This window comes from Trachypithecus francoisi, unplaced genomic scaffold (genome assembly GCF_009764315.1).
Source record: "Trachypithecus francoisi isolate TF-2019V2 unplaced genomic scaffold, Tfra_2.0 Lachesis_group6, whole genome shotgun sequence".
Lineage (NCBI taxonomy): Eukaryota > Metazoa > Chordata > Mammalia > Primates > Cercopithecidae > Trachypithecus > Trachypithecus francoisi.
The window spans coordinates 17,626,657-17,698,745 of NW_022681471.1; positions in this window are offsets into that span (position 1 = coordinate 17,626,657).

Below are 72,089 nucleotides of genomic sequence, written 5' to 3' on the forward strand. Positions count from 1 at the left end.
CAGAACTTTTTGAAAGGGTAATTTTGTACTTTAGTTTACTAGAATAAGGCAGATAAGTGAGGATTTACTGAAAAGACATCTATTAGGAAAAGATTTAAAACGTTATAATGCAAGTGTTCATGGAGATTTGATGTCTCTCACATTACTACTCTAGCGACTGCATTACCAAAAGAGAATCTGTGATGAATATGTCAACACTCTATAGCTGCTTTTCATAAAAGCTAAAATGTACCCCCTCCCCACACACCTAAATTTTAACTCTTTGTCTGGAACTCTCATTTCTAGAAACCAATCAGAAATTCTCTGAATCTTGGTTCACAGTTCATATATACTTTATGTGCCCCCCTCCTTTACTCTTACCTTAATCCAAACTTTTGGTTTGAGTAAAGGTCCAGTAATGACATGCACTCAACCAATGAGGTTTAGATCCAGCAAAAACAAACAAACAAACAACAACAACAAAACCCGCTCTCTGATGATTACTAATCAGGCAAAAATTTCACAGCAAAAATTTAACTCTTTAATCAGAAATAACCAAATACCTAGGTAGGAGAAGTTCATTCAAACCAAATCCTGACTTAGCTTAAATACACTGCTCTCCTCAAACTTTACTCATTGTTTGTAATACTTGTCATATATCAAAATAGTTTTTAAAATAATTGAACCATTTTTTTCCCAATGTGTTTGGAAAGCTCCAGTGGTCACACCCCACTCTCAATGTTCAGAACTTAAATAGAATATTTCAATGTGGCTACATACTGTGATATGTTAGAAGCATGGGGTTCTGAGTCAGATCTGATTTCCAATCCTGTCTCAGCCTCAGTTATCTCATTGTTAATATTGAGATAATACACATCTCACAAGATGTTTAAAGGATAATTTCCACAAAGTGTATGGTATACAGCAGGGACTCAATAAAGACCAGTTTCTTTACCACTTGCCCCAGTCTTCTCCTTGCGCCAATGTTAAACAATAAATAATAATACCATACAGAGGAAATTCAATAATAAGATTCAATTTGCACCACTACTGTGAACTGAACATTTGTTGTAAGTGAAGTAATCTGTCATCATCAAAATCATCAAAGTCCACATCAGATAATAATAATATTTGAAGTTCAATACAGACTGCATTATGTAGGAGAAACTCAAGTGCATCTAGCCTCCTCATTTAACCAGGGTTTATGCGTTCATGAAATACTTTTTAAAATAGCAATATAAAACCCCAATTCATGGATTTACTCATTGCAGTTCTTTGCTCTACATATGTGATAATTTGATATATGTGTATGTAACTGTGATATATGTGTCTCTGTGTGTGTTTTTATATATGCTTATGTTTTCTGGTTTTTCTTTTTCTTAAATCAAGCTAGAAACTTTTTGAGATCAAGTATTATATTGCTATTATAGTAAGACTCATGTCTTGAGTAACATGTATATCTTCCCCATTAGACTGAGCTTTCCTGGCAAAGTTTTCTCCAGTCCAGCTCTAAGTCTTACCCAGAAATGTTGCTGACAGTCAATTCCTTGTTGATTAATTACATGAGCATAGAGCAGAGCCTGGAGATTACTAATAGATGCTGAGAGCAGCTGAATATTTATCTCAGAGAACTGTTTCACACAACGTTGGCCCCTAGATTGAGAATATCCATAATAAACCATTCCTGAGGTGCTTAAGTGGCTAAAGAAGCTGCAGCTGTTCCTCTTGCATTAATAGCATCACAGTCAAATGGTCAATAAAATGCAGTAACACAGAAGCACACTGAGAATGTGACTGATGGGGAAGTTTTTTATAACATAAACAACACTGGGTTTAAAATCAGAGACAACCTGGGTCCCTGTCCTGACTCTACCACTGACTTTTCTGTGACTATGGCTAGTTTACTTTATCTCTCTGGGTATCAGATATTGGATATTTATGAAATGAGTAGATAAGACTCTAAGTTTCTTCCCAGGTCTAAAAGTCTACAGGTCAACATTATATAAAAATTGATGCTTCCATCTTAGAATTCATGCTAAAATTAGAGTCTATATTATCCAGGTTGGCATGTGATTAATTGCTGCTCTTGTCTGAATTGTTTCTTCTACATTCAGCTTGTGTCCCTGATACAGGAATCATGAATCACATATCTATATTTTAGGCCAAAACTTAGGCCATGGCTGCTCAAAGTAGTACATGCTTTGGAAAATATCTATGATGATTGATTGATCTAGAAAATGACAAATCTGACTACTGATTGGACCTCACAGCTGTGATGTTGAGATTAGTAAGGTAATAAAACATTAACATTGGCACTGCTTTGAGCTTGTTAAATAAGAGATGGTATAAGTCCAGAGTAAATGCACATATCAGAATCAATTTTCTATTTCCTTCCAAATGTTTCCAGTGCTCTGCAAATATGAAGCAGTATGATGGGGTCTGCTAGTACCTTTGAAAACCTTTTTCAAGAAGTCTGGCATTTCTATATCTGACCATAAAAGTATAGCTAAAAAGACATTCTCAGAAACCTAGCTCAGTAGTAGCCACTGAGATTATTCCTATGTTTAGTAGCAAAGTTGCTCCACATGGTTATTGTGAGGGATTCCAGAAATACTCTTAGCCCCTAACCCTACTCTACAGCCTGCTCTTACAGTTTTGCAAGGTCACTGACATTCTCACCTTGGAGTCACCTCTCTGGATAGAGGAGGCAAGACAAAGGAGTTTGAATGATGGGAAGAAGAAGAAAAAATGTGCAGAGCTTTAGTAAGAACAAGAACAAGAAAGGGACAGGGGGAGGGTACTTAAGGAGAAAAGAGATACTGATGGCTTTTTTATTAAACACTTGCACCAGAGCTAAAGTCAAAGTGGGGTAGAGGGGTGGGCAGAAGATAAAACACAATTTCTCTCCTTCAGATGAAGCAAAATGACAATTCAAATATGACTTCTAAAGGTAACCATTGTCATTTCATTAGACCCTGGGAACAGCACTTCATTATTTAGCCTTCAGCTTTCTCACTGGAACTCAGTAGAGTTTTCCCCATCTCTACTGCTACAACCTAGTCCAAGCCATGATCATCCCTCACCTGGATCTTTCATCAGTTTACTGCCTGGTTTCTTTGTTTCTATGATTGGCTCTTATATCCATTGCACAACAGCTACAGTGATCATTTCAAAGCATAAACTAGATATTGTGAGTACCCTGCTTAAAACTTTCAAAATGCTTTCCATTAGTGGTGGAATAATATCCTGCAACTTTTTCATAATCCCTTGCCTATCTCTATGACCTCACATCTTATCACTCTTTCTCTCCCTTCTGGCTCACCTACACTGACCTTCATTCTATCCTTTGAACCCCTTGAGATTATTCTCATCTCAGAACATTTGCATGCACTCTTTTGCATGGAATTTATCTCAATAGGAAATTGCCTTTTTAAAAGCATGTTTGTTTTCCACCTTCCTTCGCTAAATGATAAAGTCAATGAGGGAAGAGACCTTGTCAATCTTCATCACCATTTTATCCTCAGTGCTTTGGCCATAGTTGGGATGCATAATAATTGTACTAACTGTATAACAATTGTAATAATTGGCAAATAAAAGTTTGTCCAAAGAATGAATGAATGGCAAAGAAAGCCAACAAGTAATGAAAAGACATGTAAATGAACATCCTAGAAGGTCCAGCTGAAATTAGCTGTCATGGTTATAAGGAATCAAATCTTCATAGTTTTATAGTTTTCCTTAGAAACACTTAGCACCTGATAAGCAAATGGATTTGTTAGAAGAAGTTGCACAGGGCTTGCATCAGCAAGGCAAAAATTTTGACAGAGTTTTCAGGGGGCTAAGGAATCACAGGGTATTAGTGAGCATATAATCAAAATGGCTGCCCACAGAGTCCAGTGAGTATGGAGGCAAACCACAGTGGGAGGTAATGGGTTAGAAAATTGGGACTAATTAAGAGTTTGGAGGTGATGATTGGACCAAAAAGAGAACATTCAGTGGAAGGTAAGGGTTAGAGAGCCAATGGTTAAAGAGGAGGATCAGAATTCAGTATCATGGATCAGGGTACATTATAGTTGAGATGAAGGGAATATGGAGTTGGGGAAATGAGTTCAGGAACAAAATGGAATGAATCCTTAATTACTTAGCATTGTCTTCCTTCACTAAAGTATTCCCTGACAACATTATGAAACTAATAGGCCATTCAGCTTTACAATGGATTTCCTACACCTTCTCCTAGTCTACTGCATCATACAGGGCCTATCTGGAAAAGTCCCTGAGAGCATCTGATAGCTGATTTTAAAGAACCCAGGCGAGAATTAAGGAGAGAGGATCTCTCTAGCTTTTTTTATTTTTTTAATTTGGCTTTTCTCCAGCTCTTGGGTCCTATGCTTGGTTCTAAATCTGTCTTTTTCTACATGAAAAAGGAACCAACCTTTATCACAAGCCTAACTGGGCTGATAACTAATCTAATTAACAGTAAAATGAGAGTGCCAGAGAAAGGATTAAAGCATCACTAATCCTGGGTTGCATGAACATTTTGACAGTGCCCTTTCTGTCTTAAATCAATGAATAGTAAATAACGTGAAATTTAGGGCTATTGTCAGTGTCCAGTTTTGCTAGGTTGAAGGTCATCTCCAGTAGGCAACATCCCCAGGCCCCTCTGTTGTGCTATTGAATATTCATGTGGAATTAGGATCTGTTGGCAGTACTGCCATCTATTTAGATTAAACCTGGATTACAGGCCCTCTGAATATACAGGATCAGGAAGGGCAATAAAATCTCAAGGAAAAGAAAGTAACTCCAATCCCCACGTATCTATTTGGCTATTGACATGTCCTCCAAGGAGAAAGAATCCCTCCCTGGAGCATGAGGCCCTTTGGAACAGATTTCCCAGTGCAATCATTTTTAGATCCATTAGCACTAACATGCTTGGTGGTTGCTAGGATGCTATATGTAAATCAGGAAATTAAATATCACACAATGGTAGATGCAGAAAGGCAGGCGCCGGGCTGTTTTGCAGCCTATGCGTACTGGGCCGTTACTTATTAGCATCATGATTATGAGCATTCCCAACAGTTCCTGTCTAGTTTCCTTCTGAAAGCTGGGATGCTATTGCATTTCAATTGGTAAAGAGTGTTTATAATTCATATTTTTCGAGTAGTAATTGAATTTGTGCAAGTTGAGCCTCATAATTGCTACTGAGGAATCTATTAATGAGTAGGAAAGAGGTTGGGGTATGCTTGTGTATTTTTTCCCTGACGATTAAATGGTAACTTCAATTTGGGAATGAAATCATCCTCCATTGATTTCCAGTGTATTCTGCCATCGCCCAGATAGCACTTTCAAAGAGTTCTGTAAATGAGATTTGTAGCTGAAGTAATTGCTGCTGCAAAAGCATGCAATAGAAGGCAAGCTTTATAACTGCCACTTTCTTCATGTTGTAACTTAACTACCTCCTTTCCAAATCAAAGCTGAGTGGAATAGAAGATGAATTTCTGTTTGATTTTTTTGACCTTGCCTCTTATCTCCTACAGGGAAGAGACACTCCAGACTCTTTGATCCCTATCTCACTTTATGATGTTAATTACCCAACTGGAAAAAAGTCAAAAATAAATTTTTGAGCAAATTGCTTGGTATTAATGATCACAGCTTGATTACTATGAGATTTGGGGCTCTTTCTTTAAAAACTAGCAAATGTTAATCAGTCCTTTTGCAATGATGTTTCAGTGGTGTTGTCCAAGAAAAGATAGATAAGTATCTCCATCTCAGATGGGACTCAAGACTTCCAAGAGCAGTGCATTGGTAGGGATGGCAGCTGGAGGAAGAATAAAAATGATCTCCATAAATTGACCATGCCTACATCCAGAGTCTAAATAATAGTCATTGACAATGGCCACCCTCAACCTGAGGCAGTGCTGAAAAGCAGGCTCTCCACCAACCACCAGCCCTTGTGTCTGAATGCCTAGTGAGGACTCATTAGGATAATATTATGCACCTGGTACAGGTTCCTGTCTGCCACCAACATTACAGTTAAAACCCTGGGGTAGACTGGTACAATGGTGGGTGTATATCCTGCCTCCTTCATTCACTCACTTATATTATATATAATTAATATCTGTCTTTCTATTTCCTACCACTCATCCCAGTTAAAGATTTTTTTTTTGGAGAGAGGGCATATGTTATAATTTGAATGTGTCCCCAAAAGTTTATGTGTTGTAAACTTGACTTCCAATGCAGCAGTGTTGGGAGGCTGGGCCTCATAAACAGAGATTAGGTCATGAAGGTTCTGCCCTTGTAAATCAACTAATGTCCTTACTACAGGAGTGGATTAGTTATCAAAAGTGTGGCTTTGTTATAAAAGCAAGTTTGGCTCTCTCATATTCTCTTGCCCTTCTGCCTATTGCCTTGGGATAATGAGCATGAAGGCCCTCACCAGTTGCAGCCCCTTGACCTTGGATTTCCTAGTCTCCAAACCATGAGCCAAATAAACTTCTATTGTTTATAAATTACTCCGTCTGTAGGATTCTGTTATAGCAACACAAAATGAACCAAGACAGCACATATTAATTATTTCAACTTCCCAAGTTCCCAATAGATTTTTGCACCTAGCAAGTACTTAATTAATATTTGTTTAAATAAAAATGTTTTGTCACTATAGTAAATACAAAGAATCAGGTAAAAGCATTGTAAATGCCTTTGCTGTAATTTGAACATGTTTGGAGGAGTTGGGAGTTCCTGTAATCCAAAATTCAAATTTTGTCGGCTTTCAAATCAGTGCCATTTTTTATAAGGAGGAAGAAGAAGACAACATGTTTTTAAAAATAAATTTAAATGCTTCAGAGAGGATATTCTAATGATAATCATGAAAGAATGACATGGATGATGGCTAAAGATCTTCTCTCATCTTTCCAGGTACAGATTTCCTTCCCACCTAGACCCTTTGATTACTGTAACTTAAGATTCTAGCATGCTCTCTTTCTTGTCAGAATTAACCAGGTTGGATTCCCTATACAATCTAGTACCTCAGTATTACTTAACAGGAAACTTCTCCTAAGGAACTTGTATAGCCAGAGCAAGGAGCCATAAGAAATGGAACAGAAATGTCAGCTTTGAATTTTTGTGCCATAGTAAGCTATCTACAACAGAGCTTGCCAGAGGAAGGAGGAAAGATCACCCTCTCTCTTTCATTTGGTGTTTTTTGTTTTTTTTCTTTTTCATGATTTCTATGAGCTACTAAGAATGACTAAATACTCCCAGTATCTGAAAGTCATAGGAGATGACCATTGATTGTCAAGTATTTAGGAATGATTCCATTCACCTTTACAGAGAATGGGACAGCAGCCTGACTGGAGAATTTTCTTCCTTATAAGTGATCAAGAAGGTATCCTTATTATCTTCTATTTTATTAAACTTCATTCTTATTTCTTCCTCCTAGCAATCTCTGACCATTCACCTAATTTGCTTGGCAAACTTTAAGTGAAGAAGATAGTTTTATAAGCCGACAACTACGAGCCCCACCGAGCTGAGTCAGGAATACAGAGGTCAGCAGAGGTCATAAGAAGGAATTCATGTTGTAAGAAATCAAGGGACAAACTTAACCTTGAATCAGAAAGAGCATATCAGCGTATCTTGGGGACTTTAACGACTCTGTTTTGTTGTTGTTGTTATGTTTTGTTTTGCTTTGTTTTGGGAAATGCAAATGGTATCTGGGTGTGGGCACAGGCATCCTAGGGAACCAAAATTGTAAATTTGTAAGCAAGGGAGTCAGGTGGCAACAGATCAATCATGATCTGGGACACAGGTGAGAGCTGAGATTTTAGAAAATTGTAGTTGTCAATTTTTGTTTGCAGCAGTTTTTAAAGTATGGTCCATGGACAACTGGTGGTACCTGAGATCCTTTTATGGAGTCTCCAAAATCAAGACTATCTTCATAGTAATACTAAGACAGTCCTTGTCTTTTTCTCTGTGCTGACATTTTTACTTACAGTGCAAAACCAATAGTGGCAAAACTACTGACCCTTTAGCATGAATTAAGGGAGTGGCACAAAACTATAATTGTACTATACTGAGTATGAGTTGTCTATAATGCCAATAATAAGTAATGCCTATACAAGTTCATCAATACACTTTTCTTTTCAAAATATACATTTATCTTCATTCAAACTGTATGCCCATAAAAAGTGTTTCTGAGTTTGTCAAGAATGTTTCATTTTCATGTATCTTTCATGTCACAACAGTAATCTCAGATACAATCTTCTCTATATTGACATATATATCAAAGAACAATTAATAGTCACAATGATAACAGAATTATTCCTCATAATTAAACTATTAACATGTATACATCCTATGGATAATGACCAAAAAAGTCCATCCAAGGAACAACCATTTTAAATTCGTTACGTAGAGGCAGAAGAGCTTAGTAGTGGATTCTACTACCAACAGGTCTGAGTTTGATTTCCAGCTTCGCCACCTCCTACCAGAGTTACTTTGTGATTCAGTTTCCCCACTTTTCTTAAAGGGTTATGATGATTAAATAATATAATAGTTAATATATGCAAAATGCTTCAAATAGTGCCTGGCACATAGCAAATGCCATAACCATTAATTATGATTATGGTTGCTGAATTGTTTGAAACTGAGATCGCATGTGAGGACCAGATAGACATAGCATTGCTAGAGATATTTAATGTGAGTTTGTGAAGGCCAAGCACATGTATTGTACTTCAGCATGTATCAGTAAAATCTAATTAGCTTATATCCCTGAGCTAAGAAAGTGTTACTTTCTGTTGGCCTGTCACATTTCTACTGAACTTTTTACAGTGTACAACTGAGCCTTTGTCATTGTATTGGGGAGTGAGGGAGAAGGAGAAAGTTCAGCATTCAATAATACACAAAATTTTCCTCTGCCACCAGATTTAAGTTTCCAAGTTAAGTCCCTGAATCCTACTTCTATAATACACTATTTTCTAAATCTTGTTTAGAAACATCCCCCTTTCTCAACAATTTTTTTATTTCTAGAATTGTCACAAAATCACTAAAAAAATTAATTTCAAGGGACTCTTTAAAAGGAAAATTGAAGGAGGGCCTCTGGGGTGTTGTCAATGTTCTATATTTGACTTGGTAATGGTTACCTGGGTGTTTGATAATTTATTGAGTTGTGCATTCATGTTTTGTGCCTTTCTCTGTATGAGTTCTACTTCACAATAAAAAGAGATTTAAATGCAAAAGGAAAGAAATAAACAGAAGGGGAAAATCATGTATGTTCCTTTAGGAGGAGACTAAATCTGGTTATAATTTATTTTTTATTTTTAAATTATGAATAATGTTAGGACATCAATTTCAAAAATACTGGGAATCATTGCTTCACCCTCTGACAAGGTTCTAAGTCTATCATACAAACGGCTCTACTTCAATGGATAGTGACTGTATCCATTGTTTTAAAACTCCATCAAATTGGGCAGCTCTTTCCAGAAGACAGTCTCAAGACAAGGCACAGAGAGGAGCACCACATTAATTCAATCTGTCTCAGCAGCAGCTTAGGCTGGCAGGCTTTTTCCTCCCAATATTGCCCATGGTCACTGAAAAAGGTGACTCTGGTCAGAGCCAGGTACCTAAGATTAACACCATCTGGTTAGGGAGATTGTTGATTTTGAATTTCCAGGGCTTGCTTAAGACCCCTGAAATGCTGACTTTGAAGTCCAATATGATGATATGTAAATAGCAAATGAAAGTTGGCATTTGCCTAGCATACATCCTTGTAAATCCATTAAGACATTCATTTAATACTTCAATAATTTTACCATCCTCTTTGATCATCTTTTCCATTTCATCCTGTAATGTTCTAACTTCTGCCTTGACTGATCTCTGGCTTTTTACAGTTCTGAGAAACTATATATTTGGATGATGTGAGCTGTTTTTGAGGTAGCTACTTTTTTTTTTTTCAATATTTTTTCTTCCTTATCTTGTACTCATTTGCCTTGATGTCCTTGACTTCTATTTTTGAGAAAAAAATTTTAGGCAGACTTATTCTGTGAGTCTTGTGCTTTCACGATTGAACATTTACGTATCATATCTTATGTTCTGACCCTCTTCCACATGCAACTTTCACTTGCAATCAATGTTTTCAGTCATATATTTTAAAAAATATTTTGAGCAGTAACCATTGCTACATAAACTAGAAATTATATAGACTGGACCGGATAAGTGGAATGACAAAACAAACAGATGACATCAGCAGGAATTGCAAAATAAATAACTTTAAACATCCTTTCCTCCACAAAAGTAATGAGATCATTGGCAAAAACTGTAATAATAAACTTTCTTTCAGAAGTCTGTAAATTAATAATGACAGTAATCATCTGCTGAGCATTTACTTAAGAAAAATAGTTAAATATTGGTAAGAGCAGCAAGTTTTGTGACTTTTTTTTTTAGAATTTGCACAGGTTTTTGGGGAACAGGTGGCGTTTGGTTACATGAGTAAGTTCTTTAGTGGTGATTTGTGAGATTTTGGTGCACCCATCACCCAAGCAGTATACGTTGCACCTTATTTGTAGTCTTTTATCCTTCAACGCCTTCCCACCCTTTCCCCCAGAGTCCCCGAAGTACATTGTGTCACTCTTATGCCTTTGCATCTTCATGGCTTAGCTCCCCCTTATGAGTAAGAACATACAATGTTTGGTTTTCCATTTCTGAGTTATTTCACTTAGAATAATAGTCTCTAATCTCATCCAGGTCACTGCAAATGCCATTAATTCATTCCTTTTTATGGCTGAATGGTGTTCTATCACATATATATACATATACACACACACACATATATATGTGTATATATATGTGTATATATATGTGTATATATATGTGTATATATATATATATATAACAGTTTCTTTATCCACTTGTTGACTGATGGGCATTTGGGTGGTTCCACATTTTTGCAATTGCAAATTGTGCTGCTATAAATATGCGCATGCAAGCATCTTTTTCATATAATGACTGTGACACTTTAACCTGACTTATTTCCATCCTCTTTTCCCAGCTCCACAGCACCCTTGAAACCCAATAGTATGCAATCATAATGAGAACCAGCAGCTTAGCAGTCACTAGAGGAGACAGAATGGGGCTGGACCTCCTTCGAAGTCCCATTCCCAGGGAAAAATCATTATTTGACCAGTTCAGTGATTTCCTGGAATATCTCACTTGCAACTCTTATCTTTAATTGACCCGACTCAGTGATCACTCAGTAAATGCCTTTTCATGAAGGAGATTTGTTAAAAACTTTGTTAGCATTGTTTAACACTGAAGCTTCCTGGTGCAGTGGTTACCAGTTGGGTGAATGGTAGGCTAGCCAAAAAGTTTAAAAGTAAAAGCTAGGGAATTAGATATCCATGGAGACTTTGAAAAGCTCCTACATAGTTTCAGATATCTATGAGGTCATGCTCATATGTAAGCCTGTGTACATGCTCCAGATTGCACATGTGCTCAGGAAAGCCTGAGAAAGTCCTAAGTCATCACCTCTTGCTGACCATGAGGTTCTACATAAGCAAAAAGTGAACACTAGTCAGAGTTATAAACTGTCTGGCTGTTTATATATTAAAGATGCACCCCAATAACCACACAAGGCCACTCAGCAAAGACTGGGAGTCTTATTGGTTCCAGGCATAGAAGGAAATCTGTGTCTAATCATTAGCTGACCAGTAAGCTAACTGAGAAGAGACTTCAGCAGCCACACAGAGCAAAGTAAACAGACTTTACAGAATTAGTTCAGAAAAGTAACTAAATAAGCAACAATCATCAACAATAATAAACCCTGGGATGAGGGGAAATCTAATTCCCAGAGTTTCCATGTTGTATTACTGAGGGTCCAGAAATAAACTCCTACATTTATGGTCAATTTGTTTTTGACAAGAGGGGCAGGATAATTCAATGAAGAAAATAATAGTTTCTTCAACAAATGGTGCTGGTACAACTGAATATACACATGCAAAAAAAAAAAAAAATGAATTTGAAATCTTATTTCACACCATAGGAAAACATTAACTCAAAATGCATCAGAGGCCTAAATGTAAGAGCTAAAATTATAAAACCCTTTGAAAAAAATAAATAAAGGAGTAAATCTTTGTGACTTCGCATTAGTAAAAGTCTTCTTAAATATGACACCAGAAGCACAAATGACCAGAGGGAAAATAAATGAACTTCATAAAAATTAAAAGTCATTCTTGTTTCAAAGGATGTCATCAAGAACATAAAAAGATAACTCACAGAATTGCACAAAATATTTGCAAATCATGTGTCTGATAAGGGATTTGTAGCTAGAATGTATAAAGAATGCTTAAAACTCAATAAAAAGACCAAAAAAATAAAATGGGCAGATAATCTGAACAGACATTTCTTGTAAGAAGAAATGGAAGTGATCAATACACACATGAAAAGATGCTCAACATCATTAACCATTAGAGAAACGCAAAACAAAATCACAATAACATACCATTTAACATGTGCTAGGATGGCTATATTAAAAAGGACAGATAATAACAAGCGTTGGTGTGAAGAAATTGGAAACTTCATACACTGCTATTGGGAGTGAAAAATTGTGAACTGCTTTGAAAAATGTATCAAAGTTCCTGAGAAATTACACATGCAGTTACCATATGACCCAGCAATTCCACTCCTAAGTATACACCAAAGAGAATTAAAAGCATATATCTACACAAAAACTTGTACATGAATGTTCATAGCAGCATTATTCATAACAGCCAAAAAGTGAAAACAACCCAAATGTTTATCAGCTGATTAATGGATAGCCAAATTGTGGTACATATACATAATGGAATATTAACCAGCAATTAAAAGGAATTAAAACAAATGAAGTAGTATTACATGCTACTACATAGATGCACTTCAAGAACATTATTCTAAGTTAAAGAAGCCAACCACAAAGGACCACATAATTTATAATTCCATTTATGTGAAATGTTCAGAATAGGCAAATGTATGCCGACAGAAAATAGATTAATGGTTGCCAAAGGCTAGGGAGAAGAGTGGAGTAAAATGAAGAGTAACTGTTAATTTGTATGGAGTATCTTTTTTAGTTGATGAAAGTGTTCTTAAACTAGATCATGATGTTATGATGTAGTTGCACACCTCTGTGAATTACTAAAAGCTATTAAATTTACATTTTAAATGGCTAGATTTATAGAATGTGAATTATAATATATCTCAATGTAGCTGTTTAACAGGTATGTTGGATACACAGCCTACAATTTATTAAAAGCAAAATCAAAAAAGACACGAAAGTAAGACCACATAGGTTTTAAGTAACAAAGTTAGTATTCAAAGCCATATATGTCTGGTTCCAATGTTTATGTTAATAACTAATGTGATGTAACACCAAAGACAAACAGAGCCATACGATTGACTTAATTGTTTGATACAGGTGGGATTATGATTTAAAGGAATCTGGAGAAACTTTTTCATGCAGGTACAAGAAGACTAAAATTCTGTTATTAACATGGCATGAATTTGGGTTAAGCATAGCTCTCTCCATAGAGGATTTCTTATAATAGCTTAGTAAATTCTAACTTATTAGCATAAAAATCCCCAAACTAGTGGTAGCAAGATCTGGTTCTTGTCCCACTTCCACCATTAAATTACTGAACTCTGTTGGCTAAATCATGTCACCTCTGTCTCCAGTTTCTTCATCTAAAAATGAAAGTTGAACTTGATAACCTCTGATGTCACAAGTCCTTCTAGCTCTTACTCTATTTATTAAATCATGTTATTCAACAAATATTTAATGACCACAATATATGTGCCAGACATTGTGTTACATTCTGGGGATAGTGTGATAGGACAAAGACCCTGCCCTCATAAAGGTTACATTCTAGTAATGGGAGACAGATAATGCTACGCTGTGAAGGAGATAAAATGCAGTAATGGGCTGGGGAGTGAGTGGGGGCTACTCTACATTGAGGGTGGGGTATCAGTAAAAGCTTCTCTGAAACGATAACATTTGGCTGGCATCAAAATGGTAAGGAAGAACCAGCCATTTTAAAATTTTGGAGGAAGAACAAAGGTTGTTCCTGACAGAGAAAACAGCAACCATAAAAAACATCAACAATAAACATAACCTCTTCCAGAGGTAAGAAGAAACTTGGAGAATTAGGGAACCAAATTAAAAAAAATGGACAATGCGAATGGATGTGGTGAGCAAAGGGAAGAGTGAGACTGGAGGAGAATAGAGAGCTGGTTATAAGTCAGATCATGCAGTCATTTATGCCATAGGTACATAGGTTTATTATGTAAGTTACAATGGGAAACCACTAAGATGTTATAAGAAGGGGTATAAGATCAGTTTTGTATTTTTAAAATGCATTACTGAAGCTGCCATGCGAAAAATAGATTGTCAGTAGGAAAGAGTGGGAGAGGAACACCCAATATGGAGACTATTGCCTTTAATATACTAACTGTGAGGCAGAAATCTAGACCCAACATGGCGGTGCTACCCCGCATAGCAGGCCTTTTTTAAAGACTCCCTTCACCCTTGTACACATCCGCAGACTTACATGTGTCAGAGTTCTGGCTGGGCAATCACACTCCCCTATGACCTGCAGCTCACCTGCATTCCACAAGTTCGTAAACAGCAGTTTCGGTTAACAGTTTCCAAAGACCCCTTCCTCATGACCCTTACTCAACTCCTGCCCTAGTAGTTTCAAGACCCCCCAGGCCCTGTTTGCACAACCAGCTTCCCTACCTCTCCGGCTATAAAAAGTCCCTACGCTCCTCCCTCAGGGTGACTTCCTCGGCCCACGCCTTTGGACCAAGGAACCTCGCCCACAAGCCCTAATAAAAGCTATTCTCACTGCCATTTGCCTTGTGTCTTTGTTCCCAGTTTGGCTCCAGCCTCAGTTTACCCTTACATTTGGTGGCGAAACCCGGGAGGAGACCCCCTCCCCAGACCCCTGCCAGGACGGGCAGGCTCTCCTCTCCCCGAGCCAGGACCTCCTTTCTGAGCCGGGAGCCATTTCATCAAATCTAAGACTCAATTTGATCACTACTGGGTAAGTTTTCCCCCGTCCTGTAGGCTCCCTCCGGGAAGTCCCTGTCCGAAATGCGTGGCCATGTCAGGGGCTCCCTGCAGTCAACTGTGACCTTGGCACCAGGGACTAGGAGACGTCCAACCTCCCCGGAAGCCACCGTACCCCGCACTCCGAATGGCAGTGGGAGGACGCTCCTATTGCCGCTGGACCGCCCACCTTAGGACCATGGGAACTACCCAGTTCAAACAAAACCGAAAATCCCCTCTGAGGTGCCTCTTGGCTAATTTCCAGACTTTAAATCTCAGCCAAGACCTAAAACAAAAGCGGCTCATTTTCTTCTGCACAGTAGCGTGACCGCAGTATAAATTAGATAATCAGTCTCAGTAGCCTGCAGAAGGCACTCTAGATTTTAACATTCTCACGGATCTGACCAACTTCTGCAAGAGACTAGGTAAATGGCACGAGATACCCTATGTTCAAGCCTTTTGGGACTTGCGTCCTCGCCCAGATCTCTGCGCCCAATGCTCATTGGCTCAGGTCCTACTCACAAAGTCTCTTCCCTCGAGCAAGGAGAGGGATGATTCCTCCTCTTTTTCTGAGCCTCCTGACACCCTATCCTGGCCACCCCTCCAGTCTCCCGCCCAACTTCCTCCTTACCCTGACCCACCATTATCCCCATCCTCATCAACGCCTCCCCTCCCTTCCACCCCTCCTGTGCCCTTACCAAACCCGACAGATTCTGTCTCCCCTACCTCCACCTCCTCCCCTTCCTCGCCCGTCTCAGCCCATACTCGGTCCAGGACCGACTTCCTGTGTCCCTTACCAGAGGTGGCAGGCGCCGAAGGAGTAGTCCGGGTCCATGTGCCGTTTTCATTGGCAGACTTGTCTAAGGTTGAGGAGCGTGCAGGTTCCTTTTCAGCCAATCCTACTCGTTATATCAAAGAGTTCAGGTATCTATGCCAGGCATATGATCTCAACTGGCATGACCTCCATGTTGTTATGACCTCAACTCTGTCTCCTGAGGAGCAGGAACGCATCCTAGCGGCAGCCAGGCAGCATGCTAATCAGGTTCATTTAACTGACCCTGCCATGCCAGTCAGCACCGAGGCAGTGCCCTCAGCTGAGCCCAACTGGGACTACCAGGTGGGGCAGGCAGGCAGGCAGCCGCCGCCAAGACATAATGGTTCAGTGCCTTCTTGCCGGCATGCAGGCATCCTCTAACAAATCAGTCAACTTTAACAAACTAAAGGAGGTAGTCCAAGGTGCAGATGAAAATCCGGCCATTTTTCTTAACCGGCTGACTGAGGCACTTATTCAGTACACCCGCCTTGACCCTGCCTCCCCTGCAGGAGGAACCGTCTTGGCCTCATATTTCATTTCTCAGTCGGCCCCTGATATCCAAAAAAAAATTTTAAAAGGTGGAGGAAGGCCCTCAAACTCCCATCCAGGATTTAGTCAAACTGACCTTCAAGGTCTACAACTCCAGGGAGGAAGCAGCTGAGGCCCAACGACAGGCCAGGCTAAAACAGAAGGTACAACTTCAAACCCAGGCCTTGGTAGCAGCCCTGAGGCCAGCCGGCTCCAGGAGCTCCCAGAAAGGAGGTACTCCCCGAGTGCCATCTGGTGCCTGCTTCAAGTGCGGCAACGACAGCCACTGGGCCAGGCAGTGCCCTAACCCAAAGGAACCAACTCGTCCCTGTCCGAACTGTTGGCAGATGGACCACTGGAGGTCAGACTGCCCCAACCTAAGGACAGTTGCTGCGCCTCCACGTGACGACCCTCCTCCAGGTATTGGAGGTGCCTTCCAGCTCCTCGACACTGACGAAGATTGAAGAGGCCCAGACTCGGGGACCCCTCTCACTCTCGCCAAGCCTAGGGTTATGCTCCAGGTAGCACATCCTTCCTTATGGACACGGAGGCTACTTACTCTGTTTTGCCTTCCTTCAGTGGGCCCAGCCACCCCTCCACTGTCACAGTCATGGGAATTGATGGCACTCCCTCCAGCTACCACCAGACTCCTCCTCTGTCTTGCCACCTGGATGGCTCCCTCTTCTCGCACTCATTTCTTATCATTCCTTCATGCCCAGTCCCCTTGTTAGGACGAGATCTCCTCTCCAAGCTAGGGGCCTCAGTTCACTTCTGACCCAACCCCTCCCCACACCTCATGTTCCTCTTCCCCCTCCTCTCACCTGACGAACCCCACCAGGCTGACCCCCCACTCCCGTTTCCAGTCCCCATTAACCCTAAGGTTTGGGACACCTCCACCCCGATCATTGCCCAGCACCACACTCCGGTCCGCATCCGGCTAAAAGACCCTTCCAAGTTCCCCTCTAGACCCCAGTTCCCTATCTCTCTTGAACACCGACAGGGACTAAAACCCATTATTACACACCTGCTCTGGCAGCACATTCTAGTTCCCGCCAACTCACCATGTAATACTCCTATCCTTCCTGTACGGAAAAGCTCTGGGGCCTATCACCTCATACAGGACCTACGCCTCATCAATGAGGCAGTAGTCCCTACCTTTCCAGTTGTTCCTAATCCATATACACTCCTCTTGCGTGTTCCCCCTGACACCACCCATTTCACTGTCCTTGACCTGAAGGATGCCTTCTTTACCATCCCTCTACACCCAGACTGCCACTTTCTGTTTGCTTTTACATTGGAAGATCCAGACACTCATATTTCTTCCCAGCTGACTTGGACTGTTTTAGCAGCCTCGTCAGCCTGGCCTCTGACATCAGACAACAGGAGGAAGCCATCTCAGCTCTAGCCCAGGCAGCAAGCCCCAGGACAGAAGCAACCCTTTTTCCTGGCTAACCGTAGTCAGGGAAGGGGCTCAAGTGGTACACATGGCCGAGGTACACAACATCTCTCGTTGTTTCTTGTGTGCAGCCTTGAATAAGCCCATACTGGTTGTGGTACCCTTACCTAGCCCTTTTAACTCCTCTAACCTAACCCCCTCCTTTCCCCTTCCCGGCCGAACACTAGTCTGTGGCCGGTTAAGTCTTACCCTTTCCAAGCCCCTTACTAATCATTGGCTTCTTGCTACTCATAGCTCCCTGTGTCCTCTGCTTCATCCAGGACCGCATGAAAGAAGTCTCCCAGGTCACTTTCAATAAGATGCTGCTCCACTCCTATACCCGAGTTCTGACCTCCGAAGAACTCCACAACAACCCATACCAGCAGGAAGCAGCCAGATGAACACGTCGCCCCATTTTCTTATTAGAAAGAGGTTGTAATGTTAGGCAGGAATCTAGACCCAACATGGCAGCATTACCTGGTGTAGCAGGCCTTTTGTTAAAGACTCCCTTCACCCTTGTACACATCCGCAGACTTACATGTGTCAGAGTTCTGGCTGGGCAATCACACTCCCCCATGACCTGCAGCTCACCTGCATTCCACAAGTTCGTAAACAGCAGTTTCGATTAACAGTTTCCAAAGACCCCTTCCTCATGACCCTTACTCAACTCCTGCCCTAGTAGTTTCAAGACCCCCCAGGCCCTGTTTGCACAACCAGCTTCCCTACCTCTCGGGCTATAAAAAGCCCCTACCCTCCTCCCTCAGCACAACTTCCTCGACCCGCACCTTTGGACCGAGGAACCTCGCCCACGAGTCCTAATAAAGGCTATTCTCACTGCCATTTGCCTTGTGTCCCGGTTTGGCTCCAGCCTCAGTTTACCCTTACACTAACTTTAGGATATTATTTGCCAATCTTTTTAAAACTTTTATTTTAGGTTTGGGGATACATGTGCAGGTTTGTTACATACATAAACACATTTCATAGGGGGTTGTTGTACATATTATTTCATCACCCCGGTATAAGCCCGGTACCCAATAGTTATCTGTTCTACTCCTCTCCCTCCTCCCACCCTCCCTCTTCAAGTAGACCCCAGTGTCTGTTGTTTCCTTCTGTGTGTTCAGAATATCTTACCATTTAGCTCTCACTTATAAGTAAAAACACACAGTATTTGGTGGTGTGTTCCTGTGTTGTTTGCTAGGGATAATATATTTGCTAATCTGATAATCAAAACTAGTTAATATAACTTTCTAAAGGGTGTAACTCTTCAAGATGGCATATGTAATTGATATGAATCCAGTTGATTTTACACATAGTAAAATTGCATCCCATATGAAAAGAAAAAAATGTTTATATTATGTACTTTGTAAAGAACTTTAGCTATATCAGTCCACTGGACTACTTTTTATAATGTGTATACAGCTAAACTCAGTCAGAAATACAAAGTAATAACATTATGATGATGTACAGTTTTCTGTTTCTAAAACAGTATTAAGTCTTAGACTTGGGAACAAAAGAAGCAGCAGAGTTACAATTTATCAGTCATTTAGTAATGTATTAACATCCCTGACTAAAGAGCAGAGCCCTCATGGTGTTTATTGCTTCAATAAACATGGAATTAGGTTGGGGAAAAAAGATAAGCTCAGCTGGTATCTATAGAGATACTAGTCCTCAATTGTCATTAGCCAGAATTTCACCTGCTGTCAACAAAATCTCTCAGGGGTAAATTTCAATTGTCTGGAAGATTCACCTTTATGGAATAACTCATATGCCAAGAATGCTTTACATTCCTATCCTGACAGTAAAACAAAACAAGCACACAAAAAACTGAAATATCATTGACAGTTAAAATATCAACTAACAATATTAGGCACAATTATCTCCACAGAAAGAAAAAGATGATAGTAGTTCTATTGTGTTTACCTCTCTCAACGTGGGGTAAAACTTAAAACCAGAAAACAACAGAAGGAACACCACGAAGACTCTACCCCACAGCTTTAATATAATACAACGAAGAGAAAAGCACTGGTAGCAACCAAGCAACATGCCCTATGTGCCTACTTTGGAAAAAGAAAGTGTTACTATTACAGATTATACATTTTGTAATTAATCCTCGTGATTTTCTAATCATTCCATATTTTAAAATGGAAGATAAGATTTCAGCTAAGAATCAAAATAATAGTGATACCAAGACAAGTTACCCATATTGTGGTAACTATGTAATATTGCTCAGTGGAAAAGAATTCCATAAAGGCTGCTGGGAACAAAGCTAAACTTGCGCTTCACCAGGAGTCAAAAGGGCTACTGAAATTCAATTGGGAATTCAAAGAATGAGGCAGCATGTTTGCATATATTCAAAGGGCAACAAAACAGCATGCTGCCTTTGAGAATAGTGCCACTTAATGTATGTTTAAGCTGGAATGTTGCCAACAATTCAATTTGTGAAAGTTAAGACTGTCAATAATTGTGTGTGAAGAAAAGCCAAGAGAAGGGTTCATTATTGATTTTCCCAATTCGTGGAAATTGCAACAGCTATTTATTTTTGTGAGGCTGCTCAAACTGGGAGAAGTTATTAAACATTGTATATATATCTTGGAAATTATTGGTGATACAATAAGTCTTCACAAAACAGGGATTTATGCCCTTAAATATCCATGTCATTGCTTTTCCTTTTTTTTTTTTTTTTTTTCTGGCAATTGCCTCTATCTCAATGCCCAGCTAACTCAAATGTAATCTCCTCTTTCTGAAAGTGATTGTCCTGATTCACCTGATCTTCCTCCTCTACAAGCAAATGATTGCCATTTTATATACATTAATATAGACTTCATGCTTATCTCTATTACCAATCCTTTCAAAAAAAAGTAATATAACTTAGAAGTTAAAAACATCAATTTTCAAGATAAGCAAAGCTGGACCCAAATTCTAGCTCCAGAATTAATACATGTGTGACTTAGGGAAAGATGCTTAATGACTCTGAGGCTTGCTCCCTCTAGCTTGAAACATGGATATTTCCAACACCTACCTCATGATGTTTCCTCAATGTTTTATGCTGTTTTATACCACCAGACAATCCCCTCTGTCAGTTCTTCCAATTTTCTACACACTTATCTATTTTTATAGCTATCTCCTCTTTAAATAGTCAAGTGTAACTTTTTCCAGGAAATTATCCATGATTACTTATTTACCTCAAATCTATTGTCCATGCTATGATCCCAGAATATTTTTTAAAATATACTATAATAATTCATATTATAAAACCTTGTGAAAATATCCATGTTTTTTCATGTAGTTAGTTCATTTTCATTGCATAGTATTTTATTTTGTGAATATACTGTAATGTATTTATCCATTCTACTGTTGATGAATGTTTGTGAAGTTTCCAGCCTTTGCTTATTATCCATAGTGCTGCTGTGAACATTCTAGTACATATATTTTGATAAACATGTTCACATTTCTGTTGTGGATATACCTAGGAGTAGAATCGCTGGGTCATAGGATATACATATGTTCAAATTGGTAACAACTGCAAAAGGTTTTTCAAAATAGTTGTACTAATGTACCCTCATACTACCAATGTAGGTGCATTTCAGTTATTTCACATCCTCACCAACACCTGCAATTATCAAGTTTTTTTTCCTTTAGCCATCCTAGTAAGTGGACTGTACTTTAACAGATGGAACATAATCAGAAAGATGTGGGATATATCTAAGATGTAATAAGAGAACAAGAATGGGAATTGAATAGCACATATTTGAAGGTAATGATTGGGAACAAGCAAAAGTAATTCATGTTTGTCCCCCTACTGAAGTAACAGTGTTTAATAAAGCAGTTGCATTTCTGTGGTTATACTCAATATAATCAGATTATACTCAATATATTCAGACAGCAGAAACCAGACACTGCACTGTGCAGACTTACACAGGGCCTGACAAATATTAGGCACTCAAAATATGTTTGATGAATGAAAAAATAAATGCTTAAATACCTCCTGTTGTGAGAGACTTACTACACCTCAAGGCTGGAGAAAGGAAAGAATTTAAGTATTTCATGGAGCAATAGCATCTTAAGGATATAGGAAGAAGAGAAGAAACAGTAGACATAAAAATAAGAAATATGTGAAGGAGAAAGCAGAGAGCTAGGTCTGAAAAAGATGAAGGATCTAATTTTATTTATTTATTTGCAATTTTAATTATATTTTTATTTTGAGGTAATTATAGATCCACGAGCAATCATAAGAAATAATAGAGATGCTCTTTTCTTTTTTTTTGAGACAAAGTCTTGCTCTTATCCCCCAGGCTGGAGTGCAATGGCATGATCTCGGCTCACTGCAACCTCCATCTCCCAGGTTCAAACGATTCTCCTGCCTCAGCCTCCCAAGTAGCTGGGATTATAGATACTTGCCACCACGCCCGGCTGATGTTTTTTTTTTTTTTTGAGACGGAGTCTCTATCGCCCAGGCTGGAGTGCAGTGGCGCCACTTGGCTCACTGCAATCTCTGCCTCCCGGGTTCACGCCATTCTCCTGCCTCAGCCTCCTGAGTAGCTGGGACTATAGGTGCCTGCCACCACACCCAGCTAAGTTTTGTATTTTTAGTAGAGACGGGGTTTCACCATGTTGGCCAGGCTGGTCTCGAACTCCTGACCTCAGGTGATCCGCCCACCTTGGCCTCCCAAAGTGCTGGGATTACATGCGTGAGCCACCATGCCTGGCCGCCATATATTCTTTTTTAAATCTCGTTTTATTATTTAATTTTTAATTTTTGTGTGTATTTAGTAGGGGTGTATATATATACAGTTTGTGTATATATATCTCTATGTATTGGTGAGTGCACGTATATATACACACCTATATATTGGTGTGTGTGTGTATATATATAGGTGTGTGTGTATATATAAGGTATATATATAGTGTGCGTATATATATATGATATATATATATGAGTTGCATGAGAAATTTTAATACAGACAGACAATTCATAATGATCACATTAGGGTAAATGGGATGTCCATCACCTCAGGCATTTATTTTTTCTTTGTGTTACAAACAAGCCCATTATACTCTTTTAGTTACTTTCTTTTATTTTGTTTTTTACAGAGATACAATTTGTAATAAACACATCAGGGTAAATGAGGTATCCATCCCTTCAAGCATTTCTTCTTTGTGTTACAAACAATCCAATTATACTCTTTTAGTTATTTTTAAATGTATAATTAAACTATTATTGACTATAGTCATCCTTTTGTGCCATCAAATAGGTCTTATATATTCTTTCTATTTTATGTACCTATTAATCATCTCCACTTCCCCTGCTGTACTCCCACTACCCTTCCCAGCCTCTGGTAACCATCATTCTATTCTCCATCTCCATGAGTTCAACTGTTTTAATTTTTGACTCCCACAAATAAGTGAGAACATGTGAAGTGTGTCTTTCTGTGCCTGGCTTACTTAATTTAACATAATGACCTCCAGTTCTAACCATGTGGTTGCAAATGACAGGATCTCATTCTTTTTTATGGCTTAATACTACTCCATTGTGTATATGAACCACATTTTCTTTAGCCATTCATATGCTGATGGACACTTAGGTTGCTTACAAATTTTGGTTATTGTGAGTACTGCTGAAATAAACATGGGAGTGCACATAAGGTTTTGATATATTGATTTCCTTTCTTTGGAGATATATACATATATCTCCATATACATATATCTCCAAAGAATATCATCTATCTAATCTGCTATATATACATATATAATCTGTTTATATATATATATATATCAGATGTATATAACAACAGATGTTGGCGAGACTGTGGAGACATAGGAATGCTTTTACACTGTTGGTGGGAGTGTAAATTCAACCATCGTGGAAGACAGTGTGGCCATTCCTTAAGAATCTAGAACTAGAAATACCATTTGACTCAGCAATCCCATTACTGGGTATATACACAAAGGATTATAAATCATTCTACTTTAAGACACATGCACATGTATGTTTGTTGCAGCACTATTCACAATAGCAAACACTTGGAACCAACCCAAATGCCCATCAATGATAGACTGAATAAAGAAAATGTGGCACATATACATCATGGAATACTATGCAGCCATAAAAAAGAATGAGTTCACATCCTTTGCAGTGACATAGATGAAGCTGGAAACCATCATCCTCAGCAAACTAACACTGGAACAGAAAACAAAATACCGTATGTTCTCAGTCATAAATGGGAATTGAACAATGAGAACACATGGACATGGGGAGGGGAACAACACACACCAGGGCCTGTCAGTGGATTGGGGGCAAGGAGAGGGAGAGCATTAGGACAAATACTTAATGCATGCGGAGCTTAAAACCTAGATGACGAGTTGATAGGTGCAGCAAACCACCATGGTACATGTATACCTATGTAACAAACCTGCACATTCTGCACATGTATCCCAGAACTTAAAGTAAAATTTTTTAAAAAAGAAATTAACGGGTAATGAATTTCCTCCTACACTGATAGGAAAAGACACTTTTTATACTGAGAGAAATTCACTATCTAGGGTAATAAATACAAATCCCATTACCAAAAAAGGAAGGAAGGAAAGAAGGAAGGAAGGAAGGAAGGAAGGAAGGAAGGAAGGAAGGAAGGCAGGAAGGCCAAGCAAGAAAGGAGAGTGATATGAATAGAATCATGCAGTATGTATTCTTTTGGTATTGGCTTTTTTCACTTAGCATACCTCCCCAAAGACTGATATATTAGTTTAGTTATTGGATATATCAATAGTTTGTTGTTGTTTTTTAATTTCTAAGTACTATTACATGGTATGTATATAGAACAATTTGTTTAAGAATTCACCCACTGAAGGATATCTGGGTTGTTTCTAGTTTTTTGTTTTTACAAATAAACGTGCTATGAACATTTGCATACAGGATTTTGCAGGAACATAATTTTAATTTCTCTGAAATAAATGCCAAGAATGCAACTGCTGAGGAATATATCCGTTTCATTTTTAGTTTTATAAGAAAATGCCAAACTGTTTTCAAGTGAATGTGTCATTTTACATTCCCACTGCAATGTATGAATGATCCTATTTCTCCACATCCTCACTAACACTTGGTTGTTTTTATTCTAGCCATTCTGATAGGTGTGTATCAAGAACCAAAACTTTTCCTATGTGTAAGACTCTGTTAACAGGATGAAACGTTAAGCTACAGATTGGTAAAATATATTTGCAAACCACATATCAAATAAAGAGCAAATATATAGAGAGATGTGAAGAAACTCCAAAAACTGAACAGTAAAAACAAAAAAACAAATCAAATTAGAAAATGGGCAAAAGCCATGAGGAGACATTTCACTGGAGAGGAGATACAGGAGGCCAATAAGAAAATGAAAATATATTCAGTGTTTTTAGCCACTAAGGAAATGCAAATTAAAACCACAATGAGATATCATTACATACCTGTCAGAGTGGGTCTACATATAATAGCATGGTATGGAGATCCCTATTGAGAGAGAGAGAGAGAAGGAAGGAAGGAAGGAAGGAAGGGAGGGAGGGAGGGAGGGAGGAGGGGAGAATGAGAGAGAGACAGAAGGGGGAGATAAAGAGAGAGAAAAAGAGAGAGAGGTTAAGTAGCAGCAAAATACTAAAAATCTTCTTGGAAGAAGAGAGAAGAAAAGGGGAAAAACAACCTAGACAAAACCTTCAAAGCAGCCAGCCCCAAGGCATTATCCACTTGAAATATTCATAGCCTTAGCCAGACACAAGTTGTAGCCAAAGCTGGATTTCAGTCCTCCAATAGGATTCAGACTAAAGATTTTCCCATTCTGTTTGCTAAGAAACCGTTTGTCATCTTCCCTTTAAGTTAACAGCTCAAAACCACAGTGTCACAGGCCCACCCAGTCTAAGCCAGCCTGAGTCATATCAGCAAGCAGAGTTTGGTGCTGACCTTTTCATATTTGGTATTTGACTGCCTGGCCCATCAATGGGTTTCATATCTCTGTTTACATCTTCACTAAACTGTAAAGAGGGGACCGTCAGTCAAAATACCAAGTGCTGAAAGGTCACAGCTGACAGCTTACTATTTGCCAATGATTTTTAATCATTCACTCTGCAATACACCTGAGACTTTACGGTTAATTCCATTTGTTATTGACAGAAATAATTTCACCCAGCCCTCATTTCTAGGGTTTACCAGAAACCGGAGACAAATACAATAGAATCCCACTATATTGTAGGGATTGGGGATGATTCAGTTCAACAGGCTTTACTTCAATATCTTTTACATGTGCAGGAATGTATTGATTACAGTAGGAACACAAAAGAAGCAAGAATCATACCCCTTACTTAACTGAGTTTTGGAAAAAAAAAAATGTAGAGATAAGACATACCTATATAAACCATATGTTTTCAAGCCCTTCATAACTCATGGATATTAACTGGAATTATCGAAGCACATTGAATAGATTGGATAAGATGTAATACTATCTTAGAATGTAACACTATGTGTTCTTCATTAGGGTTTCTTAACCTCAGTGCTATTGTCATTTGGGGCCAGATAATTCATTGTTAGAGGAACTGTCCTGTACATTGAAGGATATATAACAGCATCCCTGACTTCTATCCAATAATTGCTAGTAGCATCTTTCCCAGTTATGACAACCAAAAAGGCTTCAAATATTGCCAAATGTCTCCTGTGGGGCAAAATTACCCCTGATTGAGAACCACTGCTCCAAAAATAAAATAAATATATGTTTGTCAATATATGATAAGTGAAATTTGCAAGATATAGAAGATTCTTTCATATATATCTGAGACAAAAGTCTATATCTTCTACATCTGTACTTTTCACTTATAATGTGCATTACATGTATATAATATTATGTGTATATATATTAGAAAGCCTCGACCAGTGTCTCTCACTCAGCTTGGTTACATATTATGATTGCTGGAGGAGCTTTATCTCTGGAGGTAGGATCTGTGCTCTCATATTTTTTCAGAGTTCCACTGGTGATTCCATTGTTATTTGGCTAGGGTTGATAACCACCCAGAGGGCTTGTTAAAACACAGATTGCACAGCCTCATCTCCAGAGTTTCTAAATCAGTAGGTCTGGGGTATGGCCAGATAATTTGCTTTTCTAACAAGTTCCCAGGTGATGTCCATGGTACTGGCCCAAGGAACAGACTTTTAGAACAACTGTTACAGAAGGATTTACCCCAAGTTATTGTGACAGTGCTCTTTTCTTCTCAAGTAAAATTGTAGACCAGAGGAAAAGGGAAAATTCAAATTTTAATGTTATATTATTATATATTATTTGAGTGTTTTTGATAGGCATATATTGCTTTTATATGAGTTTTTAAATTTCCAAAACGAAAGAGCACATTGACAATATTTGAAGCACCCTTTATGTCCCTACCTTCTGAATTGCCTCCCTATTCTTCCATCAAAGATATTCACTATCCTAAAAATTTTATTAACCATTCTCTAGCTTTTTATTATTTTATTTTATTTTATTATTATTATTATTTGAGATGGAGTTTTGCTCTGTCACCCAGGCTGGAGTGCAATGGCATGATTTTAGCTTACTGCAACCTCTACCTCCTGGGTTCAAGGATTCTCCTGCCTCAACCTCCCAAGTAGCTGGGATTACAGGTGCGTGCCACCATGTCCGGCTAATTTTTGTATTTTTTTTTAAGTAGAGATGCGGTTTTGCCATGTTAGCCAGGCTGGTCTCGAACTCCTGACCTCAGGTGATCTTCCCACCTCAGCTTCCCAAAGTCCTGGGATTACAGGCATGAGCCACTGCGCCCAGCCAATTCTCTAGCTTTTATCAAACCTTCTCCAGTAACACTATTGACTTTTGACAATGCTGGGGTCACAAAATAACTAAAAGGCAAAACTAAAAGCAACCTTGAAATTTGCCTCTCTCAATACTTCACTTTCTAGTGGAGAAACTAGAAGATTACAGAGCAGAAGTGATATATTCTAGGTCATATAGCCAGTTTGTCCCTGAGCTGAGAATAAGAATGCAAATTTGTCCTCTTTGCGGTGCACCTCCCCAACACTCTGAAAAGAGGTCTGTGAAAGAAATTCAGGATAAGAATCCCTGATATGGAGACATAGGGATACAGGAATGGGCCTTAAGTGCAGGAAGTTAGGTGGGAGTGCTCAGGTCAAGAAGGTCATTCCTTAGGGGGAGTTTGGCATCATTGAGGGATGGTCTCAATGCTCCCATCCACAGTTAGAGCAATCATTCCCCAGGATGGTGCCAGACTAGATGAGTCAGTGCACACTAGTGCTTTCTAATGGGGTAGTCCCCAGTTATGGAGTAACCTGCCAGCCACCTTGACATGGGCTTCCAGAAGTCATTGTTTTAAAGCAGTCACCATTGTACTGGCTGAAAATACCTCATTCAGATTATCATGCTCTTAATTAGCCGCGCATGATGGCAATCAATTAAGGATGGCATAAAAGCCAATAGAAATAATACAACTCTCATTAGGGATTTCTCATTTGTTATATGAGTGTGTCTACTGGGTAAATTCCCATTAAAGCAAACTGGGGCCTATTATTTAAGCCATTTCAGGAGAGTGCTGGGTTATCTTTCCCTTTGACATTTATTGTACCTGGCATAAAGGTTAAAAACAATTATGTTCACTAGGAATATTTATTATCTTATGAGATTCAAGCAGGACCATTATGTTTGTTTTCTTCTCTTTATCAAAGCTGGTCAAGGGGAGACTTTTTAATGATCTTGAGCTAAATATTAAGGAAATGTTTCCTTCCCTGCACTCAGAGAGATAAACCTGGAAATAAACCTGAAAATAGTGATACTCTGTAAAAGCCATAGCTCTGAGAAGGCGTTTATCATTTGTACATGCTACTGCTGCACACGCTTTAGGCCGGCTTCCACTGTCTAAGAGCCATATCAGCATCCCCGTGAAGCCCAGTCATATTAGTGGAAAGAACACTAGATTGGGAATTAGGGGAACCTAGTTTCAAGACCTTGCTCTTCCACCAGCTTCCTATATGACTTTGACAACTCCGTCTTTTCAGTTACTCAAGCTAAAAGCCTGGATTCCCCACTTTCTCATATACCCAATATCCAAATCTTTAACAAATCCTGTTAGTCGTACCTTCAAAGTAAATTTGGAATTTGATCACTTCTCACCTCTTCCACTGCTACCAAGATGGTCAAAGTCAACATCATTGTTAGGCTAGATTACTAGCATAGCTTCCTAACTGGTCCCCTGCTTTCACCCTCATCCCCCTACTATTTTTAATAGTAGAGCTGGCCGGATGCAGTGGCTCACACCTGTAATCCCAGCACTTTGGGAGGCTGAGGCAGGTGGATCATGAGGTCAGGAGATCGAGACCATCCTGGCTAACATGGTGAAACCCTGTCTCTAATAAAAATACAAAGAAAAAAAATTAGCCAGGCATGGTGGTGGGCACCTTTAGTCCCAACTACTCAGGAGGTTGAGGCAGGAGAATGGCATCAACCTGGGCGGCGAAGCTTGCAGTGAGCCTAGATCTTGCCACTGCACTCCAGCCTGGGCGACAGAGAGAGACTCTGTCTCAAAAAAATAAATAAATAAATAAATAGTAGAGCTATAAATATCCTTTTAAAAAATCTGTCAGATCATGTCACTCCTCTGCTCAAAATCTACAGTGGCTCCCCGTTTCATTCACAGCCTTCCCAGTGGCTTTATAAGTCCTGTGACATCTGGTACCCCCATTACCTTTCTTCCTTCATCTACTACTGCCCTCCTTGTCACCCACTTTACTCCAAACGAACTGGCCTTCTTGCTGTTCTTGGAATGTATCTGCCTTAGGCCTTCACATAAACATTTTCCTCTGCCTGGAAAGGTCTACCCCCAGTTGTCTCCAAGGTTCACCCTCACTTTCTTTAAGTCTTTTCTCAAAACTTGACTTATCAGTGAAACCTACTCTTATCAGCCTATTTAAATTCAACTCCTCTACTTATTCCACACTCCTTACTTTCCTTTAATCCACTATCCTTTTGTTTGTCTCTTTCTGTGGCACTATCAATTGCTAACATTAGTATAATGTCAGTATAATTGTTCGTATAATTAGTATAACATTTTGTAACCTGTTTTGTTCACTAATGTATATCAAGTGTCTTTAATAGTGCCCAGTACAGAGTAGGGATTCAATCGATATTTGCCTAGTTTAATAGAATTTCTCTAATTTGGGCTTCAGTTTCCCTATCTGCATAATATAATTGAACTAGTCTAAAGGTCAGCAAACATATTTCTGTAAAGGGCCAGATAGTGTTTTTGCAGCTATATTCTCTGTCACAAGTACTGAACTCTCCATTGTAGCATGAAAGCAGCCAAAGACAATATATAAATAAATAAGCATTACTCTGTTTCAATAAAACTTTATTTACAAAAACAGGCAGAGAGCCAGGTTTAGCCCCCAGGCCATAATGTGCCAACCCCCAAACTAGATGATCTTTAAGGGATTATTTGGTTCGGGTGTTCTGTGGCCCCTAAGGTATGAGAAAATAGGTTTGATGGTAGGAAATTTGTTTCTTATATCTCATGTCACAGCACATAACTACCTATTCTATTCATACGTAGACCTCGACAACCCTGCAGAAAAAGAAGAGTAGGCCAAGCAAAGTGTCATAGAACACCGACCAGTGTCCTACGGGCTTAAGTCACTACCTCCCTTCTAAAAGATAAAACATAGTATCAGCTTCCTCAGTGTTTTCTTTCACAGCATGCCACATGCTAGTAGAGAATCATCAAGGGAAGGTCTCCAATGAACAGGGTATCTGTATAATAAAGAATTTACTTTGCCCGGAAAAAGGGCTGGCCTTTGATCTTGGGTTCTGGGAAGTAATAGCTAAGGCTTTGGCATGTCATGCCTGATACAGAGTGCATTTGTTTACTTGGGGCCTTGACTACTATACAGTCAGACAATACAATTTATGACAAGGGCTTTGGGCTGTGCAAAGTTCACTCCACTTTAAAGAAATGGAGACTATAGGCCAGCCACATGGTAACAGCACTACCTCTAGAGAGTATGGAAACTAAGGGTCAGTCATGTAGGTAGTCAACCATAGAACTGTAATAAAAACTCTGGACACCAAGGCTCAGATGAGCTTTCCCAGTTGGCAATACACTGCATATTGTCACACACTGATACTGATAAAAATAATGCTGCCCATAACTCCATAAAAAAGGACAACCAGAAGCTCTCTATTTGCAACTTTTCTTGATTCTGCCTCATGCATATCTTCTCTTGAATGATTTTAATCTGTATCTCTTTGCTGTAATAATTCATAATCATGGATATAACAGCTTTCAGTAAGTTCTGTGAGTCCTTAAACATTGCACCTGAGTGTGGTTTTAGGCACTGTGTTGCCTCAAACTCTGCAGTAGCCTAGTCTCCTAGCCAAGGAAAGGAAAAAAATCTTTTAGCTTCCCCTTCCTTCTTATTAAAATTTCCAGGGTTTCTCAATGCCAAACTTTGATTCCATGTTCTTCCAAATCCCACCAAAGGCAAACTCTCAAATACTATGAAGACCAAAGGGGAAAGTTCATGTGCTTATATCAACCATCAATATCCACGAGGTCCTAATATTGAGGTCACAATATAGTTATGCCAAGAAACGTATTGACAAGTGATCACCAAAGGGAATCTTGGGGATATTATTCTCAGCATTAAATAACAGAATCAGATATAACCAGATCTAGTGTCTCTCTCTTTTTCTCTATTTCCTTTCCTTCCTCTCTCCCTCCCTCTTTCTTTTCATTTCTGCCTTCTTCCCTTTCTCCCTCTCTGTTTTTCTTGCAGTCAATAAGTCTTTTAAAAAAACTAATTAATAGAGGCAAACTCAATTGTTTGTCTATCCTAAACATTTCAAAAATGTTTACTATTTGAAATTTTTGTTAGTTGGAGAATGGTTGAGTAAAATATGATGTATCCACAACGGAATGCTACTCAGCCATTAAAATATTTGTGGTGCTTTAATAATATAAAAATCATTTTACTATAAAAAACACAGGATTGAAATATATACAGTGCATCAACTAATGTTATGTACATCTATGTAATACAAATGAAAATGAATGAAACAATAAAAAATTAATTATTTCTTGTTGTGGGATTATAAATAATTCCCTTTGCTATATTTTTATATTATCCAAATTTTTAGCTTTTTTCACTTTTAGAGACAAAAATAATGTGATTTTACAAAGTAGAAAGTTTACTGACGATCATAAGGGAGACAGGACCTCTTAGTGCCACAAACTCTTCTCCCTTCAAGAGACACATCTCATAATGTGATATGTGGTGGTCAGCCATTTATGTGTCTGCTTTTTAGGGGTCAGAGGCCACCTCCTTTTTTCACTGCTGAATTCTCATCACCTCAAACAGAGCATAGTATAGAATCAGCATTTCCTCAGTAAATGTCTGCTGAATGGCAGTTACAGTGGTAAAGAATGGCAACTTAGTTTGCAAAGGACAATACATAGGGTTTCTCTTTTATCTACAATGACACTTCTCTAAGAACCTCTCTACTGCTCTGCTGGCCTGAATAGATCCAAGATGACTACTTGTCAATCTATTTGGTGAGAGATGATGTATTGCACAAAAGAGAAATATACAGCTTTTTACCACACAACTTAGTGCGTGCCAAATTCTTTCCTTCTGTTCAAAGCATTGTGTCTCTCTGGACTGCCCAGTTACCTTCTTCCCTATTACTCAATTAGCAATGTGTTAAACACCATTCCTCTAGTGGTTTTAACCTCAATCACTTACTGCCTTGTGGCTTTCAACCCTTCCACTTACATGAATGCCAAGTCCTATTGCTCTATTTCTTAAAACAACTCAAGTAGAACAGAATTGGTTTACTGCTATGGAAGCCAGTTCTCAATATTTCCTATGACCCCTTGTGGATCCTGGCCCAGACAGTGACCCCACACTTATATACAATGTTGCTCATTTGCAAAGCCCTCTGGTACCCCCCCCCAAATCTGTCCATCTTCCAAAGCACTATTCAGCCATGTGTTCAAAACAGGCACTATTTTCTAGGGGCCTGAGAAATTCTCCAGCAAATTATCAGCCATTATCAGTTCTCCCTGCTCTAGAGAGGCAGCAGGAAGTACAAGGACTGTTTTTTGCAGCTTTACTTGAAGAATCTGGCAGTACACTAGGGATATAACGAAATGGCAGTTAATCATACAACTTTCCCTGAATGACTGCTATGTGAAAAGTCAATTTTAGGTACTTTAGAGGGGACACGAAGAAAATATGGAAAGCTTTTTTGTCCATACTTCTCAGAATCTGACCATCTAATTCTTGTCCAGACACATAAATACAAGACAAAAGTTTACTGATCCTCTCAAAGAGCTGAAAAATACATAATTACAAAGTCAACTGAACAATATTTTATGAGCCAATGAGAAAGAAGAATAAGCATGGAACTAATTAAGACATGTTTCTTGGAGATATGACTCCATGGACAGAGGTTGAGGAGGGAAGGGATATGGTATAATGGTATGATAGTTAATAGTATATGACTTGATACATATTGATCAGGTAGGAAAAAACATTGAATTGAAAATATTACTGCCCAGAGAGATCTCATGGAGTAGCATAGGTAGAGACAGGGCCCAGCATCAAACAGCAGCAATTCTGGAGATTTTCTAGAACTTAAAGCTCAACAGTAAGGCCTAAACAAGATTTCATGAGATAACCACAGCAGCTCCAAAGCTAAAAGAAAACCTATTATATTGGCCAATATCCTAAAGGTTTACTGAAAGCCATTATCCTCTGTAATTGCTAATCTGAACATGCCCTTGCATATCTCAGTCCGCATGGATCTTAACTGTATCTACTTCTCATGCTTCTGACTCCTCACAGACCAATCTATGTTTTGCTTGCCAATATGCTTCTACTATTATTACTAATCATAATACCGCCAGCTCCAAGATAAAGAATTTTACACTAACCTTTTCATTGACTCTTCACAACGACATTTTGAGGCCCCCATTACACAACTTGCCTAAGGTCACACAGCTAGAGGTACAAGGACTGGAACTTGAATCTAAGTCTTTCTGACATCAAAGTTCATTCTGTTATCCATTATTCTATAGGTTTTTAATATGTACATCAAGGAAACATTATTTCAGTATCTTGCTATTTCTACTTCTAGAAATCATATAAAATAAAAATGAAACAAAAAAATTTCCAAACTCCATTTTCAGGCAAACTGGTATGGCAGAGACTGCAATGTGTTCACCAAAATCTATTTCCTTTCCTTTAATAAAACAAGCTCCACTATATTTCTAAGACACTTACTTGCAGTGTGATAGAGTCTGGACATTGAAATGTGGGTAGAATTAACATGAACTATTTCTAGCCCTGAGCCATAAAATCCTCCCATGTATCCTCCATTCTTTCTTCCCATAATTGCCAGCAGAAACCAGATGATCTGTTAGAAGACTCAGAGGCCCTTGTAGATGGATGGCAAAGCCACATGATAGAATGGATTTACTTAACTAATTCCTTTCCATAGCTAATGATTCTCCTAACATCATGGATGGCACTAAGCATTGTACCAATGAACACATAAACCATACACACATACACACACACATACAGACATGCATAGGTGTGGCCATTTACATTGAATAATTGTACCAATATGCCTCTTAATATATGTTTAGGTATCTACGAATAAAAATTTGCAAACAACACTGTTTCATTTGAGCTGGGACAGACAGTTCATTTGGTTAGAAACCAATATTAACAAAGCTAAGGTAGAAGGTTGACATACACAGAGAAAAACTGTTTAAGCAGCTATAACTGCTGCTCTAGCTCAGGCCACTGACTGAACCCTAACCTCAGTTCAGTGAGTCACCACACTAAGGGAAACTTTGGCTTAAGTAAGATTATGAGGATGGCTCAGTACAAATTCACCCTGACCACTGAATAAAAACTAAAAAAAGACTGTTATTGGGTCCAAAGTATGTCATTTTTTTAATACAAAGGACAGTTGGCCCATTCTTTTCTTTGTTCAGGAAAATGTAAACATCCCCACATCTCTCCTTACTTCTAGAAGCTCAATCTGTTCTCTCTGCTCATAAAGACCTTGGCTCTTGGGATTAGCACAGCTTTAAGGCTACTGAGTTAATTTATGTCTGTTTTATTTCCCCTGGAACCATGCAGAATGTACACACAGAACACAGTCCTGATCTCTGAGCTTTTATTATGCTTTTATAATCAATACCACAGGAAGTGCATGGATTTATCATTTCTAAAGCTTTAAAAATTATTATACAAACTACTGGTAATGTTGCTGCCAGCTTGCCCAACAAGTTCTAGACCTGGGCAAGACTATGAAAAAAAAAGAATTGAAGACATGACTACTGGGTCTGTATGCAACAGTCCTCTATTATCTTTCTGGAAAAAAAAAAAGAAAAAAAAAACCATTACTTCTAAATAGTGGTGATAGAGCTTAAATCCCTAGGACTTGAGCTTGGTAACCTGACAGAAGCCCCATAATCATAGTTTTCAGTGCCAGCTCATTTGATTTTCACAATCAATTATGAGGTATTGAGGGCAGAATTTAATTGTCTTCATTTCAGAGAACAGAATAAAGAAATAGAGAGAGGAAGTGACTTGTCCAAGGTCACACAGCTGCTTATTGATAGGGCTGTAAAGACTCTGTACTGGATCTTATGATTCTCATGTTTCTCATTTCAGCATGCACTTTCTTGGCCTGTTTGGAGCAGTTGCCCAGATAAGATGGGCTCTCACTTGAAATTAGTCAGCCGTATTGACTTGTTCTCAGGATGAATGCATCCTTAAGGATGGCCAGGTTCTTGTTTACATTAAGATTCTTGGAGAGAGTCTGAGTCAAGACAATTTGCCTTTTTCACTCCTCCATGTTCATTTCCTTATTTCTCCTCTCTTCCCTTTTATTGTTCCTTGATTAGCAAATAAACAAGTCAATTTACTTTCCCCTCATTTTGTCTCCCACCACCTTTAGCTATCTGCTTCAGTGTTCATGCTTCCAGGAACATTGTGTAATTTCTCTCTGATACATGGTTAAGTCTTTCTTCCTGCTCTCATCTATTTTCTTCATCATTTCTTAAAGAAACCCATTCCAATTTATCACCTTCTGCTTACACCAGTGACAGCCACCAACCCTACACCTAGATTCCACTCTTTCTTCAGAATCTAGAGATTTTTGTGTCCACAAGCTTTGAAATGGGTTGATCCAAAGGTTTTCATCTAACTTTTTCTTAGAATTCTTTCCTAAATTCCTATATGGAAGAGATTATATCTAATTTCCATTGCAAATGGCTTGCAAGCCGGACAGGAAACAGTCCAGTTGTAAAACCAAAAAGTAGAAAGGGCAGATCTTCAGAAATGGGAGGTAGGCCAACATGTCAGCAAAACTGGAAAACAAAATACTATCCTTCACCTATCCCCTCTCCCCCAGAGGAAACAAAAAAGAAGATTATTAATCTTTACTCTGTTATCTGAAACTTTTAGATAGAAAGGTAATAAAAATAATAATTTATCATAATTATCAAGTACTTCCCAAGATATAGTAGGCCAATGGCTGTTAAAATAGAACCCCAGGGCTGAGAGGAGACTTGAAGTGTGACCCTTGTCCGTCTCCTCATCTTTACACAATTTGTTCCTATATATTTTAGAATTATTTGCCCATTTTCAAAGATGCCCAGAAAGGGCCATTATGCAACTTTTCTCTGGGGTTGTCTGCAATTGAGTAAAGACATCAAAGTTGACTTAAATCATATCAGCTATGTAGACATAAATCCTAAATATAAATCTTATCCAGACTGGTGAAAACTAATTTTAGAAATACAATATGTTTATTTGTTGAGTTACAATCTCAGTTATAGGACCCAGAAATAATGAAGAGAAGCAAAACATATCTTTGATCTTAGGGGCTCAGAATCTATTTGGGTATATCCATACTAACATTGTGATAGGCATTGCCATAGTAATTTGCATAAACTTCTATGGGAGCAAAAAGGAAAGAAGAATGAAATATGGAAAACAGAATTGGGAAAGGATTTATGGCTGGATCTTGATGGTTCACCAGGTAAAGTGGAAGAAGATGTACCATAGTTCAGAGGAACCAAAATGTGGTGTGTTTGAGGAAAAAGCACACCTATGTGTGTGTAATCCTGTTTTATGAGCTATTTCAGTGGCAGAGATGAAGTTTGAATATGATGCTGGGGCAATATTATGGAAAGCCTTGTGTTCTATGATGAGGATGTAGGATTATATACTATAGGTAGGGTTGTGAGTAGACAATTATATGGCAATATTTGCAATTTAGTAAAAAATCACTATGACTTCCAGGGGAGGAAAGGCTGAGGGAAAGAGATTAAAGGATGTGTCAACAGAGTCCAAGTTGTCAAGTACCTGCACAGAGCTGTCCATTTGCTGAGACAAACTAAGAATGCTGAAGAGTGGAGTTTAATACTGATGAGAATAAGAGGCAGGGAAAAATAACAACACTTAAAAGGAAACAAAATATGAAAGAAAGAAGAAAAAGTAAAAGAATGTGAATGTTAAACATAATTGTTTATTATGTAATAGGTATAGCACTAAATATTTTATGCACATTATCTCAATTTTAAAATTTGTTTTTAAATTTTTCACTTTTTGTTTTTGTGGGTACATAGTAGGTGTATATATTTATGAGGTCCATGGCATATTTTGGTATAGGCATGCAATGCATAATAATTACAACATAGAAAATGGGTTATCCATCTCCTCATGCATTTATCCTCAGTGTTACAAACCATTTAGTTATAATATTTTTGTTATTTTAAAATGTACAATTAAATTATTTTTACTAGAGTCACCTGTTATGCTGTCAAGTACTAGGTATTATTCATTCTAACTATTTTTTGAACCCATTAAATATCCCCACCTTCTCTCAACCCGCCGCCGCCTCCCCACCCCCCACCCCCGCTACCCTTCCCAGCTTCTAGTAATCACCCTTCTGCTCTCTATCTCCATGTGTTCAATTGTTTGGAGTTTTACATCCCACACATAAGTGAGAACATGCAATTTTTCTTTCTGTGTGTAGCGTATTTCACTTAATATAATGGCCTCCAGTTCCAACCATGCTGTTGCAAATAAAAGAATCCCATTCCTTTTTAGGGCTGAATGGTACTCCATTGCATCTAAGTACCACATTTTTCTTTATTCATTCATTTGTTGATGGAAATTTATGTTGCTTTCAAATCTTGGCTATTGTGAAAGGTGCTGCAGCAATTATGGTAGAGAAATATCTCTTCGATATACTGATTTCCCTTTTTTAGGGTATATGCCCAGCAGCGGGATTGCTGGATCATATGGTAGCTCTATTTTTATTTGTTTGAGGAACCTCCAAACTGTTCTCCATAGTGGTTGTACTAATTTACATTCCCACCAACAGTTTATGAGGGTTCTCTCTGCATATCCTCACCAGCACTTTTTATTGACTGTCTTTTGGATAAAAACCATTTTAACTAGGGTGAGATGATATCTAATTGCAGTTCTGGATTGCGGTTGTCTGATGATCAATGATGTTGAGTACTTACTCATATGCCTGTATGCCATTTGTATACCTTCTTTTGGGAAATGTCTACTCAAATCTTTTGCCCAGGTTTTTTATCAGATTATTAGATTTTTTCCTATAGAGTTGTTTAAACTCCTTATACATTCTGTCAGATGAATAGTTTGAAAATATTTTCTCCCATTCTGTGGGTTGTCTCTTCACTTTGTTGATTATATCCTTTGCTGTGCAGGAGCTTTTTAACTTGATGTGATCCCATTTGTCCATTTTTGCTTTGGTTTCCTGAGCTTGTAGGGTATTGCTCAAGAAATGTTTGTCCAGACAAATGTCCTGGAGATTTTCCCCAATGTTTTATTGTAGTAGTTTCATAGTTTGAGGTCTTAGATTTAGATATTTGATCCATTTTGATTTGATTTTCTATAGGGGTCAAGTTTTCTTCTTCTGCATATGAGGTATCCGGTTTTCCCAGCATCATTTATTGAAGAGACTGTCCTTTCCCCAGTGTATGTGTTCTTGGTAATTTTGTCAAAAATGAGTTCACTAAAGGTGTGTGGATTTTCTTCTAGGTTCTCTGTTTTGTTTTATTGATCGAGGTGTCTGTTTTTATGACATTACAATGCTGTTTTGGTTGCTATAACTCTGTAAGTATAATTTGAAGTCAGGGAATGTGATTCCTCCAGTTTTGTTCTTTTTGCTCAGGATAGCTTTGGCTATTCTGGATCTTTTGTGGTTCCATATAAATTTTAGGATAATTTTTTCTATTTCTATAAAGAATGCCTTTGGTATTTTGATAGGGATTGCATTGAATCTGTAGATTGCTTTGGGACATATGAACATTTTAACAATATTGATTCTACCAATCCATAAACATGTAATATCTTTCCATGTTTTGGTGTCCTCTTTAATTTATTTCATAACTGTTTTATAGTATTCATTGTAGATATCTTTTACTTCCTTGGCTAACTTAATTCCTAGGTATTTAATTTTATTTGTGGCTATTGTAAATGAGATGACTTTATTTCTTTTTCATATTGTACACTGTTGTCATATAAAAATGCTACTAATTTTTACATTGATTTTGTATCCTGAAACTTTACTGAATTTATCAGTTTTAATAGTTTTTTGGTGGAGTCTTTAGGTTTCTCCAAATAAAAAATTATATCATCAGCAAACAAGGATAGTCTAACTTCTTCCTTTCCAATTTGATGTCCTTTATTTATTTCTCTTGTCTGATTGCTCTAGCTAGAACTTCCACTACAATGTTGAATAACAGTGGTGAAAGTGAGCATCCTTGTCATGCTCTACATCTTAGAAAAAAAGGGCTTTCAGCATTTCCCTATTTAGTATGATACTAGCTATGGGTCTGTCATATATGTTATTTTGTTGAGGGATGTTCCTTCTATGCCCAGTTTTTAAAGAGATTTTTCATGAAGATATGTTGAATTTTATCAATGTTTTTTCAGCATCATTTGAAATGATCATATGATTTTTGTCCTTCATTCTGTTGATATGATGTAGCACATTGATTGTTTTGGGTATGTTGAAACATCCTCGCATCCTTGGGGTAATTTCCGCTTCATCATAATGAATTATCTTTTTAATGTGTTGCTCAAATCAGTTTGCTAGTATTCTGTTAGGATTTTTGAATCAATATTCATCAAAGATACTGGCCTGTGGCTTTCTTTTCTTCCCTTTCTTCTTTCTTTCTTTCTTTCTTTCTTTCTTTCTTTCTTTTTCTTTCTTTCTTTCTTTCTTCTTCTTTCTTTCTTTCTTTCTTCTTTCTTTCTTTCTCTTTCTTTCATCTTTCTTTCTGTGTTTTTGTCTGGTTTTGGTATCAGCATAATATTGGCCTCATAAAATGAGTTCAGAAATATTCTCTCTTTCACTATCTTTTGGAATATTTTGGATAGGATTTGTATTCTTCTTTAAATATTTCATAGAATCCAGCAGTGAAGTAATGGGTTCCCAGGCTTTTGTTTGCTAAAAGACATTTTATTATGGCTTCAGTCTCATTACTTATTATCGGTCTGTTTAGGTTTTGGATTTCTTCCTTGTTCAAGCTTGATATGTTGTACATGTCTAGGAATTTGTCCATTTCTTCCAGATTGTCTATTTTATTGGCATATAGTTACTCATAGTAGCCAGTAATGATCCTTTGAATTTCTGTGGTATCAGTTATAATGTATCCTTTTTCATCTCTGATTTTATTATTTGTGTCTTCTCACTTTTTTTTCATTAGTCTAGCTAAAGGTTTGTCAATTTTGTTTATCTTTTCAAAAAACCAACTTTTTGTTTCATTGATCTTTTGTGTTATTTTCACCATTTCAAATTCATTTATTGCTGTTCTGATTGCTATTATTTATTTTCTTCTACTAACTTTGAGTTTGGTTTCATCTTGCTTTTCTAGTTCTTTAACATGCATCATTAGGTTATCTATTTGAAGTTTTTCTTCTTTTTGCATGTAGGCACTTATAGCGAAAAATTTCCCTCTTAGTACTGATTTCACTGAATCACACAGGTTTTGGTATGTTGTGTTTCCATTATAATGTCTTTTTAAAAAAGTTTGACAATTTTCTTCTGATTGTTTTCATTGACTCACTTATCATTCAGAAGCAAATTCTTCCTGTGGCTGATTTCTAGTTTTATTCCATTGTGGTCAAAGAAGATGCTTAATACTATTTCAACTTTTAAAACTATTTTAAGACTTGTTTTGTGACCTAACATATGGTATATCATTGATAATGATCTGTGTGCTGAGAAGAAAGTGTATTGCACAGTCTTTGGATGAAATATTCTGTAAATATCTATTAGGTTCATTTGTTCTATAGTGCAGATTATGTTTGATGTTTCTTTGTTGTGTTTTTATCTGGGAGATATATCCAATGCCGAAAGTAGGGTGCTGAAGTCTCCAGCTATTATTGTATGGAGGTCTATATCTCCTCTTTAGCTCTAATAATATTTGCTTTATTACATGTGTGCTCCAGTGTTGGGTGATTATATATTTACAATCATTATATCATGTTGCTGGATGGACCCCTTTGTCATTATATATAAATATAAATATATTTATATTATATATACATAATATAAATATTTTATATTATATATACATAATTATGTATATATATTATGTATATATAATATAAATATTTTATATTATGTATATATAATATAAATATATTATATTATATATACATAATATATATTTATATATAATATACTTATATTATATATATAAGATTTATATATTTATTTATATATAAATAAGACAAAGAAGGCCATTTATATATAATATACTTATACTATATATAAATATATTTATATTTATCTATAATATAAGTATAAGTATATATAATATATTTATATTTATCTATAATATAAGTATAAGTATATTATATATAATTATATATATTATAGATAAATATAAATATATTATATATAAGTATAAGTATATTATATATAAATGGCCTTCTTTGTCTCTTCTAACAGTTTTGCTCTTGAAATCTATTATGTCTGAAACAAGTAGAGCTACTTCTGCTCTTTTTTGGTTTCCATTGGCATGGAATACTTTATTCCAGTTCTTTATTTTCAGTCTATGTACATGTTTATAGGTGAAGTTTCTTGCAGGCAAGAGATCATGGAATCCTGTTTTTTCATCCATTCAGTCACTCTATGTCTTTGATTGGGGAGTTTAGTCTATTTATATCGAATGTTATTATCAATAAGTAGCAACTTACTCCTGCCATTTTGTTATTTGTTTCCTGATTGTTTTGTGGTCTTCTCTTCCATTTTTTTCTTCCTTCCTGTCTTCATTTTAGTGAAGGTGATTTTCTCTGGGGGTATGATTTAATTTCTTGCTTTTTGTTTTTTTGTGTATCCATTGTATGGTTTTTTTTATTTGACGTTACTGTGAGGCTTGCAAATACTATCTTATAAGCCATTATTCTAAACAGATGACAACTTAACATTGATTGTAGACACAAACAAACACATACACACAAAGAACACTAGTAACAACTCTGAAGTTTAACTGCATCCCCTCATTTTTTTAACTTTTTGTTGTTTCTCTTTATGTCTTATAGTACCATCTGTGTCTTGAAAAGTTCTTGTAGTTATTATTTTTGAGTGGTTCAGCATTTAGTTTTTCTACTTATGCATAGTTTACACATCAAAATTACAGTGTTATAATATTCTGGAGCTTTCTGTGTACTTATTATTATCAGTGAGTTTTGTACCTTCAGATGATTTTTTCTTGCTCATTAACATCCTCTTCTTTCAAATTGAAGAACTCCCTTTAGCATTTGTTTAGAACAAGTCTGATGTTAATGAAATCCCTCAGTTTTTGTTTGTCTGGGAAGGTCTTTATTTCTTCTTTATGCCTGAAGGATATTTTTGCTGGATATACCATTCTGGGGTAAAAGATTTTTTTCCTTCAGCACCTTAAATACATCATGCCATTCTCTCCTGGCCTGTAAGGTTTCCACTGAAAGGTCTGCTGCCAGATGTATTGGAGCTCCATTGTATGTTATTTGTTTCTTTTCTCTTGGTGCTTTTAGGATCCTTTCATTATCCTTGACCTTTGGGAGTTTGATTATTAGATGCCTTGTGATAGTCTTCCTTGGGTTAAATCTGCTTGGTGTTCTAAAACTTCCTGTACTTGAATGTTGATCTTTCTCTAGGTTTGGGAAGTTCTCTGATATTATCTCTTTGGATAAACTTTTTACCTGTATCTCTTTCTCTACTTCTTCTTTAAGGCCAATAACTCTTACAATTGCCCTTTTGAGCCTTTTTTTTCCCTAGATCTTGCAGGCATGATTAATTGTTTTTTATTCTTTTTTTATTTTGTCTCCTCTGATTATGTAATTTCAAATAGCCTGTCTTCAAGCTCACTATTTCTAGTGCTGGACAAATTCTGCTATTAAGTGACTTTGATGCATTCTTCGGTATGTCAATTGCATTTTTCAACCTCTGGGTTAAAATTCTCTGAAAGAATTCTTAATTCCTTCTTTGTGATATCGTTAATTTCTTTGAATTTCCTCAAACTAGCGATTTTGAATCATCTATTTGAAAGGTCACATGTCTCTGTTTCTCCACGATTGGTCCCTGATGCTTTACTTAGCTCATTTGGTGAGATCATGTTTTCTTGGATGATCTTGATACTTGTAGATGTTTGTTGGTGTCTGGGTATTGAATAGTTAGGTATTTATTGTAGTCTTTGCACTTTGGGCTTGTTTATGCCCATCCTTCTTGAGAAGGCATTCTAGGAATTTGAAGGGACTTGGTCCCCAAGCCCAATATTGCTGTAGTTTTTGCAGATTCATAGAGGTACCATCTTGGTGGTTAAGATCTGGAAAAATTCTCTGGATTACGAGGCAGAGACTCTTGTTCTTTACCCTTATTTTCTCCCAAATAAACAGTTTCTTTGTGCTGAGTTGCCTGGAACTGGGGGTGTGATTATGCATGAACCCTTCTGGCCACTCTTAGAACTGGGTCAGACCTGAAGCCAGCAAATCACTGCGTCTTGTCCAAGGCCTGTTGTAACCACTACCTGGCTAACAACTATTATTACTCAAGGCCCTAGGGCTCTACAACCTACTGATGGCAAGTCCAGCAAGGTTTGTGTTCTTCTCTTCAGGGTGGAGAGTTCCCCCAGGCCCCAGGTGGGTCCTGAGATGCTTTCTGGGAGCCAGGGATTGGAATCAAAGACCTTAGAAATTTGCCTGGTATTCTATTCTATTGTGGATATGCTGGCATTCAAACCACAATATAAAGTTCTTCCCACTCTTTCCTCTTCTTTCCACAGGCAAAGGAGCCTTCCCTGTGGACATCACCACCACCCCACCAGAAGTGTTCTGCCAGGCCACCGTTGGTGTTCACTTAAGAACTAAGGGCTCCTCAGCCAGTTTGTGATGAATGCTGCCAGGCCTGGGAATCACTCTTCAGGACAGTGAGCTCCCCTGTGGCTCAAGGCAGGTCCAGAAATGCTGCCTGAGAGCCTAGGCCTGGATTTGGGGACCCCAAGTGCCTGCTTGTTGCTCCAACTTACTGTGGGCATGTTGGTACCTAAGGTACAAGGCAAAGTCCAATTTACTTTTCCCTCTGCTTTTCTCAAACAGTCTTTCACCATAGCCATCACAGCTGAGAATGTGCTGGATCACATCTGAAGTCAGCAAATCTCAGAGCCCAAGGGTCACAGTATACTACCTGGGTATTGCTGCTGGTTACTCAGGGCCCAAGGGCTCTTTCATCAGCAGGTGATTGATCCTGCCAGGACTGGCTTCTTTGATTCAAGGCAATGAGATCTATTTTGGACCACAGTGTGTCTAGAAATATCATCCAGGAGCTAGGGCCTAGACTGGGGGCCTCATGGTTCTGCCTGGTGCCTAATCCTACTATGGCTGAGCTGTTTTTCATGATACAAGGTAAAGTCCTCTATACTCTTTGTTCTCCTCTCCTTAAGCAGAAGGAAGGAGATACTGTTATTGCTATGAGCTGCATTGCCTGGGTCTGGGGGAGTGGTAGGAGAAGCACACTTTTAGCCACCCTGGTTGATGTCTCTTTAGGTCATGTGCCACCCTAGTCCTCTCCTTCTGAGCCCAGTCCTGTACTCGGAGCTGTCCGGGAATTGCACTCTTTGTGTCCTAGACTGCCTTTCAAGTTTACCTATCACCCCAGAGTACTTTGGCTCGTGATGGTGAGGCTTGCTGAGAAACTTATGGGATAGGTGATTCCCCACTGGATAGGACTCGTCCAAATGATCTCTCCATGTGCGGATGCTGGCTGAGCCCAGGGTGACTTTGCTCTCCACTGTGACGGGGTGCACTGAATTCAATATAATGTCCCCCAGTCACTGTGCTCTCCCTCCGCTAAGTGCACAGATACTTTTCACTGCAGGGCTGCTGCTGGGGGATGAGGGAGGGGTGGCATCAGTGATTCAAGACTGTCTCTCTAACCTTTCTCAATGCCACTTTTGGTGATATGAAGTTAAAAGCAGATACTGTGATTGCTCACCTGATTTTTATTTATTGTGATGATGCTTTTCTCTATGTAGATAGTTGTTAAAATTGGTGTTCCTTCAGGGAGTACAAATGGTGTAGACTTGTATTCTGCTATCTTGCTTTGCCCTTGCGTTATCTCATTTAATCTTTTCAACAACCTGATGAAGTATGTATGACTGTCCAAGTTCACAGATGGAAAATCTACAGCAGAAAGAGATAGTGCTGTCCAGGGTCATATAAATGTAAGTGGTGAAAGCAGGATTCTAATTTCCATTCTTAACTACTTAGCTTGAGAAAGCAAGAGCAAGAGTGTGAGAAGCAGCACAAAAGGAGAGCAGCAGAATAGAGAAAAAGAAGAGAAACAAAAGTGAAAGTGAAAGAAAAAAATAAAACATAAAGAAAAACATGGTGAAAGGGAAACAGGTTATATTATAGAGAACACTATAATGCACAAACGCTAGAAAAGATTTCACTGCAGAAGGTGTCAAGATGACTGACTAGAAGCAGCTAGTGCCTGCCACTCTCACAGACAGGGGATAGGGTGGCCAGTAAACACAAGTCCTTCAATGAGATTGTCCAGGAGGACATGTTGGGATTCACTAAGTAAGCAATGTGACTCATAGAGAGCAGAGAAGAGTGACACAAGACAGTCGCCCACCTGGGATTGTCAGAGAGGCAAGGGAGGCTCCCCACAGTGGGGAAATGGTGAGTGAGTAAGAACCCCAGGGGACCTACAATTTTGCCATGGCTCATTGCAATCATGGGCACAGGAGAACCCCCGATCCCTTCCACCTGGAGCCTCCAGATTGACATGGAGAGGTGTGTGTAGTGTGGGCAGTCACCTCTCAGGCCCACATGGAGCCATAAGGGTCGTGGATCTCTGAGCACCGCAGCCTCAGCTGCCATAGCTCAGCCAACAAGGAAGGCCAGGTTCTCTCACACGTCCCCAGGATAAAGGTCATATCCATGGCGACGATGCAGAGGAGTAGATGAACCACAAACCTCACTTCCTCACCTCTGCTACTCCTCACAAGGCAAACCCCACTGGCCTGGAACCCTGGCACAGACACCCCACACCTGCATGAACACTCAAACCAGTAGTAGCTCTGCATTTCTCTGGGACAGAGCTCCCAGAGGTAACCAAAAGGCCTGAGGTTTTGCCACTGCCTCAGCCCCCGCCCCTACTGCCCTCAGGCTGGGGAGGGAGAGAAGAGCCCAGTAACTATCACAGGCCTCCAGTATATCGCAGCTGCCTTGTGGAAAAGCAGCCGGACTGTTTTCCACATGGATCCCTGGTCCTGCTACTCCTTACTGGGCAGGGCCTCCTGACCTGGGCCACCAGCAAAGACACTTTCTCCTCACCTGAGTAATTCAGTCAGTGGCAGCTCTGTGTTTCTCAGGGAGGAAATTCCAGAAACAACACAGGCTCTCTGCCATCGCCACTGCAGTGGTACCACCCTTGCTGCCCTCAGGATGGAGAAAGAATAAAGACCCTGATCACTTGGCTGGCACCCCCAGCATGCCACAACTGCCAAATGGAAAGGAGCCTAGTCTCTCTTCCCCGTGAAATCCCAACTCCCTGTTCTTCACCAAGCAGGCCCGCTGACTTGGGTCCACAATGCAACTGCCCCACTACAGGCTGAACATACCCATCGGCAGTGGCTTTGGGTCTCTCTGGGGTGGAGTTCCCAGAGGCAACTGACAACCCATCTGCCACTGTCAATGCAGTGGTATCAGTCATTGCTGCCACCAGGTGGGGGAAGAAACAAAAAGCCTCAGAACTTTACTCATATCTCCAGCATGCCACAGACACCGTATGGAGAAGAGACCAAACTGTCTTCCCTGTGAGCTCCCTGCCCCCACTGCTAATCAACAGGCAGGGCCCCTGGCTTGGGCCCATAATGCAGCCACCCTACACCAAGCTAATTTTTCTGATTGGTAGTGGCTCCTCATTTCTATAGGGTGGGGGTCTCAAGGGACAAGTAAGCCCTCTGCCATGGTCACTGCCAAGGTCCCTGCCCTGGCTTTCCCCAGGCTTAAAGGGAACAGTAAGCCTGAACTAGCCCCAGGGCTTCAGTGTGCAACCCAGGAGTGCCAGGCTGAGATCTGTGGCCAGCACTTGAGTACAAGAGGAGCTCACATTCTCAGGGCAAAGAGAGAGAACACGAGTGTAAACACAAGAAAACACAGAGGAGCCATGTGTCTAAGAGCCCATCTACAAGCCGTTATGCTTCCGCGCCATCTACTGGATTGCAGCCCAAGCTTCAACACTAAAAATACTTTGCTAATATACCCTCCTGTGAAAACAAGGACAAGAATTCAGCCACAAATAAAGACCATGTACAAAGTATCACCCCTCTGAAAACATCCACAAATGAAGCCAACTGATTATACTCAAATTATACCAGAATTAAAGGAACATCAGCCTGCACAGATGAGAAATAACCAGTACAAGAACACTGGCAACCCTAAAAGCTAAAGTGTCTCCTTATCTCCAAATGACCACACTGACCCCCAGCAATGTTTCTTAACCAGAATGAAATGCCTGAAATCACAGACATAGAATTCAGAATCTACATGGCAATGAAGACCATCAAGATTCCAGAGGAAGTTGAAGTCCATTCCAAGGAATCTGATAAATTCGATAAAATGATTCAAGAGATGAAAGATGAAATAGCCATTTTAAGAAAGAGCCAAACTGAGCTGATAGAGTTGAAACACTCACTTCATGAATTTTATAACAAACACAATCAGAAGTATTAACAGCAGAATAGGCAAGCTGAGGAAAGAATTTCAAGGCTTGAAGACAGGTTATTCAAATTAACTGAGTCAGACAAAAATAAAGAAAAATGATTAAAGAAGAATGAATAAAACCTCCAAGAAACATGAGGTTAGGTAAAGAAACCAAATCTACAACTAATTGGTGTCCCTGAAAGAGAGGGAGAGAAAGCAAGCAACTTGGAAAACACATTTGAGGATATTTTCCACATAAGTTTCCCCAACCACAATAAAGAGGTCAACATTCAAACCCAGGAAATTCAGAGAACCCCTTCATGATACAATACAAGATGACCATCCCCAAGATACATAGTCATCAGATTCTCCAAGATCAATGTGAAAGAAAAAAATTAAAGGCAGCTAGAGAGAAGCAACAGGTCACCTACAAAGGGAATCCCATCAGGCTAACAGTAGACCTTTCAGCAGAAACCCTATAAGCCAGAAGACTGTGGGCCTATATTCAGAATCCTGAAAGAAGAGAAATTCCATCCAATAATTTTATATCCAGCCAAACTAAGCTTCATAAGTGAAGGAGAAAAACAATCCTTTTCAGACAAGCAAATACTCAGAGAATTTATTGCTACTAGAACTGTCTTATAGGAGGTCCTTAAGGGAGTGCTAAACATGAAAATTAAATACCATTACTGGCCATCATAAAAACCCCATCCGAGGGTCAGCAGCCTCAAAGATTGATACTAGACAAACTCATGAAGCTGAGAAAGAATCATCATCATCATCAACAACAACAACAACAACAACAAATGCTTGAAAACCCAAAAGGCCAGAGTACCTCTTCCCCTCCAAATGATCGCAATGCTTCTCCAGCAAGGGCGCAGAACTGGATGGAGGATGAGATGGATGAATTGACAGAAGTAGGCTTCAGAACATGAGTAATAACAAACTGCACTGAGCTAAAGGAGCATGTTTAACCAAATGCAAAGAAACTAAGAACCTTAATAAAACGTTAGAGGAGCTACTTTGAGCTGAAAAACACAACTCAAGAACTTTGTGAAGCATACACAAGTATCAATAGCCACATCAATGAAGCAGAAGAAAGGATATCAGAGTTTGAAGACCATCTTGCTGAAATAAGGCATGCAGAGAAGATTAGAGAAAAAAGAATGACAAGGAATGAACAAAACCTCCGAGAAATATGGGACTATGCAAAAAGACTGATATAATTGTTTGGAGTCCCTAAGACAGGGAGAATGGAACCAAGCTGTAAAAGACACTTCAGGATATTATCCAGGAGAACTTCCCCAACTTAGCAAGACAGGCAAAGATTCAAATTCAGGAAATACAGAGGATACCACTAAGATACTCCATGAAAAGATCAACCCCAAAGACAAATAATCAGATTCTCCGAGGTTTAAATAAAGGAAAAAATGTTAGGGGCAGCCAGAAAGAAAAACCAAGACACCTACAAAGGAAAGCCCATCAGACAAACAGTGGATCTCTCAGTAGAAACCCTAAAAGCCAGAAGAGAGGGGGAAGCAATATTCATCTTAAACAAAAGAATTTTCAACCCACAATTTCATATCCAGCCAAACTAAGCTTCATAAGTGAAGGAGAAATAAAATCCTTTCCAGACAGGCAAATGTTCAGGGATTTTTGTCACCACCAGGCTTCCCTTACAAGAGCTCCTGAAGGAAGCACTAAATATGAAAAGAACAAACTGGTACCAGCCACAGCAGAAACACGCCAAAATATAAAGACCAATGATACTTGTAAATTTGTTTAAGTTCTTTGTAGATTCTGGATATTAGCCCTTTGTCAGATGGATAGATTGCAAAAATTTTCTCCGATTCTGTACGTTGCCTGTTCACTCTGATGATAGTTTCTTGTGCTTTGCAGAAGCTCTTCGGTTTAATTAGATCCCATTTGTCTATTTTCGCTTTTGTTACCATTGCTTTTGGTGTTTTAGTCATGAAGTTTTTCCCATGCATATGTCCTGAATAGTATTGCCTAGGTTTTCCACTAGGGTTTTTATGGTTTTAGGTCTTATGTTTAAGTCTTTAATCCATCTTGCATTACTTTTTGTGTAAGGTGTAAGGAAGGGATCCAGTTTCAGCTTTCTGCATATGGCTAGCCAGTTTTCCCAACACCATTTATTAAATAGGGAATCCTTTCCCCATTTCTTGTTTTTGTCAGGTTTGTCAAAGATCAGATGATTGTAGATGTGTGGCATTATTTCTGAGGCCCCTGTTCTGACTCCATCAAAGAGTGGGCAAAGGATATGGACAGACACTTCTGAAAAGAAGACATTTATGCAGCCAACAAACACATGAAAAAGTGTTCATCATCACTGGTCATTAGAGAAATGCAAATCAAAACCACAATGAGATACTATCTCACATCAGTTAGAATGGCGATCATTAAGAAGTCAAGAAACAACAGATGCTGGAGAGGATGTGGAGAAACAGGAACGCTTTTACACTGCTGGTGGGAGTGTAAATTAGTTCAACCATTGTGGAAGACAATGTGGCGATTCCTCAAGGATCTAGAACTAGAAATACCATTTGACCCAGCAATCCCATTACTAGGTATATACCCAAAGTATTATAAATCATTCTACTATAAAGACACATGCACATGTACGTTTATTGCGGCACTGTTCACAATAGCAAAGACTTGGAACCAACCCAAATGCCCCACAATGATAGACTGGATAAAAAAAATGTGACACATATACACCATGGAATACTATGAAGCCATAAAAAATGAGTTCATGTCCTTTGTAGGGACATGGATGAAGCTGGAAACCATCATTCTCAGCAAACTAACACAGGAACAGAAAACCAAACACCGCATGTTCTCACTCATAAGTGGGAGTTCAATAATAAGAACACATGTACACAGGGAGGGGAACATCACACACTGGGGCCTGTCGGAGGCTAGGGGACTAGGGGAGGGATAGCATTAGGAGAAATACCTAATGTAGATGACGGGTTGATGGGTGCAGCAAACCACCATGGCACATGTATACCTATGCAACAAGCCTGTACATTCTGCACATGTATCCCAGAACTTAAAGTATAATAAAAAAGGAAAGAAAAAAAAAAGACTAATGACACTATGAAGAAACTGCATCAACTAGTGTGCAAAATAACCAGATAGCATCATGATGACAGGATCAAATTCACACATAACGATGTTAACCTTAAATATAAATGGGCTAAATGTCCCAATTAGAAGACATAGACTGGCAATCTGGATAAAGACCCATCAGTGTGCTGTAATCAGAGGACCTATCTCACATGCAAAAACACACATAGGCTCAAAATAAAGGGATGGAGGAAAATTTACCAAGAAAATGGACAACAAAACAAGAGGTGTTGTAATCATAGTCCCTGACAAAACAGACTTTAAATCAACAAAGATCAAAAAAGACAAAGAAGGGCATTACATGATGGTAAAGGGATCAATTCAACAAGAAGAGCTAACTATACTAAATATACATGCACTCAATATAGGAGCTCCTGGATCCATAAAACAAGTTCTTAGAGACCTACAAAGAGACTAAGACTTCCACACAATAAGAGTGGGAGACATTAACACTCCTTTGTCAATATTAGACAGATTAACGAGACAGAAAATTAATTACGATATTCAGGATTTAACTCAGCTCTGGAGTAAGTGGAACTAATAGACATCCACAGAATTCTCTAATCCAAATCAACAGAATAAATATTCTTCTCAGTGCCACAAGGCACTTACTCTAAAATCAACCACATAATTGGAAGTAAAATACTCCTCAGCAAATGCAAAAGATCTGAAATCATAACAAACAGCCTCTCAGACCACAGTGTAATCAAATTAGATCTCAGGATTAAGAAACTCACTTAAAACCACACAACTACATGGAAATTTACCAACGTGCTCCTGAATGACTCCTGGGTAAATAATGAAATTAAGGCAGAAATCAAGTTCTTTGAAACCAATTAGAACAAAGAGACAGTGTACCAGAATCTCTGGGACACAGCCAAAGCAGTGTTAAGAGGGAAATTTATAGCACTGAATGGGCACATCAGAAAGCCACAAAGATCTCAAATCGACACCCTAACATCAAATTAAAAGAGGTATAGAAGCAAGAGAAGACAAATCCAAAACCTAACAAACAGAAGACAAGAAATAATTAAGATCAGAGCAGAATTGAAGGAGATAGAGACACAAAACACCTTCAAAAAATCAAGAATCCAGGAGCTGGTTTTTTTAATAATTAACAAAATAGACCACTAGCTAGAATAATAAAGAATAAAGGAGAGAAGAATCAAATACATACAATAAAAATGATAAAGGGGATATCACCACTAACCCCACAGAAATACAAACTGCCAAGAGAATACTATAAACACTTCTATGCAAATAAACTAGAAAATCTAGATGAAATGAATAAATTCCTGGACACATACACCCTCCCAAGACTAAACCAGGAAGAAGTCAAATCCCTGAGTAGACCAATAACAAGTTCTGAAATTGAGACAGTAATTAAAACCTACCAAGCAAAAAAAAAAAAAAAAAGCCCAGGACCAGACGGATTCATGGCTGAATTCTATCAGAGATATAAAGAGGAGCAGATACTCCTCTGAAACTATTCCAAACAACTAAAAAGTAAGGACTCCTCCCTAACTCATTTTAAGAGGTCATGCCAAAACCTGGCAGGGACACAATAAAAAAAAACAAGAAAAAAGAAAACTTCAGACCAATATCCCTGATGAACATCAATGCAAAAATCCTCAATAAAATACTGGCAAAACAAATCCAGTATCACATCAAAAAGCTTATCCACTACAATCAAGTTCGCTTCATCCCTGGGATGCAAGGCTGGTCCAACATATGCAAATCAATAAGCATAATCCATCACATAAACAGAACCGGTGACAAACACATGATCATCTCAATAAATGCAGAAAAGGCCTTTGATAAAATTCAACATCTCTTCATTTTAAAAGCTCTCAGTAATCTAGGTATTGATGGAACATAGTTTAAAATAACAAGAGCTATTTATGACAAACCCATGGCCAATGTCATACTGAATGGGCAAAAGCTGGAAGCACTCCTTTTGAAAACTGGCACAAGTCAAGGATGCCCTCTCTCACACCACTCCTATTTAACATAGTATTGGAAGTTCTGGCCAGGGCAATCTGGCAAGGGAAAGAAATAAATTGTGTTCAAATAGAAAGGGAGAAAGTCAAATTGTCTCTGTTTTCAGACAACATGATCCACATTTAGAAAACCCCGTCATCTCAGGCCAAAAGCTCCTTAAGTTGATAAGCAACTTCAGCACGGTCTCAGGATACAAAATCAATGTGCAAAACTTACAAGCATTCCTATACACCAACAATAGACAGAGAGCCAAATTATGAATCAACTCCCATTCACAATTGCTACAAAGAGAATAAAATACCTAGGAATACAGTTAACAAGGGATGTGAAGGAGAACTACAAACCACTGCTCAAGGAAATAAAAGAGGACACAAACAAATGGAAAAACATTCAATCCACATGGGTAGGAAGAATCAATATTGTGAAAATGGCCATACTGCCAAAAGTAATTTATAGATTCAATGCTATTCCCACCAAACTACCATTGACATTCTTCACAGAATTAGAAAAAAATACTTCAAATTTCATATGGAGCCAAAAAAGAGCCTGTATGGCCAAGACAATCCTAAGCAGATAGAACAAAGCTGGAGGTATCACGCTACCTGACTTCAAACTATACCTCAAGGCTACAACAACCAAAACAGCAAGGTACTGGTACCAAAACAGACATATAGACCAAGGAAACAGAACAGAGACCTCAGAAATAACACCATACATCTACAGGAAAACTGGCTAGCCATGTGCAGAAAACTGAAACTGGATCTCTTCCTTACACATTATAGAAAAATTAACTCAAGATAAATTAAAGACTTAAATGTAAAACCCAAAACCACAAACACCCTAGAAGAAAACCTAGGCAATACCATTCAGGACACACGAATGAGCAAAGACTTCATGACAAAAATGCCAAAAGGAATTGCAATGAAAGCCAAAATTGACTAATGGGATCTAATTATACTAAAGAGTTCTGCACAGCAAAATAAACTTTCATCAGAGTAAACAGGCAACCAGAATGGGAGAAAATTTTTGCACTCTATCCATCTGACAAAGGTCTAGTGTCCAGAATCTACAATGAACTTAAACAAATTTACAAGGAAAAAAAAATCAAAAAATGGGTAAAGGATATGAACAGACACTTCTCAAAAGAAGACATTTATGCATCCAGCAAACATGAAAAAAAAAGCTCAACATCACTGATCATTAGAGAAATGCAAATCAAAACCATAATGAGATACCATCTCATGCCCGTCAGAATGGCAATTATTAAAAAATCAAGAAATGATAGATGCTTATGAGGCTGTGGAGAAATAGAAATGCTTTTACATTTTTGGCAGGAATGTAAATTAGTTCAACCATTGTGGAAGACAGGGTGGTGATTCCTCAAGGATCTAGAACCAGAAATACCATTTGACCCAGCAACCCCATTACTGGGTATATACCCAAAGGAATATAAATCATTCTACTTTAAAGACACATGCACACATATGTTTATTGCATCACTACTTACAATGGCGAAGACATGGGACCAACCCAAATGCCCATCAATGATAGACTGGATAAAGAAAATGTGGTACATATAAACCATGGAATACTATGCAGCCATAAAAAGGAATGAGACCATGTCCTTTGCAGGGACATAGATGAAGCTGCAAGCAATCATCCTCAGCAAACTAACACAAGAACAGAAAACCAAACACCACATATTCTCACTCATAAGTGGGAGCTGAACAATGAGAACACATGGACACAGTGAGGGGAACAACACACACTAGGGCCAGGCAGGGCGTGAGGTGCAAGGGGAGGGAGAGCATTAGAAAAAATAGCTAATACATGCAGTGCCTAAAACCTAGATGACAGGTTAATAGGTGCAGGAAACCACCACGGTGCAAGTATACCTATGTAACAAACCTATACATTCTGTACTTGTATCCCAGAATGTAAAGTAATATTTTAAAAAATGAAATAAAATAAGAAATAAAAAATAATAAAGAGTATTCAAATAGGAAGAGAGGAAGTCAAACTATTCCCTGTTTGCAGATGACATGAATATTTATTTAGAAAACCCCAGAGTCTCTGTCTAAAACTCCTTGATCTGGTAACCACTTCAGCAAAGTTTCAGGATACAAAAGTCAATGTACAAAAATTAGTAGCATTCCTATACACCAACAACATCCAAGCTTGGAACCAAATCAAGAACACAAATTCTATTCACAATAGCCACAGAAAGAATAAAATATCTAGGAATACAGCTAACCAGGAAAGTGAAATATCTCTACAATGAGAATTATAAAACGCTGCTCAAAGAAATCAGAGATAACACAAATGGAAAAACAGTCCATTTTCATGAATAAAAAGAATTAATATTGTTAAAATGGCCATACTGCCCAAAGCAATTTACAGATTTGATGCTGTATTAAAGTACTAATGACATTCTTCACAGAATAAGAAATAACTATTTTAAAATTAGTATGGAACCAAAAATGGGCCCAAATAGCCAAGGTAATCCTAAACAAAAAGAACAACGTTAGAGGCATCACATCACCTGACTTCCAACTATACTACAAAGCTACAGTAACCCAAATAGCACAGTACTGGTGCAAAAATAGGCACATAAACCAATGGAACAAGTTAGCAAACCCCAAAATAAAGCTATATACCCAGAACTATCTGATCTCCGACATGGCTGACAATGAGAAACAATGGAAAAATGACTCTCTATTCAATAAATGATGCTGGGATAACTGTCTAGCCATATGCAGATGACTGAAACTGGACCCCTTCCTTACACCATGTACAACAATCAATTCAAGATGGAATACTTAAATGTAAAACCTAAAACTATAAAACCCGGAAGAAAACCTAGGAAATACCATTATGAACATAAAAGCTGACAAAGATTTCATGACGAACATGCCAAAAACAATTCCAAAAAAAAAATTGGACCTAATTAAACTAAAGAGCTTCTACAAAACAAAAGAAACTATCAACCAAGTAAAGAGACAACCTACAGAATGAGAGAAAATATTTGCAAGCTATGCATCCACAAAGGTGTAATATTTAGGGTCCACAAAGAACTTAGAAAAATCAACAAGCAAAAAACAAACAACCCCATTAGGAAATGGGCAATGGGCATAAACAGACACTTCTCAAAATAAGACCTCCATGTGGCCAACAAACATATGGAAAGGTGCTCAATATCACTATTCATTAGGGAAATGCAAACCAAAACTGCAATACAATACCATATCACACCAGTCAGAATTATTATTATTAAATTAAAAAGTCAAGAAATAACAAATGTTGGTGAGGCTGTGGAGAAAAGGGAACACTTATATACTATTAGTGGGAATGTAAATGAGTCCAGACACTGTTGAAAGCAGTTTGAGGATTCCCAAAGAACTAAAAATAGAACTACCATTCAACCCAGCAATCTCATTACTGGTATATACCCAAAGGTATACAAATCATTCTACTATAAAGACACATGTACGCATATGTTCATCACAGTGCTATTCACAATAGTAAAGACATAGAATCAACCTAGATCTCCATCCATGGCATACAAGATAAAGAAATGTGGTACATGTACACCATGGAATAATTCACAGCCATATAAAAGAATGAAATCATGGCCTTTGCAGCAACATGGATAGCACTGGAGGCCATCATCCTATGCTAATGCAGGAACAGAAAACTAAATATTGCATGTTCTCACTTATAAATGAGAACTAAACTTGGAGTACACATGGACACAAAGAAGGGAACAACAGACATCAGGACCCACCTGAGGGTGGAGGGTAGGAAGAGGGTGAGGACTAAAAAACTACCTATTGAGTATCATGCTGATTACATAGGTGACAAAATTATATGCAAACCAAACCCTCATGACACATGATTCACCCATGTAACAAACCTGCACATGTACCACTTGAACCTAAAATACAAGTTGGAAAGAAAAAAAAAAAAAAAACCAGTTCACTGAACCTGCTATTCAAGACCCTGTCTGTTGTACCAAAGAATAGTGACTAGTGCCATGAATGAACATTTCCCTTCCAATTAGCCAGTGGTGTCCATCTGGACCCAGGCTTGTTATTAGGTAAACTCATATAAAACTGTCAATATCTGGCCATTTTTACCTATAAAAACAGCATCCCAATAGCTTCCCACCACATTACCTTTAAGGTGAAATACGCTTTCAATGAAAAGTTACTTCTTTAACTTCGAGTCTTGTCACTCTGAATTGTCCTAACACCTTAAACAGAGAAGTTGGACATATGCCAAGCTGCAGTGACTGTTGATCAGCCTTTATGGGTCCTTAGGAGGGATTCACAGGTGAAGCAATCAAGTTTTAAAAGCCAAGGAGAGGTAAAAACTGGGGAAATATATACCTCCTTTCACCTTATTTTTGCTGTGGTGGGTGGGGATTGTAGAAGGAGAGAGAGTTGTCAGAGTTTTAACTAAATTGAAAATAGAACCTGGGAATCGTTGAGATGTACATGTCTCTTTCATTGGGGCTAATAATTGGATGTTATTAAATTCTTGTAAATGGTAACTGCATTCAAGCTCACTTCAATGTTGTTTTACAGGTCTTTAAAAGAAAGTGATTTTAAAGCTTCATATCAATTAACAAGTTAGTTAATAAAATCGTTCCCTCCAAAAAGAGGATTCCTCTTTGGATAGATTGTATTTTTAATTACATGAAATGATCTTCAAGTTAAGTTGCACTGAGCTGAATCTCTGCACTAGACAATCACCTCTGCTGTTTTGCAACCAGTGGCTCAGTGGCTTTTAAGAATTCTTGTTTTTGAGGGCTTTCATTTTCTTTAACAGTGGTGAAATGGTGACTGGAAGACAGATGGAAAGCCAAGGGATGAAGCATTAAAATGAACTACTACACATTTGATTATTTTCTGATTATCAGAAACCAATGATAAAAGGAGAAGAAAAATATTTCTTGGCAAATATGAATTACATTCTTCTCTCTCTCTCTCTCTTTTTTTTTTCTTCTGTTTTGTTATGATACTTTATTAGTGCTTGCAGCTATGACCTAGGCTAAATTTGATACATTTATCTCATATGGGAATGACTAATACTGACCTTCCACTGTTTTGGAATTTAAATGCAGCTCCTTAATAAACAACCAAATAAAGCCATTCATCTGGGCTGCCCTCCCACCCTTAGATTCTGATAGACCTAAATACTACTGGTATGTGGTTTAGAGGCTTTCCGGCTGTATTTAAGAGTGTGTGTCTGAATCTCACTTTGCAATGAAATCTTCTTAGAGAGCAGGAACTCGGTCTCATTTATTTGTGTATCTCACAACTCTAGGCCCAGCTCAGTGCTTTCTTAATCTTACAGGTGTTTCCTGACTATAATAGTACCTGTTAATAAAAATTAAGGAAGAGAGTATCTTATCTCTTACTGTGGAAGAAGCTTGTATTCAATATTGAACACTAGCATTTTAGAGCTGGAAGGAACATCATATATTATTTAGTTCCACACTTCATTTTATAGTTAGGAAAGCAAGAATCTGAGAGGCTATATGTGTTGGCCAAGGTGAATCAGTGGCAGTCAGGATACAACCTAGGTCTTCTGGCTCCCCAGCTTTTGTTCATTACACTAGGCCACACTATCTAATTTTATATTTTTTATGTGATAATACCATTTGTAAGCACTTACTAAGCACTCTATGTATAGTAACTCATTTAACCCTTATGGTAACCCTTTAAGATAACTACTATTATTATTATGCCCTTTTGCATATGAGCATTTTGAATCCTAGAGAGGGAAAACAACATTTCCCGGGTCACCCAGCTAGTAGATGGTGCAGGGATGATTCAAAGCCAAACAGTCTGGTTCCAGAGTCTTTTTATCTTACCGATTGTGCTATACATTATGGTATCTATCTTTCTAGGTGCATGTTCTGTCTCCCCAATTAGACAGAAGTAACAGCACCACCTACAGGACAGTTAGAAAGCACGGAATATATGTTCGATCCTGAGATAGGTAATAATGAAGATAGAAACAAAATGAAACTTGGCAGGTGACAAGGTGAATTTATATCATAAAAACCTCATTGGCTAGATCTGCAGGCTCCTATTGCCTATTCTGGGCCTTTCCCCCAGCAGTGATGGACATATACTTTGACCCGAGTTTTCTGCAAACCTCCCTTTTCAACACACTAAGCTGTCTTATAATAACTTTATAATAAATGGTGCCTGATGGCTTTACAGAGAAACGTTAATAAGTGTTCAACAACTTGGGTTTTTCAGCCTGATTGCTTCCATACAGGAAGGAAATATCTTGACCCTCTGCCTGTGACCTTACTGGCAGAAATATAGTTGGTGGCCACAATAAGCAAGCCATCACCACTTGTATCACAAGGGAAAACTGAGGAATCTATGAGTTCAAGTCAGCAAGCATTCATCACATACCTCATCTCGACCAGTCACTGTGTGGTGTCCTGTGGAAGATATACAGATGAAAAAGACACAGCCCTTGTCTTTGAGGGTTCCTCACAGACTAGTGACAGACTTGTAAATAAAAAACTAACACTTGGGGCAGAATAACATAAATGTCAAATATGGGTGCCAGCAATATGCTATAGGCACACATAGAAGTAATTCCATTTCTCTTGGAGAGTCAAGGAAACTTCAAAGATCAGATACAAGTTGAGCTGAGACTTGAAGAATGAGTGGATTTCACAATTATTAGGGAGAGGGGAAAGAAGAGCATTCAGAAGAGAGGAGTGAGAGCGAAGGCCTGAAGGTAAGATATTCCAGAGAATACTCTGACAAGAATTCAGTTGGTTATCTGGAGGGGCAGATAAGTAAAACTAAAAAGGTAATTAGAGACCCAAACATGAAGAACCTTATATAGCTAGCAAAATTGGTTTTAATGTTTTATAAATTTTGGATGATTTAATAATTCAGAGCACAGGAATGACAGGAGTTAAACTGCTCTTTTAAAAAGGTAATCTGGCATAATTTTGCAGAATGGATTGAAAAGTAGAGTTTAAAGGCAGTGAGACTACTATTTGGGAAGCTGTTACAATGGAAAATAAAATGCTAATATCTGAGCAGAGTTTGTGATAAGTAAAATCTGTCCTTAAGGATCTTTCACAAGTACCCTGACCTCCACCTGCTCCCACCAACAGCTTTCTCACTCTCTGCTCTATTCCCTAAAGTTCCACTGGGTGAACAGGAGGTGGAAATGAGTTGATCATTCAAGTTCCCATTCAAGACTAAAAAACAGTCTTCCCCACTACTGCAGCCAGTAAAATCATTGAAATGTATTTCATGAAAACTGGATGTCCATAATCTCCATGGCAAAAGTAAGATTGTGATGGTAGGCTTTAGATGGTTCACCAGAGTACCGGCTAACAAGAAAGAAATAGCAAATTACTTGTGAGCTGTTTCTCTTCTTGTTCTAAAGTGAGCAGTTATTTCAAATATTCCACTGAGATTAAAGCCATTCCAAGGGAGAAAATATTTCTCTAATATGCACGTATGCTTCAATTTGCTCATTGTTACTTTCAGAATGAGGATCCAGGCTAGAAACCACCGTCATTCTCCCCAGAAAGTAAAACAAATTTACACATTTTCCTATGCTGTCCTCATGCTCTTCTGTTATAGACATCACCAATTCCAGTTTCTCAGAGACCAGAGAAAAGGTCAGAGTTTCAATAATATTAGGGGTGAGATTATTTTATTAACATTGCCATGGGCCTCTCTTCCTTCTAAAGAGGTAGGAAGGAAAACACTTGAGGTACAGCTGTCTTAAAGAAACATTTTGTTCACAGTGACTTGTGTTGCTCATGTGGGGCATTAGAAGAATTATGGCAGTTAAAATTTGTTTGCAAATCTGTTGTTTCCTGGTTTGCTTCTAAAAAAAAACATACCACCATCTGTCTCACTGGTCTTAAATCAAATCCTGTCACTGTACTACTAGTGCTCTCCGCCTCTTTGTATTCTGCTTTCTGATTTAATCTCTGAAGAAGCCCCAAAATTGTACTTTGAGCATCCATATTCCCCTAAAATCCCAAGCAACCCCAAATCATTTTTTAAAGACAAAGACATACACTTGTGTTCCAGAAGATGCCATTTGTAAAGGCTACAATGTGAATGGTGACACCTGAATTCGGGTAACACTGCCATCCTACTATTGCATATGTTCTCCTAGACCTTGATCTGAGAACAAAAGGGAATTAACGGTTACTGTGTGAAGCTTTTTGTCACCTTCTTCATTATGCCTTCTCCCTACCTTCTGTTTTCTCTGATGGCAAAGGCAATGCTATGTGCCCACCAAAATCTATGTTCTTTTTTCGTTCCTGAATACATCACTGGACTATTATTTGCAAGGCCCTTGCATCTAGATGGACCATGTAACTAATTGTCTGCAATGAGCAAAAGTGACTTGGGTCACCCCCTGGGTTAAACAGCTTAAGAGTGGTATGTCTTCTGTGTTTCTTAAGTTGCCAGAAGGATCTAATGGAAGACACTGAGGCCCCAGAAGATGGAAAAGTCACTGGATGGAGGTAGTTGAAACCCTGATGACTGAGTGGAGCAGAGCTCTCCTGCAGTTCTGCACTGGAGAATGACATGAAAGAGCCATACTTTTGATGTGTTATGCCAGTGAGAAGCTGGGATTGTTTCTTATAGCAATTACCATAAGTTGGCTTATATACCTTCCTAATATCCTCAGATTTAACCTTTGCCCCACTGCTCAAGGAATTGTATTAGAGATCTCCAACCAAGCCTGACCCACTCCCTACCCCCACATCTTCTAATCAAAGTATGTGTGCTCCCAGTCCCATTCTATCAGGACTCTGCTCTCTGTGAGCTGATAATTTTTTATCAAGTAACCCAGAATCTCATGTAAGAGCTGTTAATGGGTTAGTGAATGCCAGCCCTCTTGGAGATAAGGGAATCTGGATGAGGACAGAGCTCAGGAAGTCTCATATCTGTCACAGTACTATTGGCATTTAGTGAGGACTATCAGGCCAGAAACAGAGAGATGATCTAATGGTTTTGCAAATCAGATACACTAGACTGAGAACCCTATGAAGCCAGGAACTGGGTCTGCCTCAGGGGGGAATGAGTTCAAGTCACAGCTTTGCTGTCTGCCAGCTGTGAAGGTAAATTTCTTCTCTGAGCTGAAGTTTCCTCATTTTTAAGGTGGGAATGGAAGGTAATACTAGCTTCTTTATTGAGTTGTTCAAGGATTCAATGAGATTGGGTATGCAAAGTGCTTAGTATACCGTCTAGTACATAATAATCACTCGGTAAGTGATATAGGATGGATACGATGTTAGAATTAGTCAAAACCTTGGGGATCATCTTATCCACCTCATGTATAAATGATGAGCTAGAGGCCCAGATAGGAATTTTTTCCGTATCTGAAAACTTAGCCCCAAATAAACTAGTTCCATGAAATTCTCAAAGATCGTTCCAGCTTGAATTTTCTTGGCCTTGGACATAAGATTTGGATGGTGCTCTCTGGACTTGCCCCTTTGTTGAGATGCTGCTATAGTAACGTCTTCCTGAATATCTTATTGGAGTTGGATGGGGAGCAGACTTGTCCTAATTCTAACTGTCCCAACAGAACCATGTGCAGTTCAAGGGAGCACAGCTCCTCCATCTCTAGTGCCCTAGTGCTCCAGCCAGTCAACAGTGGATTCTCTGGCCATGTTGTCCACTGGCTAGACTAGTGGTCTTAAGAAGACATTTAGCTGGGCGCGGTGGCTCACGCCTGTAATACCAGCACTGTGGGAGGCCGAGGTGGGCGGATCACGAGGTCAGGAGATCGAGACTATCCTGGCTAACACAGTGAAACCCCCGTCTCTACTAAAAAATAGAAAAAATTAGCCAGGCATGGAGGCAGGCACCTGTAGTCCCAGCTACTTGAGAGGCTGAGGCAGAAGAATGGTGTGAACCTGGGAGGGGGAGCTTGCAGTGAGCAGAGATCGCCACTGCACTCCAGCCTGGGCGACAGTGTGAGACTCCGACAGTGTGAAACTGTCTAGTTTCACTTTATTTTCCAAAGAAAAATAATCATGGCATACTTAACAAGTCAAACCTTAATGAACTGCTTAGTTAGCATCAGAGGAGTCACTGGATACGACACAATCTGACCTTTTTTATTCTTCACACGTATCTCAATTTCTGTATACTCTATCAATTATTCAGGTTTCTACTCAGGATCCAGATTAGTCATGGCACTAGTTCCTAATGTAACAGCAGTACAAGAAGCTTTCCTCCCTGCTTTCTTCCCAGAGCTGTAATCAAATCGATAGCCACAACTCTGGCTTCCTGGCCTGGGGCTGATCCCACCACAGCCACTAGAAGAATGGCAATGTTGAGGGCTTTGTTATTTTTCACAGAAAGAGATCTCACTATTGATCACTAAAGCAAAGAAAAGCTGGTGGCAGGATGGGGGAGCTAATGGAAAGAGATGAGATAAAATCCAGCTGGGCATCTCTGAGGTCATTCTGTGGATAACTGAAGGAAGTTCGGGTGAGAATCTGAGAAAGCAAATAAAAGAACCCCATTTCTGCAAGCACTGCACGGAATATCTGACAGCCCTTGCTGTCTTGGTGCATGTTATCTTTTTTCCAGCCGAACTACCTAATGATCAAACATGACACACCTCATGCTTACTAGCCTTTGTTCAGGAAGTATTCTGAAATTTGCTACCCAGCTGGAGGCTAAGACTATGTACATTCTTTTCACTTTACTAGGAGATTTTTTTTTTTTTTTTTTTTTTTTTTTTTTTGCAGAAGTGCCTCTATGTGCTATTACTGCTGTGTATATGTGCCTTGTTTTATGCAGGTAGGTTCGAGAACAGCTCCCTCAATTGAATTTTTGTAAATCAAATTATATTTCCTCCCTGCAGCACAATACAATCACGGAACAACTTTACCCTCATTTGGGCCCTAGCCTCAACTAATAGAGGCTTGAAGATTTGTGTCTGCTTCTGATTCCCGGTCCAATAGTTAATGCTGTGAAAACAAAGGCTTCCAGCACAAGAGAACCTGATATTTTGGAGGACTCTTTTAGAAATAACAACAATGTCAACAACTGCAGCTCTCATTTTGTTGATCACTGCCTATGCATCACTCTGGGCAGTTTACATGTGTTATCACGTTTAATCCCAGGAGTATTTTTTTGAGTTAGGTGTCTCTATCCATATTTCACAAGTGCAGAAACTGGGTCTTCCAGAGATTAAGTAATTTGACCAAGCTCATGTGGCTACTTAGCAGTAGGACAGGGCTGCTATCCCACAGAAGCCTGTCTGATTTCAAAGGTTTGCTCTTTCAAATATTCCACTACCTCTCTAGTTTGGTGTAGCAAGGTGAAATTTGCTGTCACTTTACCTATAGTTGTAAAATGGGGGAGGGATAGCTAAATGAAATGCTATAATCACTGCCTGGAGTTTAGTCTTTACTCTGTACTAACTTGCTGTGTGAATTTTGGCAAACAGTTTTGCTTCTCTAGTTCTCTTAGTTCTGTCATCTGTAAATTTAGGAGATTGATTCAGGTAATATCTAATGTCATTTTTACCTCTGGAAGTTCATTGCTATATATGCTTTCACATTCCTAAGAGAAGCACATTAATCTTTAAAATCCACTTAGGTGCCTTTTGCTGCCACAAGTCTTTCACAATTTTTTCACAATGGGTTATATTTTTCTGCATTGATCAGCTATGATGTAAAACTGATCACCATGTAATCTACACATGCAAACCCTTTGTCCTGATATTTTAAGCTAGCACATTCTGTTCTGTCCTCAGGACAGCCAAATGAACATTTTGCCTGAAGTTTTCACTTTTCAGTAGATCATTTTGACTTCCTTGTCTAAATGTCTTGTCTTTGCCAATACAATGATATCCTACCTGGAAAATGGCTTTTTGTTTCCAATTGACCTTTTCAAAAGCAACAAAGAGGCTCTGGCAGGCCTGTCATTAACCCTGAAGTAGTTAAAAGCAGGATGCCAGGAGCATCTCAAGCACCACAGATGCACTGTGCCTTGGGTTTGATTTTTCTCCCAGCTGTGATGCACTTTCAGGAAACGATCTGGAACACCAACCTCTAAAAGGAGCTGTGCTCCTGCATACCCAAATGTGGTTCAAAAACCATGTAAATAAATATACATGAACTGAACTGAAACAGCTGGGGAGTTCTCAGTAGGGACCTCTAATGACCTCTGAATTGGAAGGGACACAGCTGATCAAGGAATCATTACTAAGATTAAAGGCTTATACCAAAACCACTGTGAGACTTAAGCTACTGAATTTGCAATGTTGATGGCATAAACTGGAAAGCACTAACTAGCTATATTAACGTGCTGCTTGAAAGTCAGAAGAAGCAGAGAAATTTGAGTTATTTCTCTACCCTTTGCTGCACTTGCAGCAGAAACATGACAGTTGAGCTTTATGAGATGAATTGTTTTGCTTCACAGCCTCCATTATTATTGATGCAGGGGAGTCTTGCCCTTTGCGTAGGTTTTTTCGAGCACAATGCAAAAGCAGTAAGTGTTTTTTTTTTTTTTTTTTTTTTTTTTTTTTTTTTTTTTTTTAGCAAAGGCTTTATTTTTTCTAGGAAAATTTAGAAACAGTAATATATGTGGTCTTTCAAAAATGTTTGAGTTCAACCAACAGTGTCCATGACAAGAATCTTGACCATCAGGTATGCCAGGATCTTAGGAAGAAAGCGGAGAAGACTGGGACAGGGGAAGTTTGAGGACAAGGGAAATGACTTGGTGTAAGGGAGATGACTGTGCTTTAGTCAGGAGTAGGCTGAGGCGGCCTTCCAGTGCAGGATGACTCAGCGGGTTTAGAGTGCAGGTCCACAACCCCACACATTATATAACTATGCCACGTGAGATGCATTAGGTAACCACTCACGTGAGCTCATGGTTGGCTTGGAGCCACTATTGTCTGCAAAAGGTATAACTACCCTGCTGACACTGTACACGTGGCTTGCTTGCACCCAGAGAGAGAATAAAGCCATGTCAAAACTGCCTATGATTCCTAGAGTGTTTTTCCAGTTACCCGCCACTTGCCCACCCACTCCCCTTGGACCTCAGCTTAGGCTAGAACCTGACACTTGGCTATATGGTTTGGCTTATAAATGGTGGTTGTAGAGTAGGGGGATGCTCACTAGTTGAATAAACTTTCAAACTTCAGCTCAATGTGGGCAGGAGTTGCCATCTTGGAAAGGATGCTAAGTCAAGTCTACAGAATAGGGTAAAACATCAGAAATCTCCAGGTAATGGTGATACCCAAAATGAAGGATGTAGCATAAGAATTATGGTTCCAGACAGTTTGAACAAAAGATTCCACAAAACCTAGGAGTTGAGTGACAGGTTTCAGCTCCCAAGAGAATAGAGCCAACATATGGGCTAGGGAGGCAGGAGGTAAGGGTCACAAGGTAAGATGGAACTAGGGAAGGTGAGTGCTGGTGGGGTACTCAGTTTTCTCTTCTTCTCCTGACTTTCAAGCAGCACATTGATATGGCTAGGTAGTGCTTTCCAGTTTATGCCATCAACTAGACAGGAATCATGAGGTCTGCAGATTGAGTACACCTGGAGAAAGTAGGCGCAGCCGAGGTCAGTGGGCATGAGAATGGGCTTACCACATGCACACTGAGTTTTGCACTATTTGTCAGGATTACATTAAAAAACTGAGTCATGCAGAAACTTGAAAACATCAGCTGAGAGAAAATTGAAAAAGCTCCCAACCAGAGGGAGCAGATGAGAGGTGTAACCCATCCCTGGCTACTGGGCAAAACACTGCTAGAAGTCCTAGCCTCACCTCACTACATACAACACATCCTGTTACTATTAATTAAATTTTCTCTGGGCCGTAGATACATCCGTTTTAAATCATTATTTCAACGATTAAGTCCAAGTATTTCTTACATCTGCTTCTACATATGTCCAGTCATACTAGAGTCAGGAATCAACCTTTCTGCATGACCTTGAGCATAATCCTTTGCTCTTCTGAATTCCTTTGCTCTTCTAAATTCACAACAGGATGTTAGTAATCAAACTAATCTCATAGGGTTACTGTGAAGATTAAGTGATATAACCTAAAGCACTAGTATAATAACTGGTGTGGAGTAAGCTATACAAAAACAATATTTAAAAATAACTCCTTAAGCTTTTAGGAAAACCCTCTTCCCCTGGAAAATAGGGTTAGCAAAAGCTAACAATCTAATAGGAAGCCCACTGAGGTTAGTAATCTGCCATCAAGCATTCGGGACATATGCATGGAATAAAATAAGGATTACTAAAGAGAAAAGCCTTTCTTGTCGACAATACACACCAAAGGTAGAATAGCAAAAAGAAGTATAACGTGCATCTCTCACAGTCAGAATTTTAAAAAGCAATAAATGAGAAATAAAACTGGTGCCAGAAAATATGTACAAATGTTAAGACGTGGGTTAAGTTTCGTGCTCTTGCAGGGAGCAGTTGGGGAGAGATGCTCTGACCGTCTTCTGTTGGGACATATTGAGCTTCTGATTTTGGAGAAAATCATGGAGAATAGAATATTCCCCCTACTCTTGTCTTCTATCAAGACCAGACCTCTAATAACCTCAGCAGAACAAATAATGGGCTTATCTTTCATAGAATAGTAGTGCGCCAGGGAATGAAATGAAGTGGAGTTGCAGGGGGCAGATAAATCAGGATCAATCTCAGGCTATTTTTCTCATCTCCCCTGTAACCTCAAAAGGTCTAAGATTTGCCTTTTGTTTCACTGATAAGCCTATTGAGATTTTAAGGGACCTGTGATCCCTTCAAAAACTCCATATTTACTTGCTGAAGCCTGAAATCCCTTTATACATGGCAAAGGTCATTGTGGAATGAAAAAGCAAATGTCTGTAGTCAAGGGAACATTTTGGAGTAGGTAAATTTCTCAATCCAAGATTCTAAAGAATGACATCCAGTCCCTTTCCTATTTGGATAAGGGAGCAAGTTGGTGATCCAGTAAAATGGCAGAGGGACCCTATGGGGTGTTAAGTCTACCTCTGAGTGAAAACAAGAATGGTCCAGATGGACATATTTCTAGTTGGGCCATGTCATAAAGTATCCTTCAGCTAAAGGGGAGGATTGTATTAGGTAGTGGGGAATGCAAAAGAGAAGCTGTGCACCAAGATATTTCTATCATAAGATTGAAAAGCAAACTGTTTCATATGCCTTATAAAACCCTAGGTATTTTAAATTTTAATTAGCAGCCTTCAAATAATAGAGAATCATTGCTGGAAGTTTTCTTGATAGAAGTGTCCCTGGGGATGCAAACAGAAACCATCATGGCCTCTGGGGAAATCAGAGCACTACTAAAATGCAGAGATATTCAGTCCTGATGAGACTACCCTCTGCATTCATAAGACTCATGCTGTTTCAAGTATAATGTATGATCTGGAGCAAGGCCTAGAAATCTGTAAACGCCTTGGGTAAGTGCAATGAGCCCAGTATCCACTCTACTCCTAATAATAGGAGGCTCAAAAAATAAAACACAGATAACATTCTAGTATGGGGTAGGGTAAGGAGGGGCTTACACCCAAAGATTAAGAGATAAAGAAGAGAAGATCAAAGCAGTTAGTTCTTCCTTTGTTGTAAATATCGCCTCCAGGAAATGCCAAAATAAAGAAGAGGCAGTGACATATTTACAGTTTTGCCTACATTTCACTCATACCTTTCAGTTTGATTTTCCTCCTAAAAAGTGCATTTGCTGGGTGTACCACTGAGAGAGCATCTGAGTTCAACAACAGAATTTCTTGCATAGGATTTCATATGCATTTTTGCTCATGCTGCCTTGATGTGAATTTGTGTGTGTTTCCTGTGCTTACATGATATTTTACCCAGCCTTGAGCTTCCTGGTTGAGTTGGTGAGATGTTCACTGTGAATCAACCACTGCCTAAAAAGAAGCTGAGGACTCAAGCTGGGTTGTGTTTCCTTTTGGTTTTGTTTCTGTTTTTTAACTTTTATTTTAGGTTCAAGGATACATGTGTAGGTTTATTATACAGGTAAATTGAGTGTCACAGGGGTTTGGTGTACGGATTATTTCATCACCCAGGTAATGTGTAGCACCTGATCAGTAAAACTAGCACCTGACACTTTTTGAATCCTCACCCTTCTCCCACCCTCCATCCTCTGGTAGGTCCCAGTGTTTGTAGTTCCCCTCTTTGTGTCCATGTGTTCTCATCATTTAGCTCCCACTTATAAGTGAGAACGTGAGGTATTTGGTTTTCTGCTTCTGTGTTAGTTTACTAAGTATAATGGCCTCCAGCTCCATCCATGTTGCTGCAAAGGACACAATCTTGTTGTTTATATAGCTGTATAGTATTTCATGGTGTATATGTACCACATTTTCTTTATGCAGTCTATTCTTGATGGGCATTTAAGTTGATTCCATGTTGTTGCTATTGTGAGTAATCCAGCTAGGTTTTGTAAGCAACATGCTTGCTTTCTGTACTCAGAACTGATAAATGCCTGTCCAAATGAGGCCCACTTTGGGCTCTAAGCCTTACATACAGCTGCAAGATAGTTTAATGGATGGTTTTTAAACTAAAGTCAGGATCAGCATTTTTAAATGGAATGGAATGAAAAAGAATGGACTATCCTATGGAAAATCTAAGAATCTGTCACATAGGGTAAGGCTAAGCTTTTCTGGGTAAAAATTTGTTTCAGTTAAGTGTACATATATAATATGTACATAGATACATATCTATGTAAATAAAATACAGGTCACAATGCAGAATATATTTCTTACTATGAGTCACAGTTGAAAGCTTGAAAAACACTGGTTAAAGTTAAACCACCAAGTATGGTGGTGCCAAAATTGTTATCTCAGCCATTTCCCTCTGAAGACCTTTCTGAACCACTGTCTTGCATAAAACATTTCAAAATCAAATACTAAATTAGAGCATTCCCCTTAAAAGAAGATAATAGTGTCCTGAATCCAAAGACATCAATGGGAACATACTGGCAAAGACATATCCCTCCTCATAGATTTGTGTGTTCCTTTGTTACTACAGTAAACATTTGTCTACCTACTTAACAGAAGTTTCTTGCTTCAGAAGTGCTTTGATCTCTGACTCACAGTTATCCCATATACAAAATGAAAATAATAGTAGTATCACTTCAAAGAGTTGTGAGAAATGTCTAAGACTATGTGATGATAATGATGATGATGATGATGATGATGATGATGATGAGAGTTAACAGTTACTAAGCTTATATTAAATGTTAAGCACTGGATATATATGGCATATAAGATAGGCACAATTACTGGCATATGGTAAGGGATCACTAATTTTAGTCACTTCCACTTGCCTTCCCTCTAAGGTCATTTCCAAACTTAATAGCTTATGATTCCAGAAGAATCAATTAATGGTGAATGCAGACTTGTCATCTGAGGACCCCAGACTCATGTCAGGCACCTAATTGCTTAGTGGGGTAGGAACCTGTTATAGTAAACAATGAAGTATCAGTGACAGCAGACAATCTTGGATGATGGTGCAGGAGAGACTACAGTAAGAGAAATTTAATCATGATGAGAGTAGCTATAGAGGGTTTTACTAAGTCCTGACCATCTATTGCAGGAGCCTGACCATATCACTATCCTCATAAAATATTTCAACACCTTCCCATTGCCCCTGAGAGAAAACTCAAGGACTTTAACATATTCCATAAAGCCCTCCTTGTTATGACTCTTGCTTGCCTTTCCAGCCTCATCTTAGCCACTCCCATTCAGGTACCCAATAGGCTAGATACAACATGCCATGGCCATTTCACCAACACGCTATGAATGTTCACCCTCCATGACTTTGTTCATATTGATCTCTTTAACAGAAATGTCTTTCTCAGCATTTATGTCCAATGAACTCAAATATTTCTTCAAGACCTGGCTGCAAAACATGTTCTCTATCGAGTTTTCAACTGCTATTATCACCTCCAAGGCAGCCTACACTCTTATATTCTATGTTCCTATAGCACTTTGCCACCCCTACCTTTATTAAAGCTATCATCTAGTATTGCAATTGTTTATTTTCAAGTCTGTCTCTCCCACTAGACTAAGGTTTATTAGGACAGAGAACAAATCTGACTTAAGTATCATTGCCTCCTTGACAAGATGTCTGGCATTGAGTAAGTGTTCAGTGAATGTCTGTTCTATGAATAGACATGCAGAATTGTGGTTTATGGAGGTTGAAAGGATCCTATCATAACCAGTGATATATAAAAAGAACCTATTGTTACTTGTTTATTTTCTGTCTTCCTCATTGTAAAGAGCAGGCACCATGTCTGTCTTATTCATCACTGTGTCCCCAGCGCCCAGCACAGTGTTTGGAACACAGTAGGTACTCTGAATGGCTTAATGCATGAATAATCTAAAGCCAAGTTTCAAAGCCTCAGCACTATTTTGGGCTGGATAATTCTTTGTTATAGGGTGTCTGTCCTGTGCATTATAGAATGTTTAGCAGCATCCCCAGCCTCTATCCAGTAGATACCGGTACACTACTACCACACACTCCCACATGTGACAACCAGTAAGGTTTCTAGACACTGTCAATGTCCCTTATGGAGCAAATTTCCTGTGCCTGAGAACCATTTACCTGAAGAAAGAGCTATTAGTAGACAGCAAAAATAAATTCTACCTGGTGCTCAGAGGGTGGGCCTTCTCAATATCCAAATTAGCAAATCCCTTCTCTTGTCTATCTTCCAATGACATTAAAGAGAACAAGGACGGAGATGAGAAACAGCCAAAAATCCCAGGTTCCTGGGACCAAAGCATGCCTATGTCTATTCTTCTGTCTTGACA